Source organism: Bombus huntii, chromosome 7 (genome assembly GCF_024542735.1).
Source record: "Bombus huntii isolate Logan2020A chromosome 7, iyBomHunt1.1, whole genome shotgun sequence".
In the NCBI taxonomy this organism is placed as follows: Eukaryota; Metazoa; Arthropoda; class Insecta; order Hymenoptera; family Apidae; genus Bombus; species Bombus huntii.
Genome location: NC_066244.1, coordinates 14096571 through 14168659, shown reverse-complemented (window position 1 = coordinate 14168659; position 72089 = coordinate 14096571). Strand labels below are relative to the sequence as shown.

The window sequence follows — 72089 nt, the reverse complement described above, 5'->3', positions numbered from 1 at the left end:
CGACCGCGGGATGTTATGATAATGAAATCGAGTGCCGGCGAGGCCGACGACCGTGTCGATTTCTAATTAAAGCGAGTTCACTCCGCTAAATTGATGCGCGTTACGCGAATTCGCGTGGATCCACCGCTCTTTATGCTCGCTGCGTTTCCCGTACACGCGAATACCAGCAAAAGGAAAATAAAAAGGCGATAGTATATTAACCTAAGATGGTAAAAATCTTTGGCGTGAATATTGTAATTTACTTTCCGGCGAAACATTGTTATATACGTGTATAATTTGATAGATTAGAGACGCGGATCAGATAGGTGAAAAATTAATGTTAACAAGAATGGAAAGCAAGTGATTATTGTTATTTTGTGGATAGTGGAGTTTTGTAAAGCTAAAGTTGATAATCATCTATGGATTAGACGTTTATGAAGAGGTATACATTAAAATTTACTTTCAGTGGATGAGGTTGAGTACAGACGTGTTGAAGAGTGAGAGTAAGCTAAAGGTCTAACATCGCAAGAGAATGGATAGATAGCAGATAGCGTACGTCGATGGGATTTTCAAAGATCTCTAGTTCATTGATAACTGTTGTTCAATTTTACTTCATAGAAAAATAATTCTGTAACATGACCATTCTTCATGCACGAATGATCGAACTAATCTTATTAGCGAGGTTTTACAAGCTACAATTTTCAAGTTACAAATTATCAGTATTAATATAAGTTCTTTTATATAACAGAAAGGAAGTATACAAGCATAGTTAAGAAATTATAAGGTCTTATTCGATATGTAATTGTAGAATTCTAAAAGCTGTTTCTGAAGCAGACATCTACAACTTGTCATTCGCAGATTGATAAATTGCGCAAGAAGACGTTTACATTATACGTGTCTATCCAACATGTTACATTTTCTATATTATAGTCAATAATTTGCAAAGAAGAAACGAGATACCATCGCATAAATTAAACCGAACAATTATCAATTATACGGTATCTACGACTCTCACTTCCATCACAATAAAAAATTCCGTTCAATACCCATTAAAATCACTGGACGCTACAAAACATCTTGATAAACCAAATCAACCGATTCCTCTCCATCATTGGCAAAACTATGCCAATTTCTACCTCACGCATCTAGTCACACAGCAAAGAAACGTGAAAGTATAAACACCACATCATCGAGACAAAGGAACGTGACCCAAAATCTCGTTGATCGCGTATTAAAAGGATACACAGAACGATAGAAGCGAGGAGGAAGCACACGTGGATCATCAAGATGAAATCTATTATGGGGGAAGGTCGAAGCTAGATCGTACGTAAATCGAAGACTTTCGGTTCCTTCGGCCTCGGCAACATGATCGGTGCTACGTCATTACGAGATCCCGCTGAAGCGAAGGAACTTCTATGGGCTTGGTCCATAAACGACCTACTAGCACAAATACCGCGCCTTTCTACGTTCATACCCTCGAACACACCGGGACGTGTAAACTCGTGGTGCCGTTTCAATGGCATCGCATTCCTAGAGATCACGAAACGTTATCATTCCCCATTTTCGATGTTTTGGGGTTAGTTATATGTAACATCATAATCGTTGGAATTTATTTCAGTTCTTCACATGGTGATTTCAATGATGATTTTGTGAAATATTTGAAGCGATATGGATGTGATTGTTTCGAAAGAAAAAATTTTTAGTTAGCTTCTTTGTATATTTTTTTATTTGTGATATTACTTGTGTGTTTATATAAGGAAGTATGAATAATATATAGAGTAGATCGGTGAAAATTGTTATTTTAAATATTTGTTACATAGTCATAGGAATAGGAGAAATATTTTTTGACAAAGAGTTGTTTGGTATGCAAAGAACCATCGTATGGTTACAGTCATCCTTTCCTTTTTCTCTAGCCTGAGGTTATTTTGGTGCTTATTCTGCGACATCCGATATTTTTATCTTTATTACAAGAAAATTTTGTAAAATAGTTATAGAATTGGAATAGTAATTTTGATCATATTTGAATGTAGAATATTTTGCTATTTAATGGTGTATGATAATATGATTTGTCGCAAATGGTCTATCAGAATCATAAATGTCTACAATCAGTGACTCATAGTGAGTCATATCTAGTTCTGAGAGTTTTCGCGTGGAAAATATCTTGGTATCGGTCACTAAAGAGAAGGCAAGTGTTTCTTCTTGGGAACGAAAGCTACAGACGCCTGTTCCTTTCCCATACTCCGCGTTAAGATCGTGGAAAAGTCCGGTTACCTACGGAAAAGAGTGTACCCGTGATATCTCTTGATATCTCTTCCACTTGAATTATCGATTATATTTCTCTCGAGAATAAGCATAATTGTTTCAAGGAGAAACAAAATGCCTTTCTCCACAATTTAGTTTTCTATTAACCTAGATATGTCTATTATTCTCCCTTCGTTATTTAGAAAAATTTCTTAAACAAAATTCAGGTATGCCTGAGTTAATATACTATAACTAAAAACCTCGTAGACGTATTCTGTCTAATTATACGTGTAATTATATATGTACGTATAGCAGAAATATGTGTATTGTAGATATCGACTAATTAATGAAAAATTCTTCGCAACTATTCTATACGACCAAACAACTATTATGATGTCTTCGTGTTATACACGTGCCATCATTGCTCTTTCGATATGAATTACCTTTCTCCATTCCTTTACCACCGTCGCATAACGCATAGAGTCTTCTCTTCAGGGACACCTACGTACTTGGGCGATTCTCGCGAGCCGTGAACGTCACCGCGATAAATCTTTCCCTGGCTAGCGTGCAAACGACTTATCCACTGGTTTTTGTTACGCATTGAAATACCATGCCACATTCCAGCACCGTTCTGCATACTAGTGTGATTCTATCCTTTTTACATTCTCGGTCGTTTTTCTATTTTTCCATGCGTGACGACGTACTTGAATATTCGATTGCTGTTAAGAAATCTCTAGCTCGAATGCCAAGTTTTAGATTTTTGACAATTTCCGAATTCTTCTCCATAAAGTGTGCTTTTGCTATATGTATAGAATCTTTGAAATCTCCGTGCAAAATACGTATAATTTTTCAATTAATACGATAATACGATACCTTTTATACGAGGTCTTTAAATTTCATTTAAAGTTTTTGATTTGTCTGTATAAAACATCGTACTTTACATCGTGTAGAAAAATTTAACAACGTTTCATGTATATTACAAGGATTTTGAAATGCCAATCTCATCACCATTTAAATTTTATGATTTTTCTAATGATGAAGTATCTCATTGTCAGATTTATTATCTTTCGCGTCGTAAAGAAAAATTTCAATGAAGGATCGTTAACACGAAACATAGAGCAATTTAGTCGTGCGTGAATACTATTATCGTAGTTCTCTCTGGCGAAATTAGTCACGTTTCAGGCATCGTCACTCGCAAGTGTCGAATGCCAATCTCTTCAATTTCGAGACGGTAATTTTGCTTTCGATTCTACGATGAGCATTGCGCTTCAAGGAGAAAGCTGTCGCGAAAATCAGATCACGATCCTTATACCGGGATTCATGGTCTATAAAAAATATTCCGATTCATCGACCTTGTTGAAGTCTATTTTAATCGATAAATAATTACTTTGGAATGTTTTCCACTGAGTATGTTCATTTACAAACTTAGTTATCCTTATCTGACTTATCTAAGCCATGAAATATCAAACATTGATTTCTTAAATGTTTTGTTACTTTTTAGAATCTTCCATAAAACAAACTAAAAGGAAGTAACTTTTAATATTTTATCAATTATATCTCAAGAATGTAATTATATAAAAAACAAGAAACACCTACGTCTTAATATTCGATTTATTTTTTAAAAGTATAATTAGTAAAAACTGACACAGCATTTTCTATTTTTTTGTAACTCCTTATTAAAAGATTTAGCAAATCTAGATCGAGATTTAGCGAGTCACTGTTTACGTTCTCTGAATACAATTAATACGAAAAGAGTCACTGCATTTACTGTTTCCCTTCTAATATTTTTAACTTACAAGATATACCTGTTTATATAGATTTTTTTGTCTTGAATTTCCTAAAAATCGCTCACAAACATTCGTAAAACTTTGAATACGGTACGATACGTTACGATAATATAACTAAAAATCATAATTAACCGTTCTCATCTTCTTCCGCTTAAAAATTGTCAATTTTCATTGCTTGCAACACAAGTTGCATTTCTTCATGGTGGTCAAATCCCAGCAAGCTGCGCTTTCTAACATTCTCCCCATAGAAACGTCGCGGATACTAGTCACCATAAATCAGAGTAAATACAAATCCTCGAAAGGAAACAGCGGCTGATAGATAACCCGATAGATCTAAAGAGATCTGTGCCACTGGAAGACCGTGGGGAATGCGAGATAGCCAGACGAGGAGGAGGTAGTCGGCGTTCGAAAGTAAGACCGAACGAAAGAGAACACGCACCGGGGACACATAATAAATTCGATGCAAATTGCAGCTTGTGACTGTAGCAGCAACGAACAGGCACAAAGGGGTCGATTAAGTGTACGAGTGGGTAGTCGGTATGGTGATTTGCATTGGCCAATTACGAAAAAGTGTGGTCGTTGGAGAAGGAGTCAGTGTGCCGGCCCGTTATGGGCCCGAGGCGATCTGAGAATTTCGGTGGAACACACGGCCCACATAGGACCCCGTAGGACCACGTGGCCCTGCTCATCCGAATCGCAAAGTTGGTCACGCTTGGAGTATCTGTAACGCGTGTACTGTGTTTCCTATTCATCGAGTCGTCGTTCGATGGAATTCAAAATTACGTTGAGAAAATACGATAACTCCATTTTTGATTATTTTCTAATTTTTGTGCTGTTCGACGATCAAGGTGAAATAGTTTAATATTATATAATTGGAAATGGGAACGATTTGTTAGGGCCAAGGGTACAAGCCTTGTAAAAATGGATCGGCAATGCAAGAATTATTATACAAAACTATAGTTACGCAGCTTATATTTTCCTCCTGCGGTCTTCAATTAATAAGAGAATATACTAATTATATTGCGAACTCGGTTGTTCGTTACGATCAGTAAATGATCGAATAATAGGATACGTCAATTAGATTAAATGGTACTAAGAAATGGATGAAAAAGTGGATAAGGAAAGTTGTAGATACATAGAAAAGATGTGTTCAAGAATTTTATGAGTTGCTTTAACCAAGTTCTTTTACATAAGCTTATCTCGTTCGTTAATTACAGAGAATCATCGTGGTTGTAGTTTATAGGCTAGTATATAATCATTCCTTTGATGTTCATTCTAAATTGTATAATACATATATAGATTATTGTTTGTTAGGGAAATTCAATGAAACTTTTCTTTGGGAATGGATCTGATATTTAAAACAAATTTTATCGCCGCTTAGAAAATGTTTCACGTATGTTATGGAATACTAATTACGTTTTAACTTCAGCAATGGAAATTTTTTTAAGTATAAATGTACGTAGTGTAGATAGATGACAAGGCTGTAAAAAAACACAGATATGATTGATGTGTGTCATTCGTGATATTGACAGTTTTTGATTTGACAGTCGAAGAATTTCATTAATAAGTTGTTAAAATTACAGATTCGCATAACTAACATCGCAATAGAATATTTTGCGGACGCTATATGAAGGGAATATTAATGACTTGACAGACTATGGTCATGTAGTCATATCTTTGCATAACCACTTTTTCTACCTTATTTACTTATGAAATTACTAAAATAATATTTATCGACAAACAATTTCTACTCAACGAAGAAATTTAATTAATTCTCGGATTAGGAGAAATCGTTATTCAATTTTGGTGAATAAATGAAATTGTAATCTGTTCAAATGAAAAGCGACAAAATACTTTCTACCTGGCAATGCAGCACCTATCCCTTCTATTAACAAAGACAACCAGGTGCATAAATATTCACGGCCTATATTACACCTTGCAGACACGAAAACTTTCCCCAGGAGTACGTCCGCGTTACAAGCACCTGCGAAAGAAGTCCTCGTGTAACAGTACATCAAGAAACATCCATGCAACACTATTGAAAACAAGAATTTTTAAGCAATTTGCATAGCCTCGTCGGCGATGTTATTCCTGTACTTATATAAGGAATCACAAATATTCTATTATCTGGTTTCCTATTAACGTGTTAATAAGCCTTGAAACCTAATCAATTCTATGTTTTAAAAATTCAACGAATCGAGAAATAGATTCATTATATAGTTTGGAATTACTATTGTTAGAAGTTGTAACAGAAATGAAATGGATTTTATTGGAAGTAACAGGTCGCCCGAATAAATGGTTTGTATTGTCGAACGACACAAATGTGAAAGTGTTTTCCTCTCTCTGCGCCAAGTGAGATCCGTATACTTTCATCGAACGTGCAATAAGCACCTATATGCATATACTTTTATATCCGTATCGGTAATGATAGCCTCCGTAGCCTACTTCGAATGCCGAGAAATTAATGGAGAATTAACAGGGTGAAAATTAATTGCCTTGGCAATGGAATTTCCTGAAACAATGGAATTTCGCAGAATATTTAGACGTATCGAATTGTTTTAAAATATAGCTAATGAAACAGAGAAATTTATTCAAAGAAAGATGAGAAAAGATAGAAGATAAGTTAACTGTTACGTGTACACTATACTAATCAATATAAAATCTAACATCGGAACAGCCATAACGATATATTATTCGAAAGTAAAGGGAACGAACAAAAGGTAAAACACTTCTTCACCAGTTCAAGCATGGAAACATCCTCTTCAATACAAGTCTGTCAAATTCCTTGACAAAGTTGCGAAGTCACTTTTCCATCGTTGCTTCATTTGCAAAATTAATAACAGCCTCGACAACTAATAGCCATCCGTAGTACAGAAGCTTATGTCAATTATTCGAGACGGTTGAACGCGTTGCAGGATATACTTACAAAACGTGCAATTAATAATTAGAGGCATCGGTTCGTAAACCGAACCGAAGTTACTCATCCGAACTGTGGCAACAATTAATGGCCCCGTATGACCCAAATATCGGCTACTCACTTTCTAATTCCCTGTGAGGATGCTGAAAAACGAGGATGAATGGCCAACGATTATTAACGCCTCGTCCGGCATCTTTCGACGAAGATCAAATCGAACGTCGGCTATTGTTTCAAGAGTATCGAGCCGCTGAAAATCACAGGGACCGTAGAAATCACGATGGACCGGCCAAGGACATGTCAAATCGTTCCTTCTAACTAAATCTCGAACATGATGTAGGACAAAGAGAATGACGTCGTTTGGAACAATGCACGGTTAAATGGTCGTACAGTACTGAACGACATGCTAGAATTCGTTTGTGTGTTTCGTATATTTTAAGGAAGAAAGTGTAGTTATTAAGTATCTTATAGGATTTAAAAATTGATTATCCTACGTAGGACGTAGACGAATATGTAAATCATTTAGCAGATTATTTTATACGTAAAAGTATGTCGTACAGTTTTGGACAAGGTAGAGGGTGTATATGAAATTTTCCTATCAAAGAAATCGAAATTCAAGATATACGATGTAATGCATAATGTAAAAGAAGAAAAGCAAGGTTTATTATCGTTATGAACATATATTTTACAAGAAATACATTTTTGTATATTACATGACTTATGACTTTCGCGCTTTAAAAGTTCCCACAAATGCTTAAAATTCGCAGTCTAGTGAGAAGTTTCACCGATGTACTCGCGAATGAACGAAAGGGGATCTTTCGAGGGCACGGGGCTCCTCGTCTTTCCTTCCTCGCACGTAACAGTTTCATTGTTTCATTGTGCGTCCTACGAGGCTTCCTATTTCGAGGCGGATGCGCGCTCGCCGCCCCGTAACAGTCATTTCTCAGCTGGGGTCTCTCTGAGCCGAATGCGTAACGGTCCGTGAATCGATTTTTCATGTGGCGATCAGTGACGAAGAAAAAAAGAGCGGGTAAGAAGAAGAACAGGAAAATGGGAAAGAGGAAAAAGAATGAGAAAGAACTGGACACGATGCAACGGGTGCATGAATCGAATATAGCGAGTCGAAAGAAAAGAAGAAAGAAATGTGGCTAGGAGATTCAGCGAGAGATGTTCACGGTCTGTTACTTTGTCAGACCAGTTTGTAATGGTTTGCGAGATAGTCCACGGAAACGTTGGATCTTGTGATGTCATAGACGATGCGTTATATTTTTTATGCTTGCGATGAAATACCGCGAAACCTTCATTTTATACCAAATACCAATTATCGCAGAGTTTCTTTAATTATCGTTTGTTTCGCTGTTTTAATTTTGTATTGAAAGTACTTGATACTTGATAGAATAGATCGATAGATGAAGCAGATTCTGCGTTTCAGTTCTTCGTGATTTATTACTTCAATTATGGTTCCATTGTTCTTAGCTTTCAGGAACACAATTTTCAAAAAATGTAAAGCAATTTCGTTTTACGAGGAATCGCAGTGTTTTAAATCTCTGTTGCCATGTTCTTTTTTTAAATATTACATCCGAATTCTTTAGAATGTCTTAATCTATTAAGTGAAACAGACAAATTAACTTATCTGAATGTGAATTACCAGTCGAACCTAAATCTATGCAAAATCGACGACTATTATATGCTATGAACATAGTATGGCGCAGGAGAAAACAGAAAAGTTCGGTATCGTATAATAATTAAGTAGTCCAAAAGATTTCACCAGAATCCGGAACTTCGATCGGAATCGTCGCACCCACGATCCTACTTTCTTCCCTATCTTTTAAACGAATCGTTTTCTTCATAATTTATCCCAAGATAGCGGAATTATCGCGTGCACGTCGTCGCGCTATCTGCACCTCCTTCCGTCGTGGCTAATGACACGTGAAAAATTTTACGCCGATCACGTCGTCTTTAAGCATCTAATAAATTGTATGGTCTGCTTACTGGACATCTTTCCTCCAACGGCCAAGATTTCACGTTTAATCGCAATAAAATTGCTGTTATAAACAGTGAAACAGGGCAAACAAGATATACGACATACCGCGCTAAAGAGGAGCTGATTTATTTATTGAAGTGGTATTTGCTTTTTATGATCAGACCATAATAAGTGAAGAGAAGAGTTATGCCTTTGTATTGTTTTAAATATATCGTTTTATTTTTCATAGCCAAACATCATTATCATTCCGATTATCATTCTGATCGTCTATGTATGTGCAATATTAAATATTAATTAATAATACATAAAATTGCAGAAATTAATAAAATTTCGAAGTAAAAGTTCGTTATGAATGATTCATGATTCGTTCAATACTTTCTTTTGGATGCTGCATTAGATCTCTGCTGCTTTCGTGAATTCGTTGTGGATGCTTCGTGAACTTTCTTTGTTGATAGAGTAATTAACAGACTCGGCCTAAGTGACTAGTCGAACAGTGCATAAGGAATGCGTGTACATTCCGTTTCTTGATTTCTTTTGCCTGCTGTTATTTAAACAATCGGTTACTTAGAGAGTTTCTTAACTGAGAGGATTTCTTAATAACGTATAAAAGTTCTTTAGCTCGATCTTACTACGATTCGTGTTTTTCTTTTCTATTGTTTGCTTTTTAACTTATTTTTTAAGATTTTCGAAAGTGTGATAATTGTTACGCGACTATTGTCGCGTTTCATTGTTCTATATCCGACAGGTTTATAAGAAATCTAAAAGTGGTTCCCTTGTTCAGGATTACTATGTTGAAAGATAGAAAGGCTTCTTAACTTTCACTGATTTTCTCCAATGCTCGCAATTAAAGCATGATCGGTAGCCTATCGAATTAAATCTATTGATCGATATAATATTGCACCGAATACCATGAAATCACTAAATTCACAAAAATTCTGCACAATTCTATTACCCAGTTTTTGCGACATAATTAATCTCAGTATAATAAGTACAGTGCAGTAATATACACATACAGGTCAGAGGATCTAGTAAAATAAAAAAAATAACAAATTTAAAAAATCAGAAAATTGCAGATAACTGTAGTTCGTATAAAAGCTTAGAGCATGCATATTTCTACATTTTCTTCTATCGAACTGTTACGGTTCTTTGTCTCCTGGATTCTATATTTAAAAAACTAGTTTGCCTCGGAATAATAGATCCGTAGAATAGCGTTAAACGCCAAGCCAGGTTAGAATAGTTTGCTCTACTGTTAATACTTCTTTTTCTATGTTCTACAAATCAAAAGTAACCTCCGTAACAATGGTTCAGTCTAACACTCGTAACCGTTGGATCAAGATTTTCAAGATTTCCTAGAATTATCCTCATGTAGTAAATCGAATTACCTTGATATACTAAATCGCATTACTCGTCTAGCGAAATGGTATGCGAAATTGCACGAGAAACGGCGCGTTTCGTTTAAACGGCGGAATGCAAAACTGTTCGTTATCGATATCTCAGGATAGGATGCACGGAGCTAATGAGATGTATCGAGGACAAATTCCGAACTGCGTACGGGGAACCAGTTTATCTCGAAAGTTTCGCGTATCGAGATCAAGCTGTGCGACCGATCTATGCCGGACCTCTCGTGATCGCCATCCAATTATTTCGATCAACCGGATTATACATAGCAGCTACACACGAGAATCGGCCGATAATTGCCCGACATCCTAACTACGAGACTATGAATCGATGTTCCCGATCTCCGCTTCGAAGAGAATAACGATTTATCCTTAGGGGATCGTTGGTGATCGTCTCTAACGATCGTATAACAAGCATTGCGCTCCGGATGGTGAAAAGAATAACAGAATCTTGTTGATACTAGTATCTTGTCTTGTTTTAAATTCATGGGTGTTAACAAGATATTGCTCATTGGATACACGTGTGATAATTTGGGAAAATTGATCGTCAATTATCGCGGAAATTAATTGCCTTTTGTTCTAGAAATTTTGTTTTGAATTCTTGGTCGCTTGTTTTTCGATTCACATACTCTAATTTCTAATGATACTGAACGTTTTTTCCCATGAAATTTGATACAGAAAAGCTTATAAAATTCTGTATACGACTCGTGAATTGAAAACATATAAAATGCATGCAGTGATATTAATAAAAAGGACCATTTTTTGAATCTTTAATGGAAAGAGCTGAATCGACTTACGAGGACAATTAATTTATGAATCAAACTTAAATTTCTGGAGGACAAATTAAAATATCTTTACGTTTCATGTAACATTCAATTAAACATTGAAATTACCTTTAGCACGATATATTTATCAATACATTAAATTAAAATACGTCACGACGTTTGTTCTATTATTGTGATATTTATATGTTATAGTTATTAATTACTATAATTTATTACTAGGTTCGAAGACGAATTTTTAATAAGAATAATCCACAATTCTCTGTGGTAATTTTCTTTCTTCGTATTTTACAAAAATTACATTGCGTGAAATGGTAACAAACGAAAATGAAAACGACGGTGTTCGCAGCGGAAATTGTATGAAACAGATCGCAGGTGGTCCGAGAAGGATTGCGGAATCGGGAGAGCGGATGCTCGCGAAACGATTCAAACGAGATCGCTGTCCGAGGAATTCGAATGGAGAACGGAAGCGGCGAACACGCGGTCGCGTGTTTGGCGTGACACGGCTACCGCGTCGATTGACAGTTCTTACCGATGTTTGAGAATGAAATTATTTGCTGAGAGATAGTGGTAATTGCAGCAAGGTGGCTCGTTAGCACGGTCTACGGTTAGTATAAATCATACGGAAAATAGAATGACTCAGAAGTAACGGGTAATGCGTTGCAAGAGTAGTTTAATCTTGAGTTAAGTAGCTTTTTTCGTTAGAATCTCATTTCATCGGGACAGATGGAAATAGATTGAAAATGTTCTGTTTCGATTGCTTCTGCTCAGAAGTTGTCATATAGATGAGGAAATTTGAAGAAGGATACGTAATGGCATGTTTACAGGATGCTTTTCATTTTTCTGGACAAATTGCAAAAGCATAATATACGAACGAAATTGAGGAAAAGATTTTTTATAAATGCTTTGTTATCAACGTAATATTAAATCTACCTGTAGCGATGGATTCTGGATTACTGTAAAAAATTGTCAAAGATATTTGTAAATCCAATATCAACAATGCTGCTTACAATTTTGTGATAACGATTTTGCAATCAAATTTCGTTTGATATTTCCTCCTCTATTGCCTTTTTTCCTCTTTTCGTTTGAACCTTATGCTTCTTCAAATCTATAAAGAAAATCCGTCGCACTAAAAAAAAAAGTAGCGAGTACGGAAATGCTTCGACTTTTACAACATGATTCAGTGTCAGATTTCGACAATTAAGCCTGAAAATATGAAAGCATTTGTCACCCCAGATCGTCTTTGGATGGTTATCAAAGGTGATATCAGAACTTTCCATCGCTGGATGATCTGCTTGTTATCGCGGATTTCCACGCAAAACGATTCACTCTTGCAGAACGATCTTTTCACACCGGTTTTCCATTTAGCCGCAGGAGGATCGCGATAGAGACTCGTTGAAAACCGCGTGCCGCCTGGGTGACTCGCGGCGCTTTTTCAAAACAGTCAAGGCCGAGTCGCCTTTCGCCGCGAAAACTCGAAGGAGAAGCGTATCCTCCGCCGATCGACTCGAACCTGACGCAGGTGGATCGATGATACGACCGATGGATCTATGAAGCGGGACAGCGATTTGCGTGATTTTCAATGAACGTTTCAGTGATCTCGTATCCAAACGTGAATACTATTTGGAGCATTCTAAATATTCAAATATCACTTCCTTGTCATTGCGACACCTTGTGGAATTCGAAGTTGAAATCTTCAACTTCTATCTGTATCCCATACTTTTTTGTGACGCATTTATCTACTAGCTGCAAACTACAACGTGTTCTGTTTCGCTCCAATAACGTCACATCGGGTCCTCTGGTATCGCGATCGATCGAAACCAAGACGAACGTAGAAATTCATTAAATATATTGTGAGCGGTTCTGTCTATCGCTGACCTAATAACGAGTAAGACTGTATTTAGGTTGTCTCCATCTGCGGCACGTTGTGACGCAAATCGTTGGTCAGTCGAAAGATGCAAGAAGCGGTGGTTGCGTGGTCGAGTATACCGCGTGTATCTGTCTGTCTATCCGTTTGCTTGACTCTCTGACACGCTGTCGGTCACGTGCGTCCGACAGGTCACGTGGCGGTGGTCATGCTTCGTGCACAGCTCCTTCTTGCCGTGGTTCTCAGGTATTGCTACCTTCGCGTGGTTACCGTATGACTTTTCAACGTTGAAGAAAATACAGATGTTGTCTTGATTTTTGTTCAATACGATATGAATTTTTCGATTTGAAATTTGTCGATTTCCTTTGATAGATTCTTGATCTAGAGTACTAAGGTTTTGTCTATTCTGATGCTTTGTATCGCCAAAGTTCTGGCAGAGAATTGGGATAAAAATATAAATGGTTAAAATATTATACTCAATGGTTGGTACAGTATCATATACTGTGTTCAAATATTTTGCATCGCCAAATTTTTAAAACACTAGTAAGATTATTTCGCACTCAAATACGTGCTTCATCGAGTTTCAATACGGTACTGAATCCCGTACTGAAATATCAAATATCTTACAGCGTTAAATTTGTGCCAGGAACCTAAAGTAATTGCATGAAAATATTTTACGTAGGCCGGTTTTTGTTGGAATACTACAGTGATTCCGTATTGAAACCCAAACTAGACTAAAGAAAAATATATTTGTTACATAAATCACGCAAATGTTACTAAATGGAAAGTGAAAGCGCATACGGTACTTGCACAATTATACGTGGGAAAAATTGTATCATCGTAGAAGCATAATTCTTATTAAGTTATTTGCGGTTCGTCGCGAATTTTTCCTATTTCATCTCAAGAGGGAACACACGTTCCAATCAAATCGCCCAGTATCCTGCAGTTTCCTGACGCGTGTGTGTGCTTTCTCTAATTTGCAACAACATCAGGAAGACACTGTACGTTTTCCACGGAAGAGATGCGAGCACTGTCTTTACCGCGGCTATGTGAATCACGGAACGCATAACCGAGGAAACGTTCGTTTCCACTGGCGATTACTCGAGTCTCGTGTATGCAATTGGCGCGCAACCAGGTCCGTGAACCTCGGCTTTCGTTGTTGGCTTCATTTTAGTAATAAAATATAGCGGTTGAACCGAGAGACACTGTCGTTGGTTTCTTAAGGTCGAAACGTGACAGCGAGCAGCGCCAGGGTCGTTCTCCCCTCTAATCTCGTATCCGTTTCCAATCGGTTCCAGCGACTTTCAGAATTACCATACGGACTAGGTGTTATTTCATTTCTCCTGTAGTCGGAAATGTCACTTGAAAAACGAGAAACCCGTATTTTTAATCATACGACGAGTACACGTGTTTTTACTCGATATTTTTCCTTATTTTTGGAAGGGGGCGGAGCAGGAAAGAATTTGAAAATCATTAGAGAACATTAATCTTCTATTGAAAACATTTCCTTACAGGTAACTATAAAAAGGCTTAGGTTACGTCAAGTTAGGTTATATAATTTTCGAAATGCATATAATTTCACTAACGATATTTTAACCAAGAGAAAATACTCCAACTTCTAATCCTAGAAATATGTGTGATATCGATAAGAATTTTTTAGATTTCCTCTATGATTCTAATTTAGTTTTTTACGAAGATTTTTATTGGCGGTGAACTCGTCGATTTTTTATCAGCGTGTAATAGCAGCCTGCGAATAATATGAAGGAAATCTGTAGAAATAATTTTGTCATGCCAATGTCAAACTTCTTCAATATGTCCGACAAAATTCTACCAAAATTTTTAACTTCCTCGCGACAATGCCAACTTCTCTACGTACCAAGCAGTCTCGAATATAATCCAGTGCCCTGAATGAGGTCCAGGTCTGGCGATAATTGCTGCAGTCGTGGTCGGCGTCCCTGACCAGAAAAAGGAAGTCAGAAAGAGGAGTAAAAGGTAATCGCAGACACGAGGACTGCTTTTAACGGTATTGCTCGCTACTCCAGTTCGCGTGTGGCTCGAGTCAATCCAGCGGATCCTTGTTCCGACTCGGGAGCCTGATAATGTATCGTTTTGATCTCCGTTCCTCCTGGTTGAACGGCTGTGAAAGCCACCGATCGAGATATCGTAAGCGGCGATCGAATCGCGTCGCGCGTTCGCAAGACCGATATATTGAGGTAGGTTTCCGCGACGTACACGTGCTTATCTCGTAAAACCAACGAGATTAATAATCCTCGATAAAGCGTGAATCACAGATACAATTAACCGCTTGGAAGGTTTTTTTGGCAGTTCATGGAATTTACCAAGCAGTTTGATGTATTACGAGCTTGTTGAACTGTGTAAGTGTGGATTACAAGTTCACGATAAAAACTGTCGACCGTTGGTTGACACAGAGAAAGAGGAAGATTGTAGTAAATAAGAGTTTTTTAATCCTTTCAAGGCGAATTTTTCTTTTATCTCTTAATGTATGGATTATAATACGGAATATAAGGAAGTAAACGAATAAAATTATAGCAAACTAGGTGTTTCTTTGCAGTTATCAAAGAACGCTGGATTTTCGCAGTTAATTAGGAGGAAATCTAGACGTAATAAATGGCAGTTGATCTCAGTTTATTCCAAATTGAGCTATGTGTTTGCATTCCTAATTAATTGCATTAATTAATTAACTTTTAAATCGATGTTTAGTGGAAGAAGCGAATGATAACTGTGCGTTATGAGCGTTTGAAATTTATTTTGTACTTTCTTAAATCTAATTTATATAGCGGTATGGTTAATGAAAATTGTGAATTAGGAGAGTTGGAAATTTAGTTTCTTTCCTTAAACTTAATTTATATGACACAGAATTAATGAAGATGGCGAAGAAAGAAAACGGTTTCAGCGTACAAAGTTTCAGCGAAAAAATGTTCAGAGACAATTCTGGAAGAAATTAATCTGCCGCGTTGATAGCGCTGTTACCGGTTCCCACGATCGAACACTTTCTCCGTCGAACCAGCTCCGTACGTTGGATGCACAGGATTTCACGTTCTTTGGCGGTTAAGCATGCAAAACAAATGTATTCCTCGTTCGACGATCCTCTTCCGTCCCGCGACATGGTTCTCCATTTCCGTGAACATGAGAAATTCTTGTTGTAAGTCGAAAACAATCCTGTTTGTTAACTCGTGAGGAAGATAAAAGAAATTTTTTAATATCGAATTATTGTTCGATTTAGTCGATTTAAGTGGTAGTAAAATATTCTTAAACATATTTAAACATTTGGATTCAATAATAAGGTCAGTCAATTCTTTCTATTCTTTCCATAGTATCAAGTTAGTAAATGGAAATTGATAGTAAACTGTTCTTAAGCAGATATGTACTAACACGACTCGGTTAGTGGTAAATTGTTTTTAAATAAATGAAGACAATTTTCCTACAGTAGTAAGCTATTGCTAAAGAGTTTTAGATGAATTGGTTTCGGCACCAAGCTGCTTTTATAAATAGATTTACTCAATTTGGTTGGAGAATTAAATTGTTATTAAACTGTCATAAATGATCGTTGCTTGATAGAAATAAATGGCAGTCTTGTTCCTTGTCTTTGTTTCCATTAGTATTCAAGAATATTGATGGCAGTGGTTAACAAAACGTGTAAAACTATTTAGTAACCTGCTTAATAAATCGTAAATTAATGATACGTTGATAAATGCTACGTCGGTGTACAAGGTGATCAATTGTCAATGATGAGTATTGCATTTGTATATCGATATTCGAGAGAATCGTTTATATTTATTGAGGATAGAGAAGAATGGGAAAAAGCTTAAAAAAGGTTTCTACCAAAGAAAACTGATGCAAGAAGAGAAACTTATAATTCATTAATAATTCCTATAATACTTGTAATTTGTTAATATTTCCTCTAACACATGGTATAAAATTGTCATTCTATCAACATCCTAAAGGAGTTGTAGAAAATCACGTTTCAAACCGTCCAAGTGGCCATTATATAAGAAAACCGGACTGACCTTTTCCACGTCAGTCGCTAAAAACTCGAAGCTTAACGCTTGAATTATCTCTACTGCTCACGTCATGATTATGTCACGCGACGAACAAGGTATTTTATCACGAAAGAAAAGGAGAAAAAGCGTGAAAACGTATCCTTTCGCGTCAAAACCACCCTTACCATCGCTAAACATGGTGACGAACGAATGTACATGATGTTTCGATTGCGAAAACTTATTGAGCAAGTGAGAGCGATCATCATCCTGGCATGATTAAACGCACACGCGTGGACAAGTCTTCAAAGATGGCTTTACGCTCGCAAAGAACTATCCGGAGTTAGTTAACTAACATATTATACATACGTATGTGCGAGTGCAAGTAGTTAAGTCGATGCTGTGTCAGTATTTAATTCGTGCATTCAACTATAGCGTTCAGTTTCGAAAGAGTAAATCGAATCCTGTTAGGTTGCCCTTTTCCTGGTTTGCTGTTTGATGCGTGTTTAATCAACTTTCGCAACGAAGCATCATCCTAAATCCTAACAATCTATCTACAAGATTCTTATAATCGAACTCATTAAGGCCAATGTTGAGTTACAGCTACATTTCATTTGCAATTTTTTCTTTTTCGATCAATTTATATCATTGTATTTTTGATGTTCATATAATGAACGAATTTTTCGAAATACTATATCTTTGTTCACTTGAATTTTATAGTTTTGTATTCGTATAAATAATAAACTAGAAATGTTTTACAGTTTGTAGTGATTGAAATATTTGTATTATATACTGCGATATACTTAGTTTCTTTCATTTAAATTATGCAAATTATCTTTGCGATTCCTAACGAGCAAGCATGAATAATAAAATTTTTAATGTTGCAAATTTTTCTTCTACGGCCATTATTCATTATATCCTTAGATTTGGTAATTATAACACTAAAAACTGCTATATACAGATGTAATAATCGCCAAACATTATGCAGCAATAACAACGTAAGAACAGCAGAGAAATCAATAACTCGATAATAATTTATAGATATTAAAACATCAAAAATAAAGAACATTTAATAATCCAATAGCAGCCACCATGCCACAAGCTTTAACCACAAAGCCTCCGTAACTTTTGTAAACTTCAAAGTATATATATAAACGCTTCACTTCTCAGTTTCTCTCAAAATAGATTTTATATTCCATTGCCTGTCCCAACGTTAATCACGTTGCTTCGTCATTAGAAGCTAATAGAAACGAAATATGAAATTAATGGAAATTAAAAGCAGTAGACAATCCATCGAAATACACAGCTATTAAAACGATGGATAGGTGTTTTACGGGAATAGTGGGTAAGCAGTTTCGCCCACGGCGGAAAGTGAGATCTCGCGTTTTCGATCGCCAAGTGGGTTACGTCGTCGGTGAGATTGTTGAAACTTGCGACACGTTTTCCTCAGGGTCAGCGTGTCGGCGACTTCGCACTCGAAACGGACGTGCACAGCGTATGCGCGGTCACGTCCGATGCTACCTATGCTCACGATCAACTCGCGTTCCTGTCCAGAAAATTCATTCGAGGCGTACAACAGACTACGACACTTGTTAGATCGTGACATGAAGCTGGATTAATATAAAACAGAAATAAAAAGGAACACGCTTCCATGAAGTATTTCCAGACGCTGTCTGCGACAAATTTAAGTAGTCCGTTTCCGTGTATTAAATTTAATTCCGAGATTCTAATCTGTTTCTACTTTCGTGAAATATCTACCCGTTCTCTTTTTGTCACTTTAATTCTTTGGCTTCTATGTTCTATGCTCGTGTTTGCCAACATCCATTCTTTTGGTATAAGTGGTAAAATGCGTTCAACGAGGTCTGTGATAGCTGGTCTCTGAGAAAAAACGAACCCGAGTCTCCTTTGAAATTGGAAAATTGTACGTTCCTTCGCAATTTGATGGATTTATGTCGTAATTAATGGCCGCATCGTTCGTGATACACTTTTCTGCGCGATCCTTATAAAGAGATCAGAAACGTATTCGGGTCACGAACATGGATTAATACTCCAAGTACTCTATAATGTAATATACTTTGTAAATGTCAATGTGTAGTGTGAGAATTAATCCGTATTGAGAAGATAATATATTGATGTATACGTAACGTATACGTATCGTAGTTTTAGTAGATCAATGACATAAGTGAAAAATTGGAAGGTGTTAGATAACATGCGTCACTGGCCACAGAAATGACTAATTCTCTTAATAAGACAAGCTAACTCAAATATATTACGTATATTGTCTAGTTTTTAACGTTATCAAAAATTTACCTCGTTACTTAATTATCGTACAAATACAGCATCTATAAAATTATTTTCTACCAACTGTTATTTATCGTTGCTCCGGAACAGAGATATGCCACTTTTTCGCCAGTTCAATATTTTTCTCCAGAAGATTTATTTCTTAGAATTGAACTTTGCTGTTCAATCTCCGCTTTCCTGCGCGTAATTACTTTTTTTCTGAAATCTACTCTCTGAACATCCTTTCCATTAACGTTTGCTAATTGACTCCTACAGTCCTATTGCTTAAATACCTTTTCACCTACCATGTAATTTTCCCACTGAGACAAATGATGATAAATTTGAAAAATTCGCGATCTCTCTTTCGATTTGCACGCTCCAATTTTATCTCGTCTTTGTGAATCTCCGCGATGCGGAAGAAACGTGGTGAAGCGTTCACGCGTTCACCTGGAACATTGGATTCCTAGGAGGATCCATTATAACGTCCCCAAGCCGTTACGTTTTCGTCGTTTATTATCCGTGTCGTGTATCGGAAAAATCTAGCGCGAATAAGTCTAAAAACGATCGCAAGTACGATTCAGAAATCGAAGAAAAAGAGATCCGCGTCTCTCTTCGACACATAGGATATCAATGGACGAATTGCTTATTGCGAAAGTCGTGGAATACCAGAGGGATTTCTCTTCTCTTGCTTGGGTGAAAAAGCAGCTCAAGGCGACGCCCGCGTATGCAACTGCAATCGCGTAATCGGGAACGTGCTTGTATATAGCAGATGTGGTTCTTTCGATTTTGATCTCTCTATTTCGTCGGTTTCAATAGTGTTCAGTCCCTTGAAGGATATAGAAATGATTCATTGAACCATACCTTCAGAAAGGTATAACGAACATTATTGCGAACGAATGTTATCCTTTGGTTATGACATTTCACTTGTTTCTTAACCTACATCGTATTTCATATATCTTGGAGCCTAAAGTTCTTTTTATTGCGAATCATTACGGGAATTGTAATTAGATGGCTCGTGTCATGTTCTCAGACGAAGATTGTTAACGTTGTAGATACTGGCTCGTAATATACCACACGTGGATGATTACAGTTAAAGCAGCGCGATGAAAATAAGTGTTTCTATCCTCACAAAAATCAACATCAATCTGAAAGTAGCTCCATGTTTTTAGTAACTGCGAAATCAAAAGAGGTGGAATTTGTCGTTTGATTAGCGTTGAATTCAGCAGCGAAATTCGCTCGTGAAGGCAAGACGATAAATACGCTCTTCTTTTTACATCAAGTTTCTTAATTCTTAGGTTCCGTTTCTTAATTCTTTGAATTCTATAGAACTCTGTCAAAAGAAAGAAACCTTATTCATCCGTCCGTTCTTCATTAATTTATTCTTTATTTAACTGTTCATTGCGCCAAATTGATGATAAGCCAACGGTCAAAAATTGACGATGACCGAACGAGATGACATCCGGTTATCCAACCGGTGGCCACTTCTCGGTAGTCCATCTATCGAGATCGACGTACTCTCATGGTTCGAGGTCATCCTCGTCCAGGTGCATTGGGTCAGCTGGTCGACTTCGTGTCGCCCTTCTTTCTCCGACGATCTGGCCTCAGGCCAACTGGGACCGTTTCGCAGTCGCTGCCAAAGGGGGCAATGCTGTTGCTCAATGATCGACAACGATCATGCTCATCGATCCTTCATAAAGGAAATCCGCGTCTCATGAACAAAACGAAGAAAGTTTGTTACCTGTGTCGAAACCATAACAGTTTCCTTTAGAACGATCTCAGCATGAAATTGGAAGTATTCTCTCCAGTATCGTGGAGTTACATACTTTTTTACTTCGAAAAATAAGAAGTTCTCTGGATTTTCGGAGAAATTAATACTTTCATAAGATTAATCGTATCGTTAAAATTATAAATAAAGGAAATGTAGGCAATATTCGACACAATCGAAACAAACAATTTATTTATGAATATTCATATAGAGAATGCTTTAGTGGGTTAGTGTATAAAAAAGTATAATGCGGCAAATGATAGAAGTATTCAAATCGCATGAAAAGTAATATTGGAACGTGGTCTTCTCATTAACGATGTAAGGAAGCAACCAGGCGAATTAATGTGGTAATCTAGAGTAATTATCCTTTGTAATTACATAAGCGTACATAAATGGGCAATTATAATAGATCGCAGCAGAATGTATTATCATTTTTCGTATAAATACAATCTCTTTATTATTTTATTTCCATAGAATTCATTCTTATGCAGTTTTCTAGAGAGCTAACTAACTATGAAATCGTTTTCATCGTTATACCAATGGTTTCGTGAAGTATCGGCCGAATGAATTCGCGGAGATCGTTAAGAACCGAGTAGTTGGCAATTAAAGAAATCACTGATCGATCTCGTTCGACAAATACGTATCGTCAGTAGCCAGGGTTTCGTAATCATGTGCCGTAATACCGAAGGATAGCTTACACGCTCTGTTTACCGTAATATTGTGGACATTGTAACGTTGTAATAAAGGAGCTCGAGTATAAATGCAAACCGCTCAAAGCGCTTGCAGAAAAAGTTTCAGTGAAACAATTGTTATCGTCGATCGGAAAGAATCGGCGAGCCATATTGCTTGCTCGAACGATATCAACATATGTAGAATCGAGTTTTATTCATTTTTAATATTATTTAATCTTACAACATGTACGTAGGTAACATGATATTTAAATCTTCGTCTTTGTTTATTTGTAAAAGATGCAATGTTTATATATCAAGTTTTTACGTGCGTCGATAATTAAATTAAATTAAAATAATTAAGATTATTAATTAGATAACAATTTAATCCGCATTACAACCAACAACGAGAAATTTTTCGAGCCGATTGCAGTAGAGTTTTCAAGAAACCACTAGAACATTTCATAATATATATCCAGGATCTTTGGAAATCAATAATTAATCGATTATCTCTCCAATAAGAGAATTCATTTCGTTTCAAACGAAGCTGAACATTCAATAATTCTTCGAAAATTGTCAAGTTTCGTTTCTACATCCGTTACAAGAATCCGGAAAGTATCAGAAACTCGATAATCCAAGAAATTATTTCTGCATGAAATTGCCAGCCATAAATCCTGCCTCGACGAACAAATTCCCCGACTGATCCTACTTAGCAGTGACGTAATAGCGATTCAAATAGCGCTAAAAGTTAACGGCGATCCAATGGAACAGGTGAGAGAGGTAGTAGAACAGGCTGGGTCGCGACTATAGCCATTCAAGACCAACGAAATTCTGCGAAATCGGTGAACTCGGCAAATCGAGTATATCGAATGAATGAAACACCAGCGTGGAAAAGAATCCGCTTGATCTCAGATGACGCTGGATCCTGCAGGTGTACCACGACACGACGATGAAAAACAAGCCGACTGTCTGGATTTTTCCTCGACTCGTTTGGTCCAAGAATGTTCGAAACAATGGCGGTGAAATCGCTTTCGATCGAATTTTCGGTGAATATTAAGATTTCGAATCATTTCCTGGTGGAAAATTTTTGTAATGGTGATTTAGGATTTCGAATTTAAGATATTAGAATTTGGAATCGTCAGGTTGCAAGATTTTTTAATAGGTATCTCGATTAATTTCGATTTCATATTTTTGAGACTTTGGTTCAACACAGGGTTTGACAATCAGCCAATGTGAGTGGTAGAGTAAAGTAGATTATCTATTATTTTATGATCTTTTTGTTTAAAAATTCTGAATTCACAAAATTTTTCGTCCATGCTTAAATCCTACAAAAGTCTGCCAATGACTCGATTACTTGTCGTTAAACGATTTTTACGTATATCGTTATACCAAACACTATACTTTACTTTCATCGACACAGTCAGGAAGAAGAAGAGAAGAAATGGATTAAAAGAATTTACTTTCAGTTTCATAATGAACATCTATACTGGCCTATTTTCCTCGACAGTATATCGATACGTTTATGTAAAACAAAACGACCAAGTGGAAAAGCCTCGTGCGGTACGTCGCGCGTGCGAAGGTTTCCAGTAGATTTAGCCGGTGTGCACGTGGCACGAGCCGAGACGGAAGGGGAAATATTCTCGCGAGAAGAAGAAAGGAGTCGGTCAGATAACTGTACGTCGCGGCCTCTGGACGACATCTTCAGCATCGTCGAAGCCTGGGACCTCTTCTCCTCTCATTCCCATACGGATACAGTATATGCCTTATACAACGATTCCCGATTTGATCTTTGGTCTTCGTTCAACACACGCTTGGACGTCGTCTAGTCTTTGTCTGTTGGCTGGTTTACTTACTTACCGGCATCGTGCAATTCGAGGTCTTAGTCTAAAACAACCGGTACACTTTGCCGTCGGTTGTTTTCCAAGAACGACACCTCAATGGCATTAAGTCGACACCGTACGACCATTGTCTTCCGTTTACGAGATTATTAGTTTTTCTTGCGTTTTTTTACAATTACGTAAATGGAATAGAGCGAGGAATGAATGGAAGATAATATTAAAGTACGATATTTCTTTGATTTTAATATACCAATTTTGCATATTCATGTTTTATTTACCGATTGTTCTGCATTTACGTATATGTATTTTTTGTTACGACATATTTGTGACGCGTAATTGCTCGTTTCTGCGCGTTTAACAACGTGACATCGACCGAACGTTAGGTTGATCAAACATCATTTCTCGAGCAAACATCATCGTTCACCACCCACCGCTTCTTCTCCTACGGGTGCTATTAAGTGTCCTTGATGAATATATCGAACGCGTAAACTTTTCAGAATCGGGTAATCTGTTACAGTAAACAAAATTGACATATTCTGATCGTAATAATAAATATAATATACCTAAAATCTCTGTAATACTGGCAAAATAAGTATAGCATTACTAAAATTTGTACGAATTTACACGAAGGCTCGAATCTCTTTAAAGGCAATCAACATAATACGTATGATACGATATAATAAAGATAAATTCTAATATTATGTACAAAAACTTATTTCTCATGAAAATAATCAAGAAATTGTTTATTTACAGATGTAGGATCGCTATCAGAAGTGAGAGCATCTAGGATAGAAAGGGATCTGCAAGGTGAGCGTTTCACCCTCTCAGCGTGCCTGTCTTGCATCCAACTCATGTCTGTTTTCTCCAATAGAATTTCGCTCGAACACAGACTTCGTAGCCTGAAATTAATACATTTCATCAACCTTATTATTCGATAGTTACATTATTCGCGACGAGTACCACGTTCGAGCGTAATTCTATCGGCAACAACGATTCTCTCTTTCGCTTTCCTCTCTCGTCTCCGCTGTCTGGCCTTTCTCTTCTCACAGTTAAAACCGATCGTTCTGTCTCTAAAAACTTGCATTGTGCGTGTCGACGCGAGGTGCGGCCGTGTACATAATCAAAAGTTATACTTATTTCGAAATACATACATGTTTCTATCTGTCTATGTGTCTTTTCTTTATTTTTCTTTTTTTCTCTTTTTTTTTGTAATACTTTGTCTTTAATTCTATTTTATTCCCTTCTCTCACGTACATGCCACCTTGCGTTACGTTTCCGTGGGTAAATGGGCTCAAAATCGCTGACCAACGACTCACAGAAAATACAGTTTGTTACACAAGATCGAAGATGCAATATCTCTTTGTGCAAACTAAGTGCTTTCGTAAAAAGCTTTAGACAGATTAAAAGTAATTTAACAAAATGAATAGCCTGTTGCTCAGTTTCTATCGAACCAGGTAAAATTATTTCTCGAGTTATCGTTATTGCAGTACGGGTCGCGTAAAGTTGTCTTTCTCGAATACGAAAAGTAGAGTGAGTGTAATATGAAACTACCTTCAGCAATTTATCACTGTCTAATCATGGCGAATCGTCGAACGTTAGAATTGCAATATTTTATAATTTTCCACAGAAAATTTGAGGTAATCGAACCACTATTGAAAACATATCTTAAATTTATTTAGAGCTTCTTACAAACAGAATTATTTTCCACAAAGGAGTATCGCGTCCAGGATCTCGTATTACAGACTGTATATAGTCTCGAGGGATTTGATAATCAATCTAACAAAACGATTCGAAAGAAGAAAGAATAAAACCAAACAGTAAACAAAAATGAGACAAGTATATCAACAATGAACACGATTATAGATACATAGAAGAAACTTTCACTATTCGAAACGTAAAATTCGTTTCACGGTTCGCACGGACCCATAAATCGAGCACGAATTAGACACGGCTTCATTGTGACCGAGCAAAACACAGATCCTCTGTAACTCCCTTTCAAGTCCCTCGAGCTGTACATATTATATTATATATACATAATACCGATACTGGACAACTTTTGAACGTCTGGCGCGCCTCTTATCGTCATTTTCCTGCGCGCATTGATTCACGGAGTCCCGTTTCCGGTAGCACGAAACGGAACGAAACGAAACGATATGATTCGGGCCCGTGAACAGTGCGACGATCGGAAATCGATACTCGTGGACAGAGGGTAGAGAAACGGGGACGTAGCAGGTTGCTCTCTATAGTCTATATACCAACAGGATGACTCGTCCACTAAGATCGTCTGTCTCTTTTTTTTCTGTTTCTGTTACTGCTCCCGCCTGCTCCTCGCCTCTTCAACTCTTCTCAACAACTGGATGCCGTCTGCCTCCAACGTCCGCCCGCCACTCCGTCTCTCCGACGACCTACATTATCTAAAACTAAAAATACAAATAATCAAACCAAACAAACCAACAAATATATCTATATAACTATATATATGTACACATATGAACGAATGAAAAACCGATTGGCCGAACTGAAACCAATTAATACTGACGATAATTGCGACTGTTGAATGACTCAAACGAATTTACCACATGACTTGGACGATTCTCTTGTTCTCTATTAATACAATTATACATGGATAATCGATCAATTATAACGGTCACCGAAACACGTGCTCCTCGTGCGGCGATTGTCCCCGGTGTTTCTGAATGATCCTAAAATCCTCCTGACTCGTTCCATACTCGATGATCGTCCTCAGGTGTTACCACGGTCCTCCTAGTCTCGGCTCGACCCGGTAAATCCATTCCTCCGGTCGGTCTATTAACGAAAACTGCCCGAACCTTCGTCCAAGATGGAGCCAGCACGGAGTTCGCTACTCAGGTACTCGGTACCACGTTGGACAACGGTCGTCTGTATGCTAGAATATTATCTACGTCTAGCAGAGTATTCTACGATAAGGAACCAGCACCAGATTCACCTACACCTTATGTGGTTTATCCCTCGAGAACCTCTGACGACGATTGGCAGCTGAAAGTAGCTCTCGACAACGCACCCATCAAAGCATTAAGGGATATCGAAGAATCTAAATTGGAGGAAAATCAGGAGAGAGATTCTGGGAATCAAAGTAGCGAAGGAAAATCGTCAACGAAATTGGACGAGTTATCCAGGGAGAATGATATATTTAGCAGAAGAGAATTAGGGTCAGATTCGCAGAGATTCAAACCTGCTAAGGTCAGGCCAGCGGATAATCTTCCTACGTACACTGTTACTCATGAATATGTCGCGAACAATTTTGAAGACGATCAACCTAAGAGTTTCAGACCTCGAGCGCCTAAAATCTTTAAACCTCAGCCAAAAGCTCCTTCTACACTCAAGAAATTAGACATAAAGCCTCTGGCTACTGTAACGTACCATGGTTTCGCTGAATTCACTACGACTGTAGGCGAAACTGTCATAGTTTTCTCTCCAAGTACGTCACCAGCTCCAGTCGGTCGCCCGGCTACTACGATCAAAGGAGACGCGACCTTGAGACCTGACGACGGAATCGCAGTAGTAAAGATCAGGCCAACCAGCGTGGTCACTGGTCAAGAGAAGACCAAGCAACATCCTGGACGTAAATCTGATCCAAAAAGCGAAACAGGCGATCCTTTGTTAGACGCCATTAACAGAGCTAATATTCAGCCAAGTGTCACCGAAGATTTCGAAGTAGAATCTTCAACAACATCTACGGAGCCTCTTCTTTTAATACCAGATGTCGAAACTGGCTCGTTAAAACCTACAGGTCTTCTAAAAGTTGTAGACTCTACTACTTCCCTTGATGGCACTACCACTCACTATAAGAGTTTAATTTATGGAACATACATTGGTACAAATTACGCTCAGATTATACATACGTCGTCGAACGTGTACTTTTTCCCTGACGAAGCCACTGCGACTTACGATGCCGAAGATACTACCGTAGATTATGGAACGACTGCCACTGAAGAGCCTGAACATGAACAGGACACTACATTAGAAATAACGACTGGTACTACACCAAGGGTAATTGCTACGAGCGAGGAATCTCTTCCAGAAATGAACGAACTGACCACTCCTATTAAAGACACCACTGATAGCGTATTAACGACCTTGAAAGATATTTTGGAGAGTGCTAGAAGAGTTCTTGGTACCACGGAATCGGCTGCTCCAACGTTAGATGATGAAATTCCTAATGATATTGTTCCTGGGGACCCTCAAGGTCGTAGTATCAAGGGTGGCAGCTCGAAGAACGATCTTGGTCATCAAAATCACAAGGAGCACGAATTTGAGCAGGAAGGTAAAATTACTTTGGCTACCAGGCTACTTCCTTCCACAGTGTATAAGACGTTCACTTACTTCACTACTTTCTTCGTACCGAAAGGCGATGAAACTACAACTTCCGTTATTTCTAATGAAGTAGTGTCTTCCGACGTTACCTATCTGACAGAGTTGATTCTGCCTAGCGAAACTGCGTCTCCGATTCTTCAAACGACGTTGCCTGAACCTGTGACGACAAGGACAGCTCCTGTTTCGATCACTGCGTTGGAAGAAGAGCAAACAACGAAGCAGGACGAAGAGATAGAGCTGATATTCAAGACCCTGTACACTACGTATACTTATCTGACGACGTACTTCCAGGAAAGCACTTCGAGTATTTCTAGTAGAGAAGTCGTTGAAACAAATGTGATTACTCAGACTGTTGGACCTAATGGAGTGTCTGCAGTGGTTGCTGGATTGTTTGAGAAGGATGAGTCCAGTTTGATATCACCAACCAAAATTTCGGATAAAATTTTGCCTTCGACTACTCCTGAACATGAAGAAGGGACTGAAAAGTATCCAACGACTATGGAACAAACGACGGAAGACATTCTTACCACGTTGCAAGAACAAGATACTACTACTGATCAGAATATTCCAACAGAACCGGGAACAACTGTTAAGGAATTTGAAGACACCAAACACACGATACCTGACATTGAACCAAGTCCAACTCCAGCCTTACCCACTCAAGAAGTAAAGGAACAGATCAAAACTTATTATACAACTTACACTTACTTCACCACAATCTTTGTTGATGATGAAACAGAGATTGAAACAAGGACAGAGGTGTTCACCAATGTAGTCACTGAAACCATTCAACCAACAGCTGTGGTGCCTGTTATTCAAGAAACAGAGCGACCAACTACACCTAGAGAGGAACCAGCCAATAAACCAGCCGTTCCACCGGAGATCTTGGCCTATTTGGAAGCCATTCAGAGACAGAAGTCTCAAGAAGAAGCGCTCCTTCTTGCCAAAAGGGTACAACAACAAGGAAACAGTAAAACTGAGGAAACCACGAATGCGCCTGAAACTAAAGAAACTACGACAGAGGATTCAGACACTTTGGAAGAACAATCGACTACAGAAAATTTGTTTCGCGGTTTCGAAGTGAACGCGCAAGTGACGCCAAATCCACCAATGGAAGGCGAAATCTTAGGCTCTATGATCACTGATGTCGTATCTTCTTCCAGTGCTGGAAGTGGCACCGTTCTAGACGTGATGGATAAAAGAAACGCAGTTCCTGAAGACCAGGAGCTTTCAGAATCTAATCATCACGACGTAGAGCCAGCACCAACTCTTCTACTTCAAACAAGTTATACTACCTTTACTTATTTTACAACGATGTACAAAGGTGACGAATCTAACATAGTTAGCCGTCTAGAAACAGTTACAAATGTAGTCACAGAGACAATTAGGCCAACAGCTGTGATCCCTGAAGAAACGAGCACACTGCCAGTTACGTATTTCACGACGTTCACTTATTGGACTACATTCTACAGAGGAGGCGACACTGTCACTACCAGTCGAGAAGAGACTGTCAGTAATGTTATGACACCGGGTGTAGCACCTACGCCTACCGTAGAGTTAGGCGTGATCATGACTTACAGACCAACGACGACAAACATAGAAGACAGCCAATCTAGCGAAAAAGAATCCAAAATCACTGCCGACAATGAAGTGACGCCCTCAGTCGTCGTTCCTATTGAAAATTCGAAAGCTGAGGAATCAGAAACTACAAGTTCCAAAGATATTACTACTCCATCTTCTGAGAATGTTCTACAATCAACTACAATTTCACCTGAACCTACCACTTATTATACTACTTACACATATTTCACGACTTCTTACATTGGTAATGAGACTATTTTGAATAGCAGATTGGAGACTGTCACTAGTGTCTCTGTTCCTGATGTCCTTGCAACTTCACAAGTGGCAACAGGAAGAGCAATTGATGGATCAGTGTTTAAACAAACTTTAGCCACCGAAGAGAAACCAGTCATTCCCGCAAAACCTACTGAACTTCCAAAAATTGGTTTAATCTCGACGATCAGGTCAAGTCAAGTAAATGATGGAACCACTACTCATTTTATGACTGATGTTCATGGTACATATATCAATGGATTGTACGCTCAGGTTGTAGAAAGCTCGACAAGAGTAGAGACACCGCCTCTGCCTTCGTCCGTAGTTACTCCAGTCCTACCAACAGGAATTTTATCGATGAACAAGGGTATCGTGGTAGACGCCGATGAGATTACTACTATTTATTTTACGACGAAGCAGATTGGAACTTTGTTTGATGGTCTTTATGCGAAGGTTATCGAAAGTACTTCGAGTACGAAGATTAACGAAGAGAGGAAAGCGACTATTTTACCTACTCAAGGTCACAGAACTGGTTTGGTTAGATTAATTCAAGGTCAAATTGCGAATAATGGAACTACGACATTCTATCAATCTAAGGTGATTGGAACCAGTATCGAAGGTAGATACGCTCAGATCATAGAAAGCACATCCAGTTTTCTATCTTCGACTCCAACGGCAAACATCGCGCCTACTTCCACTCTGCCACCTGGCAAACCAACTCAAATCGCAGAAATCTCACCTTCGCCTGCTGTCATTCAATCTTCCTTATCGGAAGACCCAACGACGGAATCCCCGGAACAAGACGAAGACTCAGAACAGAATGAGGAGAGTGAAGAAGAGGATGAAGAAGGGGAAGATGGACAAAGTTCCAAGAAGAAATCTAGACTGACCTTTTCTACTAGAAAAAGAACTTTCACTCCAGTGATCAGACCATTCGCCTCCAGAAACAGACCCACGTTTAATCCCAAAAGAAAGGGTGCTCAGGGTGCAACGACGATTACCAGAACAGACATAACACCCACAATAACTGCGACCTTGGCTGGAAAAGGAAATAGATTTGCATCTTCTAGAGGTCGAGTCAGTTCACCAATAGGACCATACTCTTCTACGTTGTCTCAGTCAGGTTCTAGGAGGTTCTCAGGAAGAAGAGGTTCACCAAATACAGCTAGTAGTTATGCATCAACTATAACTGGAAGTACCAGAGGCAGAGCTCAATCTAGAATATCTCCATCCTCTGTTTTCCAAGGAAACAGAAGAGGACCTACGTCGATTAGAGGATCTTCAGCCAGAGTTGCATCTCGTGCCTCAAGCTCAGTTTATCCTGGAGTCTCTACTAGATATAGATCACCAATCAGACCTTCGTCTACCTTGTCAAGAGGTCAGGCTACGGTTAAACACGACGACCAGGAGAACGATGCTAATGAATTCACTACGACTACGTTGGTGACCGAGGAGACGCCTTATACAGAGGATATAGAGGATGGAGAGACCGTGACGACACCTTTGCAGACGACCACAGAGTCTTCGAGAAGATCCACGAATCCCTTACTCAGATTCCGTAGACCTATTAACTTGAATAATTCCGGCAGAACTGGTACTACACCGAGACCGCCAACGACTACACGGAGAAATGGAAATTTAAATAGAGCCACTTCGCCAACTGTTCCTAAAGTGACTAATACGAGAACCAATGGAAGGGTAAATGCTCCAATTTCAACTAGACCAAGACAAGGTGGCACGGGGTTATTTCCGCCTCGAGGTCTACTTGGGAGAAAGCCGGAATTACCCATCGAGGAACAGATAGAACCAAACGAAGATATAGAAGAAGAAGGAGAAGAGAATTTGGAGGACGAGCCTGTGGAAGAAATAGCTGACAATGATTACGAAGGATCGGAGCATGAAGATAGAATCAATCGTCGGTCTGGAAAATCTGTCAGACCCACTGTACAGATTAGGCCGTTTAACAGAGCACGAAGAATACGTCGACAGGCGAGTCAGTTGAGATCTTTGACCAGTCGATTCAGAAGACCTAGTCAGAGCTCGTCGAAGTCCGAAGAAAAATCTGACGCTAGCGAAAACGTGTCTAGCAAAGAGGAGACTTCCAAGTCTAGTTCCAAACCTATTGCTCGGTACAACAACCGTGCAAGGTCTCTTACAGCGACTAGACCAACGTCTAAGTCTAATAATCCTGAGAAAACATCTGCAGAGTCTACAGAATCGAGTCAAAATAAAAATAGGAATAGGTCTAAACAATCTAATAATGGAGACAGAAACGTTGCCTCCAGAATAAAACCTTCTTCAACTTCAAATAATGGTAGACAGTTTACTTTAAGAGAAAAAGATGGATCTTCTTCTACCAGGACGAATTACAAAAGACCTAGTTCTTCAAATTCCAGGACAAATGGAAGATCGACTACTACTACTAATTCAGATCGAGTAAGGCCTCCACGATTACGAAACGGTTCCAATAAATCGTCAGAGAATACCAGTACAAGACGAACACCTCCTTCTAGTCGCACTTCCTCGAATAGATCCTCCAATAGAAATAGCAGCAGAAGAGGTTCTTCTAGTAGATCAAGAGGATCTCTAGAAGATATCCGAGAAGCACCTACCGTGTATCCTGACTTCGATGGAACGATCACAGTGACTCATTACGTGCCCACGGAAGTTACTATTCCCGTAGTGAACAATGGTATCACAGAGCACAGGAACATAATAACGGCACAACCCAGTACAGAGATTTTAAGTCCATCTCAGTATAGTACAGTGACAGGTGGAGACGGCAAGCCGTTAGTGGTGATTGTTAGCGAGGTAACCGGTACCAATCCTCAAGGTCAGACCGAAGTAACCCGATTCCTGCTCCACGAGACGCCCACCACTCGTGTCTCCCACACATTAACCACACTAGGTGGTCGTAGAGCCTCTCAATCCGTAATTGTACCCACCACAGTCTATTCTGTAGAGAACGTGGTCTCCACGGTGCAACCTTCTCTCCCTGGAAATGCGCCTCTCGCGAACATCCTTCTATCGCAGTTGCTCCTCGGTCAATTAGGTCAGGCAAACCCTCTGCTGCAGTCTCAAGGTACACCGTCTACTCAGTATAATACGCGTACGACTTCGTACGTTACTACGATCACTAAGCAGCAGAGTACCGTGATCCCACTCACTTTTCGGGGCAAGGAGATTCTAACAACCTTGGTGGATACTTCGACAGATGTGGTGACTGCTACAGAGTTCATCACGGATACAGTGGTGGTTACACCTACTGCAGCGTTGCCAGCGGCGAATTTGAACTCATTGTTACTGTTACTTCAGCAGCCTCAACCACAAAAGAACGCTAATCCTTTGCTGGATCCTTTGTTCGCTGCTCCTCCATTCACTCAGAGCAATACTTTGCCTGGAGAGGTGGAGAGAAGGCATCAGCCAGCTGACTTGGATTATAAACACGATAATTATGAGTATTCCGACGAAGAAGATGACGTTCAGGAGTATCAGAAGCCTTCCAGGTCTAGAAATGGTCGCGGTAAAGCGAACGATAGGAAAGAGGATCATTCTAGTGCGGCTAGAGAGGAATCTAGCGTAGTGACGTTATACGTTTCTGGGAGACGGCCAGGAGAGTTCAGTACTGTTCTGAGCACCGTGAAAGTAAGCGATACGTCTCGAAGACGACGAGACACCGGGGAGGATTTAGTCGTTGAGGTTCGACCCTCGATCCCACCGTCGTTGCACGAGGGATCGGAAGACATCACGGTTCTGGCGGGAAGTGTGGACTCGCTAGAAGCGCATGCGCCGACACAAAGTCTCGAGAGCGTAGTGGGTGACGTAGGACGGCACATTTCCACGTCCATCCACACCTAACCCTCAAATACACACACTTTAGATAATCCTTCCCCTCTTCTACTCTTAACTGTTGTCATTCGATTAATTAATATGTAAGCCCATCTATGAGATCCATTATGAGAAGCCCACCTAGACCGAAGCTGATGACCTTTGATGAACCTTTCGCGGGTTCGTATTTTGTGTGCATTTTCGTGCAGGAATTCCACAACAATCACGATATACATATGATGTACCATAGATCGAATTCTTCCGGAGGATTGTTCACGGAAGAAAGGAAGTCCTTCGTGAAAGAAGAAAAATAAAGCTCGCAGCTTCGGTTGATCGACAATGATCCATCATTCTATCATGCCCATCTCACGCCCTGTTCGCTCTTCCCCAATCTTTCTTCTTTTTATCTTCCCTCCGATTCTATCCTCTGATATGGTCCTCCACTGGTCCAGTCTACTAATACAGCCTCGAATCCGCCGCCGCACGCGCGCCCACACGCGATAAAGTCTACACGCGACGCATGGTACTCTCTTTGTCTCTGGTATTTGTCGGATCGACGCGATTTTGCCCATGGATCGCGTGATAGATCGATAACACCCGGCTCTACTAAGTGCACGAAAACGAACAAGGGTGGGATGTGTCTGATACACGATGATCTGTCTTGTTGTTTAACCCCACCTCGGATGACTCGCCTAACACTCGAGACGAAACCCCCGCCTGTTGCTCACGGCTGCCCTACATTTGCTGTAACTCACACACACATGCCCTGAATGTACTCCATGGCGAAGGATCACAAGTGCGTGCACGCAAGCGAGAGACACGTCGCCTTTTCAGATGACTACTACCACGACGACTTCTACCGACTAACCAGCGACTTCGCTAGCAAATCGCCCCGAGAGAACGCTAGGAATCTCGCTCCAGAGATTAACGACGATTACCTCGAAGAAACGCCCAGAAAACGCGTCAGAATTCGCGTCCCTGTGGTCAGAAAGAGTGGAAAGCAGCATAAGCTAACGGTAGTCAGAAGATTGCGTCCTATTTCGTCCAAGATTGAGAATCCTGCTCAGAATCAATTGACTGTGGCGAGTCATACGCCGCGGAGGATCGTGGTGACTAGAGTGAGGTCATTGGGATTAGCTAACACCATTCACAATGATTTGGAATCTGATAGTTTCAAACCAGAGATTGGGAGACATAAAGTGACTATTACTAGACGTAGAAAGATTGCGTCGACTACCGTTTCGCCTGCTAGCAGCGAAAGAAGAGTAAGAATCACTAGAAAGAAATTGGTCGCTGTTAGACCGCTGCAACCTACGCCTAGTTTCGCTATTATCACGACTGGATTCTTCACTGCCCCATCTTCTGAATACGATGAAGAGTTCTCCGAGGAGGATGAAGGTGAAGAAGAGGTGAACGAAGAAAGTGTTAGTTCGACTGCCACACCTGAGTTGAAGGAACCGCCCGATGTTATCGATAGCAAACCGGATGAGGTTGAGATTGAAAGTAAGGAGGATGTTAGTTCGACAGATATCCCTGAATTGAAGGAACCTCCTAATATAATCGATAAGAAACCAGATGAGGTTGAGATCGAAAGTAAGGAGGATGTTAGTTCGACAGACACGCCTGAGCTAAAGGAATCTCCTAATATAATTGATAAGAAGCCAGATGAGATTGCAACTATGACCGAGGAAACTGAACCGAAAGTTATAGAAGAGAGTAGTGTGAGTTCACCTGTCATTATCACTGATAATTTCTTCCTCCCTGCGTCTGACGATGAGTATGAAGAATACGAAGATGAATATACCGATACCACGACTGAAAGTGAGAAGAATGATTCTGAGAATGAAGATATTCTAACGACGACTAAATCTACGAAAATTGAGGATGATTTGAATAAAGAGGACACTTCAAGCATGTCTGCAGCTCCTGATTTGTCAGAGAAAGAGGAACCAACGCTGGAACAGCCCGAAGAAGTTTCACATAGTGTCGCTGATCACGAAAGTACAGAGTCAACTAATTTGAAAGAAGAAGAGAAATCTGAGTCTTTGACAACTGAAAAGTCAGTACAAGAGGGAGAAGAAATTACTACGACGCAGATGAGTTTGGAAGAGAAATCAGAAGAAGTTGGAACGACTGTTTATCCTGAGATTAATGAAGATGAGAAAGAGGATGGGGAAGAAGACCGTACAACGACAGAAATGATAGAGACTACGACATTTATGGAAGAAACGACAGTGATTAGTGTTCCTGAAGAAGTACAGACAACTACAATTTCTGATAAAGAGATTACAATAATCGATAAGGAAGAAGAACATAGTAGTACTGAACACCCTTCGCTGCCTAGTGAATTTAAATCGGAATCTGAAAATTCTTCAAACGAAGAATCACTCGAAAAAGATATTGAAGCTCACGTTGCAACTATTTCACCTGAACCTGAAGACATTTTACTGAAAGACAGTGAAGATTCCCTCGAGAAAGATACAAAATCAAACACCACCATAATCGAAATTGATCCCAAGGTATCTATATCAAAAGACTCTGAAGATCCTGTCAAAAAAGAGATCGAACCCCAAGTCACGGTGATTCAAACCAAATACGAAGACTCTCCCAAAGTCGAAGACGTTCCCAAAATTGAAGACGTTCCCAAAATTGAAGACATTCCTAAGAAAGACACACAAATTCCCGATAGCCACCCTAGTATCATACTCGACCCAAGTTCAAGGCCAGAAACTGAAAGATCCTTCCCAGACATGATAGATATCACTACCCTGAAACAGGTTCCAGAAACCACACCAAAACTCGAGGAAAATGAAGAGAACCTGACAGTGCAGCCCATACCATCGATTACCGAAATCATCTCGTCTGCTACGACAATTTTCTTCGACGAGTACCCCGATTTCACCAGCGTCCTGCCTTTAGAAACGTCCCAATCGACGTCGTACGACTCCAGTACCCTTAGCTACTTGGATAACTCCGAGATCCCAAGCGTGATTCCCCTAGGAGTCGAATATACGTCGTTGTCAGACTCGAAGAGGACCTCGATGGTTCTCGAGACGACGTCCAGCATTGACTCGGTAACGACGTCGATCTCGTCACCGACCCCCGAGGAAATCGAGGCAGGATTAGCCGACGATCTTTATTTGTCCCTGTCGAGGCCAGATTTCCCTGAGATACTGCCATCGAAACCGGTTCACGTGGAGCACGAGACCAGGTCCGAAACACCAGATTTAGAACCGAGCACGAGCATTTATTATACAGAGACAGTGGTGACATCGACGAGACTTAGGACGTATACGTACGTAGTGACGCAACTGAATGGACTGGAGACGAAAGTAACGTCCTCGACGACGGTCCGACCGAGAGTGACGACGCTTACATTGACGGTGCCCGTCACGGTGACTGTCACTCCTACCGTGGAGTCGTCAGCGCACGCCGTTTCGTCTGTGTATAGCCCGGTGCCCGCTGCTGGTGAGTAGCTACAACTAGCTCTGCGATAAGCCTTCTCTATCCACGATCTTCCAGTGTCCTGAACTGATTCGTAGTACTTTTAGAACTTTTTTTGCGATCTTTCAAAGATTTCTTTACTATTTTTTCCTATTTTCTCTTCCCACTTTTTTTGGAATTGTTGATGCATTACCAATGTAATGAAGAATAGTGGTGCGTAGAAATAAAAAATGAAGATCATGAATATGATTTTTCTAAAATCTGTATTTAACGCCTTGCCAATTAAAGAGAATTGGAAGATTTTTGAATGTATGTAAAAATTTGAAGTGAAAATCGTGACTGTGATTTTTCGAAAGTCACTATAAAAAATTGATTTTTGAAATTATATAGAAGTAGAAAAAGTTATTTTATAATATAATGTAAATGAAAGGTATTTTGTAAAATATTGACAATGTGTTAATTACAAAAAATGTACATGTACAGAAATAACAAAGGTATACGATGTAACAACGAGATAATCGAGTTGAGTAAATTCTGAAATCATAGAACTGATAATATTTGAAGAACAATTTGTTCAGGACACTAGCCGATCGATGTAAAAAGTAATATTCTTCTTTAGACTAATATGATATCTTTTCTCGCGCGCCTAGCACGTTCGAGACTGTACAGACGCTCTTCCGAGTCTCACTTGGATTGGCTTATGGCAATCTAAATTGTTTTCTGTACAATAGAACTCTTGAGTGAACTGTACATACTTGTAAATGAAGTCTGATCTTGTACATACTACAATTCCTTATCGTTTGTTTTATTCCTGTAGTCTATTCTGTATATTTTTTGTTTCTTCTAAAACACGTTTTAATCGTGTACAGTGACCGTTTATGTTCTAACGCCTGAATAACCGTTGCCAGCCAACAGATCCGCCGTGAAGAGCATAATTATTCAGGCGTACATATACTCTCTTGTAAATCTTCTAAGTTATTTCACGTTTATTTCAGATGTATTTATTTCTATCGTATAAGTAGCTAAATAATAATTTTACATTGTCGAAGTGGAAGTTTTAATATTCATTTATCACATCGTAATCTTTTGATCGTGGAATTGTAACGACAGGAGAGCACGAAGGAAAAGATGAAGAAGGTCGAAGGTTAAACCTGGCCACGCGTGTCATGTCAAACGGAGTCGAAGTGATCGTTGCTGGACCAACGCCAGCATTACGATGGGAGAACTCGGTGCCACAGCCTACGCTGACATTGTCCGATACTGTCGTCATGATGCTTCCACAAGATAAACCGAATGAATTTGTCACTAAGACATGTACCACCACCTTCACGTACCTTACTACCATTACGAAAGATGGGACAACTATCGTTTCAACGGAGCAGCAGGTAGAAATACAATATTGTTGGACGTTCTTCACTTTTTTATTTCATTACATTCCCGCGCCTTTTTTGGCTTTGAATCCTGGTTACTTATTCTTCGAATATGAAACGTTTTTTAATTTTAATTCTTTTTATCTGTGTATTTTTCTTGTCTTCAGACGTTGATCTTTCTTAAATGAATGAATTTTTTCAGTTTCTTTTCAATTCTATTCGTCTTTCTTATTCTTCTCTAGCGCACAGTTTACAGCGAACCTTCCTTGATTCTTTTCAATGTCAGGAGTAACTTTACCACTGCTACAAAAAATATTCCAGTCGTCAAATACTCTGATTATATACGAATCAAAGAATACCATACTTGACATCATATATTAATATTTTAACTAACGTTTGGAAATGACAGGAAAATTTCTAAAACATCTAATAAATTTCATGTAACTTCGATATTTTTTTAAAAACTTCAATAACGTAATGTTATGTTAATACAAATCTATCCTTTACGCCATTGACACTATACGACTCCAATACCAAAACCAGCTACAAATTTTTCTACGTTTACGTTTCATTTCCATGCCAGCTTATACACATTGAAACAATCGATAAAACAGAATAATCACTCGTATCACTAATAAATTCCTGCAGGTGATAGCTAACACAGCGACCGAAGAACGTCACAGGAAGCCGGGATCTGAAACTGCCGCGGTAACATTAGAAGCATCCCCAACATTACGCACAGAAGTCTTCAAAACCACCTATACCTACTTAACATTAAACACCGATCATTCTAATATAAATGACGCGTTGGAAAGTAGCACGAAAGTAATCACGAACACGGTCACTGCGCCGCAACATTATTTAGACATGATCCTTGAACCATCAGAAGCGCCTCGACCGGAAACGAACACGTATCTCAGCACCAGGATGCTGGAAAAGACTTTCATGGAGGATGGACGTACCAGAATAGAAACCACCAGCGATACAATTACTCAGGTTCGTGGAAAATGATAGACGGCTTTACAAAGATTTTACAAAGAACTCATTCGACGAGTATGTAGGATTTTTAATATATTTAATACTACTGACACATGTGGCTCGTCCATTTAACGATCTACTTGTAATTGCCACGTTTTAATTTTTGTGTATTTCAATAAGTATGCTTTGAAATGCGAATGAAATATCGAGCAATTAGAATTAGGTTCTTTTGACGAGTAAGATATTCTTACGTAGGTATTATTAATGATTGTAGGGAAAGGGGAAATTTTTGTATTCATTTGAATTAATAATAAATAATATGACATTTTGTCTTTCCCTTAATAAAAATCCTTATGACGTTTCGTTTTGTGATTTTCGTAAGGTAATTGCGGAATAACTGTATTTTAGCAACAGTGAATAATGAATGTTAATATTCCTTTCAGCTCATAGTAACAGAGTCTGCACCGCCTCCTCGTCCAACCAGCGTCACGACCACGTTAACGGCGCTAGACAGTACAGAGGAAAGCATGACAGACCTCATGAAAACATACTACATTACCTACACTTATTATAATACCTTCCTGGAGAAAGGTAGCACCGTGGTGCGTACGAACGTAGCGACATCAACTGACGTTGTGTTGGAGAAAGCACCTGCCAAGAAGACCACGAAGACAGCCACGGTGAATCCTACTCCAGAACCTATTCAAATTTTTGCGACAAAGACGTATCTGACCACGTTTACATACTTCACAACCTTGCTTCAGGTAAATTCATTAGTGAATCTATTAGGAAAAATCGTAAATTCCTGATAGAATTAATTCAATTATAGAAGATAATAATTTTTGTTTCAACGACTGAAATATAATTTATGAATTTTTATATCTACATAGAATACACATACGGTATGCTTGATATTCGGTTTTCAATCTTTAAAACCTACTTATTTATGGATCAGATGAAATGATAGAAAATATTAGAAATATGAATATAGAAAATTATTGAGTTAAAGGATTTTTAATTCGCCATCGTATTGGTAATGTTAATAAACGTTGATTGATGTTTAGATGAGGAACGATTTATGCAAATAGTCATATGTACTATTGTGGTCTAGGAATTGACTTTGAAAATCTTTGTTCAATTTCAGGCTGGACCAGATGGAGAAACTTCAACAACAGTCTCTTCGAGGTCGCACATCGTGGAGAACGTAGTGACAGAATCGATAGCACCAAGTTTGCTAGACGCTGGCTATATGAACGCTTTGTTAACAACTGCTCATCATTCAGATCCGGTGAAGAACGTGGTCACTGGATCAACGATCATATTCTTCGACGAGGAGGACCAGATCGATCCTACTTCGAGCACTGGCTTCCAAGAAGCGACCTCCTCGGTGGAGATCCAGAACAATGAATCGATTTCCGCCAGCTTCGTATCTACTGAATCTTCTCCAGCTGCTAATGAGCCAAGTTTGAAGCCAGTTGAACAGATTAATCAAGTAATTAATAGATGAATAATTTGTGATAAATATTTGAAATACGAATTTTCGAAATTAAAAAAGTTTTTTAAATTTTATATTATTTTTAAATTATTAAATTTATTATAAAATAACTCTATTGATCTATTTGTAGGAGAACAACGTAACAGTTTCTGCAGAGTCTGGACAGAACAAAAAGCCTGCGAGTCAGAACACGAGCGATCTTCAAGTGAGCAATCTTCTAAGCCTAGGGTCTTTGGGAATCAATAGTTTGTCGGCTCTAGGGCCAGTGATTACGGCGATGGCTGGTTTACTACAAGGAAAGACGACAGCTACGCGAAGAAATGATTCGATGCCACAGGCGGAAACACAGGAAGTGACCACGCAAAGATCGCCCATTTATATACCAGTCGCTGAGTTCGCTGATGGAGACATCGAAGCAGCTGAGAGTCAAAATATAGGTAATTACTTTTGTAAAAATTTTTACTATGGTTAGACTTTGTTAATAACGTGAAATTTGCAAACAAGTGTGAGTCTATTAAAATGCTTACAATTTTTATACCACAAAACTTCTGCTTTCATAACAGTTCAGATTATTCAAAGAAAACGCGTATGGTAATATTTCTAAGGATAGATATTAAATAGAGCACGCGGTAAAATGGTAGTAGTTCAATAAAAATGATGTTAGTTTTCACAAAAAAATATTTTCCGATTGTTTAATAATATAAAAATGTTTAGTAATAAAAAGAATGAATTAACAACTTTCTTATCTAATTTTTAAAAAATATCAACCACTTGATTATACAATTATCAGATAACGGGATAATAGGCTAATAAACACATTAATGATCACAACATCCTCTTCAAGGTACACATCTAGCGAACCTTAACCACAATTACATCGCTGAAATCCGTCACAAAGTTGCATCCAGCCTGGCAGATGGAATTCCAATTTCCCCGGGCGAAGTAATCACTGCGAACAGCGACGTAATCATAGGAAAACCAGGGAAAATGGCACCTAGACCACCTCAAACGTTCTTAGAGGACGAAGAACACATTGGAATGAAACCGCCGCCGCTACCAGTCCCTAACATTCCAGTTCATCCTGTTCTCGAAGTCGTGGAGAACGATCGAGACGATGCTCAGTCTCAGCAGATTCTTCAAGCCCACAAAGGTCCACAAATACAAATATATCCTGCGCATCAGATTTACGAAGAACATTTGAAAATTCCGGTTTCCATGCCTGTCGATGCGAATCCTACATTGATATCGAAACAACCTCAGAAGCTACTTCCAGTTCAAGCGTCTCCGCCAAAGAGAATAGTTTCGAAGCAAGATGTACTGGAGAATGATCCTTTGTTAAAGCCACCTGATAGACCTAACGTGGAACAGTATGCAAATCCAAATTCAAATCCTAAGGAGCCGGAATGGAGTCCTGAGAAATCTAGGCGACCGTGGAGTGCTAAGGATCCTTTAAAGCTCCCTCCACTACATCCACAATTTGATCAGGTACATATGGATCTCTCAGTTCCTCGATTTTGGAATTTTTAGTGTGATACGTGAGCCATTTTATAAGGTTTCTCTTTTCGGAATAATAAAAGAATTATTTTAGATCAAATATGGTTTTGATAATATAAAATGTTAGAGAAGTTCGAAGTTTCAGATAAATAAATATTGGAGCTTTGTGAATATTGATATAAAGGAAGTTTAAAAAATATTCTTCGATACTTAACTTTTCAGTTAACTTCCATAATATAATTATAAATTGTGGTTTAATATAGCTATGAACGATATCAGTGCTTTAAAATTTTGCATTATTACAAACATTCCAGAAAATCGACTCAGGAATATCTCCAATAGAGAAACCTTGGCCCGCCGTTCCATCTGAAGATCAGAAACGATTACCGTGGGCTCAGAAAGATCCTTTGCTCCCTGATGCTCCTGTTGTGATTCAATCTTCGGAATCCAAACCGACACCGGCGGAACCTATAGTTCATCAAGTACCACACGTCATCGACAGATCAACAGGACAACCTTTATTAGTAAATATTCAACCTAGTCAGGTGGCTAACGTGGTGATTCCTCAAGGTGGTACTCAAGCACTGATATTCGGTGACACCAGCGAGCCACACATCAGTGGACAATACTTCGACGATCCATCACCATATCCTGAATCAGAAGTTGGTTTGGGATTTGTTGGAATCCAAAGAGTAAGCCACTTACAACATAGTGTTTACTTTTTCTACTCCTCCGCTTTAAATTTCATATTGAAGTGCTTAATTGAATAATTCTTTAACAAAATACAAATTTTATTCAACTAGTTCGAAATTTAATTCAGAAGCATTAATTGTATTCAGGTGGAGGACCTGCCTCAATATTCCAACGGAAAGGACCCAGCAGATTATATGGTTCCACCATCGCCACCTCACAGTTTCAAGGGGTTACCAGAAAAACACCCTTCTAATCGTCCAGCAACCATCCCCTTATCGCCAGGTCGTTTCGATTATGAAAGACCGCAAGACAAACTAGAAGCTCCTTTAAACAGACCAGAGAAGATGCCATCAGACGTACATTTGATTAAACACCCTGACCATTCTGGTGTCCTCGGCGGCCAAGGTCACGTACACACTGAGATCCTGGTCCATCACAGACCAGAAACTATAAACGTTCGTCCACAAAGCGTTCCTTATCCTCCTATTCATCCTCACGTGCATTCCAACAATCATATACCGTCACGCGGACAATTTCCAAAAATTCCAAAACCTGTAGAATCCGGAACTCCACCTAGAAGAACAGAAATGTCGAGTTCATCGGACAATTCCCATCGATATATCTTATTGCCTAAGCCAGACTCGGGGAACGAGATCGTCTTGAATTCCAATTGGAAGGCGGACAAGAAACCACCGCGAATTCTGATGAATAACAGGTTGAGACCACGTCCACCGTTGAGATCGACGACTAGTCGTCCTTTGGATAGGCCGATTTACCCGGAAAGGCCGGGTATTAGGAAACCAGTTTACAGCGGACCTCAGAGGCCTCCGACAAAGACACAGAATACATTTGTGCTTCCTCATCGGCCAGTCAGTAATCCTCAAATTCACCATGAACCACCGAGGATGACCACTCCGACGCCTGGAGATACGATGAAGGACGTGGCAACTGAGAGACAGCCTTCGTTCGGATCTCGTCCTCACGTAAATGAATTTTATGTGATTTTTACTTAGATACTTAGACATTTGGGTATTTAGATATTAGAATATTTCTTCATTTGGATATCTAATATTTGGATATTGAGATATTGAAGAACAATATTTTAATATTTCGAAATTTCAGTGTCTTGATCATTTCAATATTTTGATACTTCCATACATAGCTATTTCGATATTTTGGTATTTTTTAGTTTTATTTCTCCTATTTTTAAATATGTTATTTGTATTAACATCGATCTTGGGTAAACATTAAACAGGTTGTACAGAGGCACTCAATTTTACAATTCTTCCATTCTTCCAACAGATTGATCTTCAAGACAGACCGCCTCACTTTTACCCTGAGAAGAGACCAAACATAGAACAACTGAGACCTCAAACTGAAAGGACAGAAGAACACGTGCCCACGGGAGCAGTAGAATATCACAATCCTTCGAATCCTAAAATAAAGCAAGATAACAGACCAGTTACAACAAATACGCAAGTTCAAAACTTCGATCAGGTTCCACCTAATAAAGATAATAAAGTAGCAGAAATCTGGTATGGCGGTACGCAAACAGAGAAAACGTTAGATTCAGAAGTTGGTGCCTCAGAACCCATAAACTATCACAATCGAGTCAAGGAGGTGCAAAAATACAATGAAACCGAAAAAGGCACGTCTTTCGTTAATCAAAATAACAATGTAACATCCAATATAAAAAATCCCTACGGAAATGTAGCCTCTGGTAATACAGTGATTGGAAAACCAACTGGAGAAATTGATTCCCAACAAGATCAGAAAGAAAAACCATTTTGGATAAGTCCAGGCTCTCCATTTTCTCATAAAAATGAAATGAATACACAATCTCAAGTACCATACGGCCCTAATTATTACAATACTAAGCTTCATGAAACACCAGTAGTTCAAGGAAAACCGTTTGGCGTGTACACTGGCCACGAAGAATCGAATTATGGTTACAAATGGAAAGAGAACAAGCCTGAATACGACATAGTACAAGGTGTACCATCGACTTATTATGGAAGCAAAATATCTCCAATTAGCCACAAGAATCAAAATCAAAACGAACAGACATCGACTCTACCAAGTCGTGAACACGACGATACCATAGATTTAAAACCACCAGCGATCATTCCTCAATTTGTCCCTGAATCAAATAAACCTAAGAGACCATATCCTCGACCATCTATAATGAACAAAGTGGAAACTAGGCCTGTACTATATCCTGGACCAGAAATTGTAAGTCAAACTTCAGAAGCCAGACCGGATCAAGTGAAACAGTCCAACGAAGGCAAGCCAGGAAGCCTGGAACCATTTGTAAATAACAGTTTGAGTCATGCAGGTAAATTGAATCAGAGTCACTTCCAGTTAGGAGGTTTCATGGATCTTAATTGGGATGGGGGAATGAAGATTAGAGACCAAAGACCTGATAGACAAGAGATTCTAATTAACAAGGGTGAAATTATGAAGAATCATTTTAGAAACAGTTCTATTTCTCAGAAAATGGAAGATCAGTATCCTCAGACGAGCACTGAGAGCGTTAAAGTAAGTTTGGAGAAGAATCGTCCTGTGGTGAATCAACAGGAGTATTCAGGAACCAGAATTCATCCAGAGTATCCTCATATTATCACCAAGCCTAAGCCTCAAGTACCTGGACCAATTACTATCTCAACAGCTAACAAAGGTGAAACTAGGCCCAATATTAGGTTCTCCATGCCTGTAGAGGCTATAGGCGAAGAAGTTGATAGCAAGACGCAAACTGAGCGACCACCAAGTATGTTAATCACGAGCAGTTCTAACGATAAGAAGAAGAACGTGGAAAAGGTAGATGGTTCTTATCAGACGAATTTCGCGGCTTCAGACGCGAATAAGGATGATTCTATGAATCATGAGAGCAAAATTAGAGTTAGACCTATTGAGACGTCTACTGGCGATATGTTGAGTAGTATGGAAGGAATGAGCGTGCCTTCTAGGGACATGATGCCTCCGCCATTGAGACCTGTTATTGGGTTGAATCAATCGAATAAGAATGAAGAAGAGGATTTGAAACCACCACCTATAACTTCGAGGGATGTAGTTGGATTATCACCTCCACCAGTTGATATTACCACGACCAGTGGTCCCACGGAAGATAGATTCCCGTTTGCAAATGTCAACGAATCTGGATTGAAACCTCCGCCTAAATATATTCCACTGAAGGAGTCTTCTGTTGCACCTTTACCTAGCGTTAGCATGGTGCCTCCTAGTCCAAGACCTTCTCTTGCTAGGCCTTTCATAGTGGAATTGCTGTCTCAGGTAAAGTTTAAACAGTTCATTATTGGGTTTTTGAAATTTTTGAGTCTTACTAACTCGGTCCTTTTCGACTAGGAATTGCAGATCAAAAATCGTCCAAATCTCAAGGCTATGATGACGATTAGAGTTATAAATAAATGATCTGAAAAACAATATTCTGAATTTAATAGCTTTTTCTCTTCTTATTTGTCTTTTTTGTCTTTTTTCTTTCTTTTTTCTTTTTTGTTATTTCTGAGGATTTGTTGTAAATTTTATACTTTGTAGGATATGGTACCTCCACCACCAGTAACTCAAACTACCAAACCACTTGAAATTGCCACGGTGAGGCCAGCGGTCGCGGTGTCTGGATCGATTCAAATCGCGACAGCCGTCGCAACATCCCACATACCAGTGGTTCAGGATATCGAATCAAAGATACCGATCATACACGGCACTGTCGATCTTCCAGTGGTGGTAGACGTGCCTGAGATTCTTAGGCCAGTGGAAACCAGGATGACGGAGCACGTTAGCATTTATACCGTGCGACCATTTGACACGAGACCTGTATCTAGGTATTTTTGTATTTTATTGTTAATTTCCATTGAAAATTTATATGTGTACATTTTCAAATCTAATTATTGATCAAATTTAACATAGTTAAGTTTTCAACGTGTTTTCGGCTCAAATATCGCCACATTATTCAAAATCGGATTTATTATTCTAAATTCCTTTGTAAACATTTTAATTTTCTTTGTTTCAATAAGTTTTCTATGATGGCAAAATTTTAAGACAACCTTCTTTCAAACTTTTGGGTCCCATGAGGTTTTGGATAGTCGATATTGAGTTCTGTTAAGTTCTATAGGATACTTGCTAGTTCTAAGCTTTTGAACGTTTGTGCATCCTCCAATTTACCACTGATTACGATGAAATCTCGTAGAATATCGGTACAACCAACACCAATGCTAACGACGAACCTGGTAATCCCAACGAAGCTAAGACCATTGCAAGTAGATCATATTCAACCAAGCAGATCCTCGACAACCAGAGACGTGGAACCAACTCGATCTCATAACTTCGATATTCCTCGAAACCCTGTAAAACGTCCGGAGCATCCAGTATTTTTGGAATCCAGTCACGATAACGTTCTACCATCGACAAAGGTGGAAGCTACGGAAAGTTTGACTCACCACGTGGTCAGCACGAGTCAGAAGAAAGAGTCACGACCTACAATGACGAAAAACGAAGCTTCAAAGGTGGTCGTTTCGTCGGCGACAGAACGCAAACGAAAGAACGAAACCACATCGAAGGAATTGCCTAGCGTGGTGACCAGGGTTGACAGTTCGATAACGAAGGTAACGAGTACGTTGTCCGGAAATATTGACAGGAGAAACGAGTCGGTGATCAAGATGACGAAGGATGTTAGCAACGTGACACGCGAGGCTGCTAATAGGACAACGACGACCACGCGTACGAAGCCTAAAGAGGTGAGTTGGATCAAATTTTGATACTTTGAACTGTGATAGAGGGTAATTTACATTTATTTTGTATGTTTGTTAAAGAACACGAGTCGTTATAGATACTCAGGGAAAATGATCGTTCATGGTTGTTTTCAGTTTACTGTTTAATTTATTTGTTATATCTATATAGCGTACTTGATACTATAGTAATTTAATTTTGGAGATACGTGTCGTGTCTGTGTTGAAATATTAGAAACAGGAAAAGAGGTAGAAAGCTTTAGAGAAAGACAAACGTTATACTACAAATTTGTTCTCGATTTACAAATATATGAATTTCTGGAAAAAGTTATAAAAGGTAGATAGACAGCTATTAATAGTTACAGTATCAATTTTGAATTAATAAAAATCAATATCACACGAGAGATCAGTGGATTTCTCGAAAATTAGTCTTGTCTATTTCATCTGTCTACAATAAAAAGAGAAGAAAAATTATAAGAGAAGTTACTGTGCTTCAGTTAGCGTTACAATCGTTTATCACACAGGTGACACGATTCCAGACGTCAACAGTAACGAGAACGGAAACATCTGTATTGGGTTCACCACCTACAACTCGAACATTACTGCTCACCCACACATTGACATCGACCACTGTGGAAACAGTAACGGAAACATTATTGCGTCCAACCAGTGTAATATCCACGGTCACATCAACGATCTTGCAATCGGTGGTGACTAGAATACCATCATCCTACGAAAACGTGGTCGACAATGATTCCATCTTTGTGGTGATGAGCGATCAGAAGCCACCGGCACCTGGTGCTGAAGAGGTAAATGTAAGAAATACATTTTAATTATTTCGCAATGTATTATGTAATCCATTTAATTTGTATTTAATGATTACATTAGAAAAATTATATAAAGTCATATTACAAAAGTATTAATTTTTCTCAGGTTGAGGCTGAATACGGTGATATTTCGAGAGACGAACAAGATCCAACTGGAAACGAAGTTCATAGAGTACTGGCTGGTGGAGTTCTTGGAGCACCCGTGGTATCGCTTCAACCTATTGTCAATCAGTGTACACCAGAATGTAGAGCGTCTAGGTCTGAAATATGCGCGGAAGTTGGAGGTGAAATGCGATGCGTTTGCCGTCCGGGCTTCGCTAGGATGTTCCCTGATCGACCTTGCAAGCGTGAGTTATTACATTTGAATTTATTAAGTTAAATTAATTAAATTAAGCCGTATAGCTGATATTGGAGAATTTGAAAAATGTATTGATAAAATCACTGCTACAGGATTTGAAAATATTACTAGCATTTCTAGAAAATATTTGACAATTGTTTCTTTATTTTTATGCTCTTTTAATATGTAATTATAGCCACTTACACTTACACGTTACGAGTTGGCTTGGACCGTATTGGACACGAACCAGTAATATACGAAGCCAGCATGAACGATTCGACGTCGACAGCTTTCAGAAAACTGTTAGGTCCTACTAAAGACGCCCTAGATAGAACTCTGATGCAGAGTGATCTCAGAGATGTCTACAGAGGATTGAAGATAGCCGGTTTCTCGCCTGACCCAACGAAAGTGGAGTTCCACGTTCAGCTCAGCGACAACGCTAATGAAACCAGACTAAAAGAAGTTCTTCGAAAGTATCTTATTGGAAGCAATTATAGCTTAGGAGGCACTGAGGTTTATGCCTTGAAAAATCTTGACGTCGTAGGTTTCGTTTTTCTAAGCAAAAAAATTATCAATCGAGGAGGAGACCTGAAATTTTCGTAAATAAAGAAAGCACATTTTATTTCAGATTGAGGCCATTGATTTCGACGAATGCGCGACAGAAGAAGGAGGACCACATCACGATTGCTCGCCAAACGCAGCCTGTTTCAATCTGCGAGGCTCTTATCAGTGTTCTTGTAAAGAGGGTTGGGCAGATTTGTCTGAAAACCCCGCGTATCCTGGAAGATTCTGCTCTCAAGCGCCCTTAGGTTGCCCTAGTTGTAACAACAAAGGACACTGCGTTACGAACACCAATGGTCAAGAGGTTTGCGAGTGCTTCCCCTGGCACAGTGGTCAGCGGTGTCAAGTTAATCTGAAAGGTAAATTTGCTTACTCGAATCTAAAATATAGGAAAACTAGAAAAAGTGTTCATACATTAAACCATAAGATTTTTCGTAACACAATTAATAATAAAATACAGATTAAAGACGATCTCCACAAATAAAAATTATTTTAAAGAAATAATAAAACAGTTAACATCGACAGTAAGGTATCGAATTGACATAAGGAAGAGATGAACGTTAATATGATAATGAAATAGTAATCTATATCTTATCTTTACATTATGAAATTATACATTATCTAATTGCAATTATTTCTTGACTTAAAAAGTAGCGTGGAAATCATTTGTATATATTTCACGAAGTTTTCCGATGCAACACTTAATCGTAAATCTGGTTGCAGTGCTCCTGATAGCTCTTGTTACAACGGGTGCAATATTACTGGGCCTTCTGGCGGTTTGTGTCGGTATGGCATGTTTCCGTCAGCCGAGTCGGAAACGAAGAACTGGCGACAGAAGGGCTATGATTCCTGGAACGGGCGGGGACACCAGTAGCGAGGGTAGTGTGACAGACTTGGCTATTCCACACCACGTGCCGCACGTTCTCCCACCACCCCCACAGATGATCGCACCCTTGCCACCGACAAAGAGGCCGGCTCGAAAGATCAGTGCCAAACCCAGACATCCACCAAGAAAAGCTACCATGGTACCTGCATCAGGTAGGCTTTTTGTTTTAAAGATTATGTTGAGTTCATGAAAATTTGATTGCCAATTGATCGAAGATTCGGAATATTCTTTTTCGGAATATTATATTCGGAATTTATTTATTCCAAGGAACACAAGAATCTTTAACGGAGAGGAAATTTAGAGTTGTCGGAGAACTTATTTAGAAATTATTTAAGACGTTTCAAGAAAAAAGAAATTGTGAGTTATGATATCTAAGAATTAGAGAAGGAGAAAAAATGTTTAATTATTTAAGAATATTTAAAGAGAAAGAAGTAGAGTATTATATTAAAAAATCGTTGGGTAAAGACACATTAAAACAGTGGAAATTTTTTTTGTTATATTACAGTACATTTTGTCAATGATAATAAATGAACGAAGACCATCTTTATATAATATTAAGACATTTTAATTTTGTATTATCGAATTGCTACAGTGGCAATGAACGACGAACAACGAGATCGTTCGTTGACAGTGATGATCCCGCGCGCCAAATATCGATCCGCACCCCAGTCTCCGCAGAATTACAAATCCGGTATGAGCACGTTCTCGACAGAAGAGCACAAGCTGCTCAATTACCTCGAAAACGGCACGCATAACACCGGAAACAGGAAGCAGAGCGTATCCAGCGCGAAAGATTGCAAGGATTCTGATGTGCAGATCGTCAGAACGCCGGCTGCACCGAGTGGCGCCCTTGTTAGCGCTGGTTTTCAGGTGTGTTCTGTTATTAATTATTATTTAACTGTGAATCTTCCTTTTTAAGTTAACATCAGGAAGTTAACATCAAGTAATATCTGAAAAAAATGATTCATCTCTTTCCTTCAACAAATGTTCTTTATTTTATATGTTACATATTTCATTTTATATATGGTTTTGTAATGAATAATTTTCTTTTTCATATATAATTTTCATTTTTTAACGTATATAAACGTATCTTTCTCGGAATGCAATGACTCGTTGAAAATTTCATACTTTACAACTTACGATCTTGAAGTTGATATTGAGAAATAAAAAACAGTACGATATAACGCGGGGGGGGGCGACGCTACAAATATAAAGTAGCTGTAGTTTAGAAAGTGTGAAAGCTTACTTACGATATAATCAATTCCGAAACTACTTATAAAATTATCAATCAGACAAAGTTTCAAAATCTACTAGTTACAAAATGTTCTACTAGTACAAAATGTATCTACTAGTTACAAAATAGTTCATAGCTATTCATGAAATGTATATATTCGTATAATTCTTAAATAAAAATCTGATTATTTTATACGTTAGGTGTCCGCAACGGTAACTCGACAAATGGACGCCGACTCGACGTTAGCTCGCTCCTGTGGCGAGACCACGGTTGAAACAGCGACGAAAGTGCTGCGAACCGGGGATCTCCAGGGCGATCTGTGCTCGACGTTGGCGCGTTCCTGTGGCGAGACGACCATCCAAGCACCGACGAAGCTGTTGAGGCTTGATTTAGGCGAGGCTGGCTCGACTCTCGCCAGATCTTGCGGTGAAACGACGATCCAGCCGCCTACGAAAGTCGCCGATGCCAGAAGAAACAGCGTTAAGGATGCCAGAGACACTAGAGACAGTGCCAGCGAGGGGCACACAATGGCCGAGAGGGATCTGGGAAGCACGCTGAGACTTCCGGCGCAGCATCCGCCTCTTTATAGCCCGGACAAGGTGAGTTACGAGTGAAATTCGAGCTCCACTTAGAATTTCTACGTTGCCTTTGTTAACTGTTCAGTGTTTGTGTAGTTATCATATCTACAAGCATAAAAAAAATATCTGCTAACTATTAATTAATTTGCGACCAATTGATATAGATTTTTACAGATAAGTTTTGTTCAGGGGCAACAATTTTATTTTGATTAGAAATGTTTTATTTCATTTTTGTATTGATTGAAAGACGTAAAGATATTCATTTTAAACTTTCCGCAGTTTCTGCTATAGTTGCTGCAATTAGTCAATGCAATTAGTCAAAAAGTAATCGTATAAACGTACCATCTTTGCTATATTTAATTTAGGAAATGGTCCTAATCATAAAGAACGATTCTTGCAGACCAGCGATCGAGAATCGAACTTCGACTCCCTCTAGACACCGAAGATCGTACAAGTAATAAAGGAAATCCGGTCGACGGGAGGTTGTGGATGTGACCGCTGGACGGTAGCCTCCACAAGTTCGCGAATCGAACAGATAAAACGTGAAACAAATTTCTTCAACGACGCAACTATGTCGAAAAACGTCGAAGCTTAAGTACGTTAAAACAAAGGTCAAAATCGAACAAGTTGTTTTAGTTTAATCGATGCAAACAAATTAGAAACATATCCTTAATCGTTTCGTTCGGAAGCTTTAATCGTCTATTTTATTAAATTAATACGATATTTATTGATGGGGAAGCGTCTCAAAAAAGCACATATAAATATATTTATATTGTTAACAATAAAATAACGATCTTGGTGATAAACCAAAGTGATTAAAAAGAAACTTGACCAAGAAGAAGGTAAATTTATAAGCAACGCTTTCCTCTATTTATTTATGTATTCGTTCAAAGATTTTAGATACGTAGAAACGTTTCAGAAGGCGCTCTCTTTGCCGTCGGCGGGATTTGAGAAAAAGATATCAAGTTCGATCAAACGCGAATGTCAGATTCAAAGAGACGCGCTGGTTACTCATTCCCGTGCCAAAATACAACCAATGATTGGGAAGGGTAGCGAGGGAAATTGTCCCTCGCCTTTCCCACTGCCGTTTTCATTTTTTTTATCCTCGTTTCTTATACTTTTTCTTTTTTTAACTGGTCGCCGAGTACTCGATCATGTCGTTTCGGAAATTTGATTATCTTCGAGAGATATCTTCGATAATGCTATTTATTTACTATCGGTAGTTTGCTGATTTTTATACAATATATTGTTATTTTACCTTGGATATTTTAAATTTCCCATAACTGCATGAACATCTGCAGTCTAATTGGCGATATATTTATATATATTTTTTTACATGTACTTATTTGTATGAATAATATATGTAATCTCGTTCATAAGTCACTGGACATTTGCAAACTTTTGAATATCATGCTCTTTAAAATAGATTTATAGCAAGACTTTTAAAAATATAATATAATTTTATTTTTTCTTATGACGAATAACGAGATTATTTGAATTGTGAATACGAATAAAAACGATACTTCTCGATGTCATAATCGAATTTTCCATAAGCGTTTTACGGTCCTCGGTAAACGCTGCACGCGAATCGACGCGTGACTCAATACAGTGTCATAAGTCGTGCGAACGGCGCCGATCGCCGCGGAGGCGGACATTATTATTAATTGTTGTTATTGTTTGTTTGTTTAGTCTATTTTCTGGCGGGTCCTGTCATGTTGCCCGGCTTCGTCAGTTTACAAATTCGTACGTCGGGGCGTAGCAAATTCATTGCGATTCATACTTTTCCAACATCTGACTATGAGTACAAACTGTATTTTTTAAAAAAAATTCTATAGAACGTAGCTTGTACGCAGGAACTTGTGACGATAACAATCGCAATTTTACCAATGAACATTTCAACAATTTGATTAATCCTTTAAATGAAGAAGGAAAATTTTAATTGTAAATTCAGCCAATCTGCAATCTCCTTGATTGTACTACCTGTTAATGTCAATCATTCCTTACCAAATGTGCTCGAGATGTATTGGACGAATCAAAATGGGATAAAAAAGAATCAATGGAATTTTGAACGCGTGAAATGCGAATGAAATGTTCGTTAATTATGTGTTGATTGTGACGAAGCCGCGGCAACGTCGCTAAACCAGACTCGAGGAAGAGCGAGCAGAACGTGTTGCATAACGCAGCCGCACGTGCATTTAACTTGATTTTTACTTTCTTTAGCTCAATAGATAGCGTAAGCGGATGTATTAAGCGGAGGACAGGTGTATCATTAACGATAATACTTTCTATGTGTCTGACTCCTTCTTTCTTTTTTATTTCCTTTCAGTGTCGTAAAACTGCGCGTGTTAACCAAATGAAATAAAATATACATACGTCGGTGATCGTTTCGTAAACGAAGACGAACGAACGAAGCTCGTACCTTGTATTATCGCACGAAACTAACTAACTCGTCCTTTTTCTACGTCCAAAATGAAACTACTCTTTTATACATACCACATGTGTACGCATAGATATTTGATCTATATATATATATAATATACATAATATAATATAATATAATAATGCATATAAATATATTCTGTTGTACATACCGTCTCAAGAAGAACCTCTTCTACTTAATGTTATTGTAATTTTTGTATACTTAGAATCTGTATACTTCTTTGTAATTTTAATAAAAGTGAATAATACAAATTATCCATTGAAAGCGTAGAAACTAACAATGAATTATTAATTAGGAGCAGCACTCGGTACGATGGAATCGAAAGGAATCAGCAGACTTATCACTGTTTCGCACTAACGTCAAAGATCTCTCCATCAATTCAGAAGAATCTTACCAATTAACAGCTTATCAAGTAACAAAATGCTACTACAAGGTTTGAAAAACGATAAAAAATTCATAACATCTCTGACACATCATCTTGACCTATACACGCGTCACATAAGATTCCCTAAATCCGTTTGTTCCTCGTTTCTAACTGTGCACGAACTTCGTAGATAAAATTACGACCAGCTCCTCAACCTTCACCACAGTATCAAACCTCCGCACTCTGCGACATCCTTAGAATCCACCAAACGTCCATCCAGCTGCAACCCCATAGGAACGTGCAGAAGAACCGATCTCCATTACGAGGTACTTTTCCAACGAAACGCAACCAGCCAAGTAACACAACAAGCAACAACGACACATGCCGAGTGTTGCACAGGGCGCGGCGTGTTCACGTAACGCTCGCTCTCGAAAAACTTGCACGCCTCTGGTCGGTAGTAATTTCAGACCGGTGGACGTGGGGGCCGGTGCAAAAAGCCGAGTCCGACAAAAGAAGCCCCCGATACCGGCGAAATTACCTTCCGACAACCTTACACGGCCACGGCTCAAGGGAGTGCCTAATAAGGGGCGACGGTATAAATAAAGTCATTTGCGGTAGTCGCCGCTCGTCGTCCGGAGCGGGCCCCTTCGACGAATCGGCCCTTTCGTCGCGTACGGTTGTTCGCGGGCCCGTGGAACAGGGGCCCCGAACTGCCCGTCGCGGACCACGATCGGTTTGTTTTGCGGATTAGGCTCGTTTTAGCTTGCAGGCCACGGCTCGCGCCGCGACGAATCGAGAAACGCGGACCGCCGCACGTCCCCGCTTTTTGTCCGCGCGAGAATCAAGTTGTCCTCGTTTCAGTGGCGTAGTCTGATGCCTTCCGCGCTATCTTGAGAGGATTTCTGATGGTTTTAGAGGTAGATAGGGTTAGGAGTAAGTAGATTTTGGTGTGTTGGTTGATGAGGTTGCTCATTGGATAGGATTTGAAGCTAGAGGTGCTGATGATGAAGGTATGAAGCTTGTAGCGAAGAAATTAAAAATGGTAGATGTATAAAAATGCATATAATGGAAGAAGAATATGCCCGTGAAGAATCGTGGTTGTAAATCTAGACAATTTCTGAAGGATTACTGATGATTGGCTATTTTGACCTTTTAGTGGTTGTAGTGTTAATCGAAATGATCTGTAGATAGCGCGCAAAAGATTTATTTCTAAGGCTGCTGTAATATCTGTAGCGAAGTGAATATGGTAAAATGTAAAGGAGAATGATCAGTTGTTTGAGATGGAAACTTTATTGTCAATAATTAAAAGTGTTTACACAAGAACGAATTAATGTTATTTTAAGCGCCGTTTTATTATCCATGATAAGATACATGGTGACATGTGAAGGAATGTGGTGAGTGGTTCGAGATACTTTTAGATAGGATCTTTTGTATATAGTGACGATGACGATGACGATGATGAATGATATACATTTTAGAGAGGTAGATCAATAAAATATTCGTTCCGCTATGTTTAATTCGACGCCGAAATCCAAATTAATAGCACTTTATCACGGAACGATTCAAATCCAATTAAAACTTCTCAAGTTCTCATTGAATCTTCTTTGTGACAAATTTTATAGCAAAGGCGAAACGGAAACAACCGTGGATACTGATCCGACGCGAGAGAGAGAAGACACAGTGGCCTTTTTTCCCGGAATAGTCGGCTTCGACGCGTTTTTGCGACGCGTTGCGCGCGCCCGGAGAAATTGGAACCCTCGAGTCCTCGTGTTTCTGACCATGGACCCCCGCCGATTTCTCGGTGCCACGTTTCCCTTCCTTTCTCGCTCTCTCGACGGTCCACTCCTCTCCGATCTTTCAGATAAGATTTCATCGAAGGAAAATACGAGTAGTCCCTCGAGAGATCAGTCGAGAGTAGTTCTCGTGCGCCATGCTCCCCTGGGAACCGTGAAAGAAATTTGTAACCGAGTTTTTGAGAATTCCAATTTGTGGATCCAGAAACAGGTTTGATCTATAGAGGGTCTGGTTTAACTTATCATTACAAGTGCATGGCTTTTCTCCGATTTAGTTGAATTCACATATATTTTTGTAACTCGTTTTCTAACACATTCATTTTTCTCCGCTTTATTGGTAGATAATGATCACGTAATCCCTGCAAAGCGTGTGTGCCCGCTTAGAACTCTTAGGTAGTTGTTATATTTGATTAAATAGTGAGAAATGCCAAGAGCACACTCAGAAGCGAGCAAAGCAAGAAAGAATGGGGAAATGTGAGGAATGAAGAGTGGTAAGGCGGAAAGAAGGGTAGGAATGAAAGAGAAGGAGAGAATTAAGAATGAGAGAAGAAAAGGAAAACAAGAGGAGTCATCGTTTAGTAAAACATTTTCCATATTCTTTGTCATTACTGAAAAAAGGCAAGAATTCTATTGAAATTTACGGAAAAGATTTAAACAAAACTCATAGGACAATTTGAAATACCCAGCCTGGGCAAGAACTAAATAACAATTATAAAATTTATTCTATTTGTCGTTAAAAAGCGATCCATACGCACCATCAATATTTGTAACAAGAAGAAAAGAAAAACCGATCCTCAAATAGCGGGTTCGTTTCCGACTGCCTGTCACAATGGCAGCAGAGGGAAGGCTCTCGCGCGCACGCTGCATGCCACGAGATAAATTGTCCAGAAATTTCAAAGGTCGGCGCTCTTTGTGGGATTAGCCGGGCACCGCTGGCTACCAGTTACAAATCACCAGGTACCAGTTACCAGTTACCACCTATCACGTGGCCTGGCTACACGCTGGAATTATTGCGATCCACGCGTGAATCCTCGTCGCCATTGTGGACCAAGCTGCGTGCTTGCTGTATTGTTTGTAAACCAGCCACGATCACAGCCTCCAACCAACGATTTATTCACGATCGTTCAGGCCTCTGCCTCTTTCTCTATCCTCGCGTTGAATCGATTGCCATCATAAAAGCGTTCCACCGCGATCGAACCGCTCAACCGGCGTGGAAATTCCTCTTGGCTACCTGTGTCGAGGGAGCCACGTTGCTTTGAAAGATCGTTGAGATCTCGATGTGGACGCGTGAACGGGTTTCTCATGGGACTCTGGACTCTGGGGACTTTTGATGGAACGATGATCGTTGAGGGTTGGAAGAAACGTATAGGACAAAGTTTGTAAATAGGGGAAAAGTTGTTAATTTTAGAGCAAAGTTAGCGTGGAAAAGTGAGAAGTTAAAGGAAACTTATGGGAGTAATACGATCGGTATCAAGCTCGAAGGAAAATAATGTAAGCTGAGTCTTCACCAACTGACACGTTATTTATTGAATATTAAAACTAATTATGCTACAGTTTCTAACTTCGTGTCATATCTACATAGGAGGTAACTCACGAATCTAACAGTTAGGTACGCTAAGATGCAAAACGCTACGATGTTAAATTCAGTACTGTGAAAAAAGACAAGGTGAAAGTAGAAAGAAGAAAATATTTCGTAGTACAGTGTACGAATTGTAGAAGTACTCGTTCTTTTAATCGAATCGAAGAAAACCTCTAACCATCCCCTAATTCAATCTGCACAAAAATCACGCCAAAAACGTACCGATAATACATTCTCTCAGAATCTTTATTTTACAAAACCTTTTTCCCTATAACATTGAAACTGAACATACCACATGCCCACGCTATGAACTTCGCAGAAGTTAACTCACGTTCTCCAAGAAGCCTTTAACATCTCTCCTAAATCGCACGGCGTTTACGTAACCGTGCAGAACGACACGTAGGTCGCGCTAATGAAGACATCTCGTCGGTAACACGACCGAGGAAAAGGGAAGGCCGCTCTGGCCTGGCTCCAGGTTCGGAATCGACCGGTACAATGGGCAAGTTCGCGTCCATTGTCGGCTACGACCTCGTATAATACCGGCGAAGCTAGCATTGTGCCGCTTCCTGAAAGGGGAACGAAAAAGAAAGCTGGCCGTGATCTATGGAGCAGAACACAGTGCCATCCGACGATAGTCCACGGCTCTCTTCACCCCCGCAAAATTGCCAGCCCCTCGTGCAGCTCGCGCGGAACAGAGACGCGTGAAAAGGATTTCACAGAATATTCGAACGTGAAGAACGTCGTCATTTTTGGCTCGTTCTGCTCGTGTGTGTTGTCTGGTGTTTGCTGAGTAAGGCGCTCATCGACGTTGGGTGAACCCTCTGTGACACGATTTGCTCTTTGTATGGAATTTTTCCTTTTTGATCTTTTTTTATGGTTTTGGTGGATCTTTTCTTTTTTAGAAGAGCTAGTTTAGCTAGGAGCTTTTCGTGGATACGGTGTTTGAACGAGATTTCTGATGTTTTGGGGGTTTAGCGATAGATCTATGAAGTTATGTGGTCATTTTGAGGAGTTTATAGATCATAGTTAGGATCATTGTTTGATCAATTCTGAAGCGTTGAAAAAGTTGCCTTCTTGTGTTACATTTACGATTTTGCTATGTTGTGGCAAACTGATAGGGTTATTTAATTTTTTTTTCTTTAGAATGATTATTATTTAATTATTTTTAAAACATTATAAAATAGAATTTCGAAATGAGGTTCGTTTGAGCTCCTCGATAGAATTTTTCTATGATTTTACAAGAGTTAAAATTTGAAATTGCTTTGAAAGAATTAATTCGTATTCTACGAAATTCTCTCTTCTTGCACATTGCTATTATACAGGGTGGTTGGTAACTGGTGGTACAAGCGGAAAGGGGGTGAAAAAAAATAAAAAAAAAATTTTTATTCTATATTTTCGACTTCTTTTTTCGCGTAGAATCACTCCCTTTCCTCTTGTACCACCAGTTACCAGCCACCCTGTATACATTACAATAATCAATTTCATAGTTTAAATTCCTCATCGTTAAACGAACATTTAATATGTTTTTGTCCAGACATTTATTCCGAAAGAATAAAAAAGGCTTGACAAGTTAATCGAAACGCTACCTACATGCATGTTATCCAACCAGACTTGTCTAATAAGACGTTACATTAAAACCGACTTACGGTCATTTTTCTCTAACAAAACGAAACAAAAATATTGTAAGAATACCGTGCAAAAGGGTAAGAAACGAGTAAGAAACAATGTAACCAATGTTCCCACTTGCGAGGCAATTGCAGCTCATTACAAAACTGTGAAGTCACCGTGCTGTTAAGAGGGGAATGCCGATAGAGGGGAGCAATTTCATCCGGAGATCGAGCGAACAATTTTTTGATACCTTTTTCCCTGGCCCTGGAAAGAATTGATGAGCTGTTGGCGCTGAAATCTCTGACGATCGACCGACGGCGCGGGCCACGGTTCCAAGGAAATTGTTTCTTGCTCTTTGTTCGGAAAATCTTAGAAAATTCCCGGGCAGTGGCATTGTTGAAAGGCTTTGACTGCCGGAAATCGTTAACGATAATGAGGGATCCGGGAAGTTCTTTGAAGACGAAGAGATGACGCGGTACTTTCCAGCTAATAGACTCGTCTCGATTTTGAGCAGCCAGCTTCTTTCAGGTTTTATTTCGCGGCACTCTATAATATTCGACAACGTCTCCTCCGTCCTTTATGCATCCTATATATATATGTATATTGGTCTCGTTACTGTAAATTGCGGGTAATGCCATATTGCAAAATTCAAATCGATCATGCACGGTTCGCTAATGAATTTCTTTTCTACATCATAACATAATATCCCTCGTTTTCTGTGTTATTTTTTATCTTTTGGGACGCGCATGAAGTATTAAGGAGAACTGTGTTTATATCTGAAGGATTACTTTATTAAAAAGAAAGAAACAAGTTTCGAGCAGTAATTTGTTATTTATATGTGCGTTCTTGTTTCACAATCCTCAGCGAGGCTTAAAAACCCTTGTAACCTGGCAGTCACGTACCCCGTGTCTACATTTTCAACTTTCTTTATTATTCGTATTTCACTATCGTATTTTTACTAATTGGATTATTTGGATTTATTATTATTGGATTTATCATTGTATCGAACTTTTTTTTTCGTTGAATTGTATTAAAGCATCGTGATCTAATAGTAAAGGAATTCTAACTACAAAAGGTCAATTTATATCAGAAGTATTTTACTAAAAGGAACGACAAATCACCTGCTACATTCACGTTTCTATTCTAAATACGTGACATTCAGTCGTTCTTTATTATAACACATTTTATGTATTTCCATGTTTATGAAACGAGGACATAAATACAAATAAATGGAAGAACATACGTTAACCTTAATACTGCTCTGTAATATCCACAGCATCGTTCCACTTATTTATGATTACTTCCTTACCTGAATCGAAAGGAATTTAGAAAATTTCAAATTTATCTGCATCTTTCAACGAACGCTCTTTTATCCTCGAATCCCTCACCTCCATTCCAAACATCGAGTCTCTATCCTTTCCCCTTTTCATCGAATTCTTCCCATTTACACTTAAACGCACATATACCCAACACCTGTCGACTTTCCCCGATTTCCCAGTTTGCTAACAAGCGTGACGCTTGTCAGGGCGCTTGCGATTTGCAAGTCGTCACCGTGAACAGGCACCGAACGTCAAGGTGATGAGTGACACAATGACGGAACATTAGCCGGACGGATCCTGTCATTTGCCACGGGGGTTTACCTGGCTTTCATCGTCGCGAACTGAACACGCCGCGAGACTACTCCGGCGCTCGCGCGAGTTCGTTGGAGCGATTCATCATTTTTGCAAGGGAAATTACGTGTAACGGGTGTCACGGTCCGATGCACGGTATTCGGCGTTTCATGGACAGGATTCAGCGTGAACGACGAGCGCGACAATCGCGGCTGTCGTCTCACGGTTCGTTCGCGACACGCCATTCGAATTCGACGCTGAAATTACACGGCCTCTCAAAAAAGGGATATTAGAGAGCTGGAGGAATTCGGAATGGCTATTGGAGCGGTTTGTCTCGTTCGTCGCCTTTCAATTGGAATGCCTGTCACCTTGTAACGTTGCTAATGGCCGCTTGTGTGCCGGGAACGAAGTAACAACCGTGAACGATGCCTATGAGTGGTGAGATTTTCGAATAATCGAGGATTGTTTGAGAAAAAATTCCAATTTTATTTATGTACGTTGTTAGATCAATTTTGTTAATAAGTTTGCTCGTCTAATTGGGAGAAGGAATGTTTTATTTCGAGAAAATTTTAGTTTCGAGTATTCTAATCTTTGTACTTGACATCTGAATCCTCCTGCACGATTAAAAGCTAATTGTTGCGTTTAGATTCTTTTCACATCCTTATTCTCGAATCGATCCACAGCGCGACATTTGAGCGAGGATTGGGGAAGAAATTAAAAATTCGTGGATCACGTTCATTGTCCACGTTCGCTAGATGTTTGATCAAGGGGGGTCGGGATAAAGATAAAAAAATACATACAATCTGCGTGTAATCGTCTGTGTAACAAATCTTTGTTAGGATTTTCTCTACTGCTTGCCTTTTAAGTTTAAATATCTTTAATATTGATTTATTTATTTTTAATGATGTTTAAGTTTGAAAATGATGTTTTAGTGGATGTTTCAGTAAATAACGCCGATGCCGTGTAAAGTAAATGATCAGAAATCCACTCTTCAACCAAATGGCAATTACAGATGGATTTTACCAAAAAAATAAAAGGCACCCAGTATAACAGTTTGCAGCAGAAAAAAATTATGGTGCAATGTAATACCTTTTTAACACAGAAGAATCGAAAGTGCAAGATGGTTTGAGTCGTCTTCTTAAATCGCTTCTTAAAGAAAGAAATTTTTTAATTGGGAATCGAAATTATACATGTCTGTGCTAAAATTCTTCATAATTAAAGTGTAACAAACACTTTTTATCAAATATTAATAAACAAGAGTGTACAATGAATGCGTGTGTCAATTTTCAAGCTCAAGCAAGTCATTTTTCAATTTTAGAGTTTGATGTACGAACGATTTTTGCTAATCCACTATCGATTTTGGGGGGGGGGGAATTATTATTTTCATTTATATTATTTAGAGATTGATGATGTCGTCGAACAATAAGATCAAAATCGAGCAACGATTATTTCGATTTTGGTCCACTGAATACCGCGACGGTGAGACATTTTAGGGTTTTACGAGTTTAGAATTGTTGGAATTTCAAGACTCTCGCATTTACAGTTCGTTACGGCCACACTTTATCCTTTGATACAACGACTTCATTATCGACGTGTTGACTGGTTGTGCAACCCTGGAAAGAGCACGTTGTGCAACCATACTGACAACGAGAAAACGACGTGAGATATGGATATGGACGAGACAAAAATACGATTGGATATTTCGAAACGGAGTAAGATCGAATTTAATAAGTAACGGAAACTGTCGAACGATTAATCATCCCTATAGAACGCGAAGAAGGTTTATTTAAAACGCTCGTTGCATATGTCTCAAGTTAAATACGTTTGCAGGGTACAAATTAAAGGTTATGAAAGTTTGAGAGAAACTTGTACGATAATTCTTGAATAATTATATGAAACGTATACGAGCCACGTAAATTCAGGTCAGACGGATCAACGACCGTTGAATGAAATTGCAAAATTTCACTAATAAAATTATATAACACAGATTCCATTGATCCACGAAGAGATATCAAATTAAAAAAAAAAAAAATTTCATCGACCATCGTAAATGACATAGAACTAATTCGTTTCCTTGAACGTGAACATTTTGTAAATTCTATCGATATAAAGAAATATAAAATGTGTAACTGGCCTCATCGATCATCGTGAATAACACTAAATGACCGATTCATTCATCTGGGACACTCGCGGATGTTCGAAACGATCGGAAACAACAACGAAACCGATACCAACTGGTCAATAGCAGATCATCAAACGGCAACAAAAGTTGCTTTCGAGGCGTCAGTTTATGAGTTTGAGGCGGCGTGCATCGATTCGCCACAGAGTCGGCGCTTTTCGGACGATGGTACATCGACACGTCTTCGCCTCGACGGTCATTAACGTTTCAGTCTGCAGCGAAAATAACAAACAGACGATGAAATTCGATTTTCTACGGTGGCCTGCTATTCGAGAAACACGTTTCCCGGCGCATCAACCCGGCATCTATTTTCCACGCGGCATTCCTAAATCCCCGGAACGTGTCGCAATAAAGGGAGCCGGTGTATCGAACGTGGCTGGGAAATCGAGGAATTTTCAGCCGTGACACGCTTCGCAGGGAAACATCCTCTTTCACGATTTGTACGCCATCATTGCATGTCTAACTCTCCTACAATGGTATACGATCGTTTTCAAGCTGTGGGTTTCAAATTCCTTTTAGGTTTCTGGTAATTGAACGCTGTTTGAGGATGATTAAAGAAGTGTCAAACTGTTATTTGTATCTTGGGCTAGTCTTTTATTATTTGGATCTAGAAGAGGGGCGTGACGTAGGAAATGATTTCTGGTGATTTCTAGGATGAAATAAATGCGCAGTTTAAAATATCGAATCGTTTGTTAATCATTCTGTACGTTGGAATTTTAATGTGCAACATCGTTAGCCGTTTCTATTTAACACATATTAACACTCTGCATGTGCAGGTAAATTTCTTCGACTTAACTTACCGTTTGATATTGGTATTTATTGGTTATTTATAGTAATCTTTAAACAATTCCAATATCTCTTCCTACCACTTTTATACTTTACGACAACCACTATCTCAAAATCCCAATAAAGGACCACCAATCCCTTACCAAAAGGGCAATAAAACTTCCCCATAAACAATCTCAAATATACACACGATATCATCTTTTAAAGAAAGCCTTGAAATTTCTCACCCCTTAGCTAACATCCACCATCTCACCCTCATCTACACCTCAATTACGGTCCACGATTACTTTTGTTCCTCCAAGATTTCCCTTTGTTTCCTGATGGTTCCGTGGATTTTTCTCTCATCGATTGTTGAAGGTGCCCAGAAATATCTAAAACGAGCGAATTCGTAGGGGGTTGGGGCGGGACAGCGTACAAAAGAAGCGGTCAGCAGCGTGACGAAGACAGGGTAGAAGGAAGAAGGAGAGCACGGACGCGATTTTTCATTTTCGAAGAGGCAGGCAACGCCTGGCAGGGACCTGTGGAGAGCCAGTAATCATCTTGTTCTCGACGCCCGGTGAATAACACAAAGGATCGAACTGGCGCTAATTACGTTCCCTTCTGCAGGACAGGGCGCGCAGGGGTTGCTGTCCCAGAAAGAGGAGCAAGCTGCTGGAACGAATGCGCTCCAAGTGAAATACCAGCATTCTGGGAAGAATTCTGCTTACGAGTTCCTGAAGATCGTTGGTGGAAGGGAAAGTTTCAGGTGCAAAATAACTATGGGAGATTCGATGCTCTGTTCTTGGGTTTGCGGTTAATCGTGACGTTGAAGCGAGAATCGTAATGCTATCTTGCAATTCTGTTGCAATTTTGGAAGAATTTTTCAAGCGCTCGATTTTATCTATCGATAAACAAGTATGCAAATAATCGAGACATTACGGACTCTGAAACAAGTACATGATACTTTTATTCGTGCGTGTGGTATTAGCATAAATTCAACGTTTATAACGTTCAGCATTTTCGAAGCTACGATTTAACTATGATGGTACTTCATTGGGGGTAGCCACCCACATGATAATCAAACAGATAAAAAATTCTACCAAATGTCCAAATTGGACAAATTGTGAATGTGAAATTTAAATAAAAAAAAAAAGAAGGAAAAACGATTTAACTACTTCTAGGGTTGAAATTTTTCTCCCTTTCTTGTAGAGTTGAAAATCTCCACCTTGAATCTTCTCATTACGGAATCATTCACTCCTAAAGAGGATGGTGGAACACAATTTACGTGAAATAATCAGAGGAATCTGTGATTAACACATTCCCGCAAGAATGATCGCTTGGCGTTTCGAATTAGATGGTTCCAGGCAGAACGAACGACGAGAGAGCCTCGGAAGAATCAATTTTGCTTTTTCCCGTGATGTGACCGGCGCGAACGAACGGCAAACAGAGCAAACGCGAAGACAAAGAGGCTACCAACTACCAACGGGTGACTTGCGAAACTCGGCATCGCCCCTGAGGCTTCTTACGCTCCTGGGAGTCGTGGGGCCCTTCGACGTTCATAAAGGCCGCGAGAGGGGCCTCAGCCGTGGAAAAACAATGAGGCGGCCCCGATCGGACTTGGACTCGCTGCGCGGCCCTTCTGATTCGCCATGAAGCAAACAAGAAATCGAGAACGATGGCTGCTTCACCGGCCGCGCATCTGCCGTCGTTCGTCCTTCCTCCCTCTGCTCCTCTCTCACAGCTAAAGGAAACCACTGACGACGTTTACGCGGAACATGGAGGAAAGCAGGACTCTTTCGAGGCAAGAAACATTGCATTTCGAGGAAACGATGGTGGATTTCGATTGGTATCGATGGTTTCACCGATGGTTGCGAAGGATCGAAATTATGAGAATTTTTGAGAAGGGTAGTTGAGAGATGGCAGGTTTCCAAAGATTTCTAGATCGAATATTGGGTTCCTGAGATATTTAGTAAGTAAGCACGTTTCTGAGTTTCCGAGAATTCGCACACAGTCGAGCACTCATTAGGTTTCTGAGAATTCGTAATTAATATTTCTGGATTTTTCAGGGTTCGTAGTTACACGTTCTTGAATGTATGAGAATTTCTAATCAGCTACAGATGTCAATCTTTAGAAGTCTTCAATTTAAATATGCGTGAAAATTTGTAGGTTTCTAATCAGCCCTTGCAATATTACATTTTAACATTGACAAGATCAAGCTAGCTCTTGTACCTTGTTGAATCTTGCTATACCTAAAGTTATTTTGATATTCACATCCTCACATTTAAAGTACGATAGAAAGATGAAACTTTCGCATCTTTAAAGACGGAACTTTGAAGATTCTTTGTAAAAAAGAGGCTCCTCGTCCGAGTTGATGAAAAATCAAAGTGGATCAACCATATCACAGTACCGAGAACATTCCTCCTGAAAGATATCGACATCAACCTGCCCCGATATAAAACTCGAAACATCCCAAACACATCACGCGCGTTAAACCTCCCATAAACCTGAACAAAGTGTACAACTGAAAGAAGAACCAGCTACGATCCACGCCAATAAAAATGTCGATCGACGAGCGCTTAAAGGCGTCCTCGGATTCCACTCCGGAGGCGAGCTTTCCGTGTCTGGAAGTCCGTCGTCCAGCCAGCGGGTCCCTCTGAAAGTGTGACTTTCTTGAGACTTGAAACGTCTCTCTCGTTCTGCTAGTAGCCTCCTCCTCCGATTCTCGCTAATTCGTGGACGAGCTTATCTCGAGATCTCGTTTGGGAGCAAGCTACTAACTCTCGACACCTCGGTGGTAAATTCTCCGTTACCAGCTCCCCGGTTACCCCGTGTCCAGGCGACCTCGTGCCAGCCATTCGAGCGTAAGCGGGACAGAGGCAGAGATCGGTCGCATTGGACGTATCTCAGCTCGCAGCGTGCAGATCGGTCGGTCAGATAGCTCGTAGCTGGCGAAGACACCCAGCATCCTCTTCAGGGAATCGCACGTCGTGAGAAGATTCGTCTTGAAAAGCGGTAAGTACCGTCACAAATTGCGATTCGACGATTTTCCTCGCGTGGAAATGAAATCTCATGGATGTCGAACGAAGGACGCCCCCTGCAGACTTTTCACTGCGACGTTCTTCTGTACTTCGATTTTTTTCCTCTTCACGGTTTATGCGGTCAGCGTTCAGTGTCCTTTTCTTACGGTGCGAATAGTTTCGTTTTGTAACGCGGGGAGAAAAGAAGAAACTGGAGGAGGTCGTGGCTCCACGGTAAGAAAGGGAGACAATGGCAAATAGAAGAAGAAGGACAAAAGACAGAGGATTGAGGAACTTGGTAAATGGGGCTGTAAATCTGGCGGGCAGACCCATTATAAGTTTATTACCGGCTTTCCTCCACGCGCGACACTTCTTCGGAGCTACGAGTCGGATTCGAAACCTGTTACACGTCGAACAGCGTGCCCCGAGTTGTAACCGCGGGCCGTACCCCGGGACCCTGTTCGTATCGAATATTAGTCATGTTCGTTTGTTCCGTCGGAAATACTTAGGATAGTTTGTGCGGTTATGCAAATGCCGTTGTTTCTATGTTTCGTTCGTTTCCTTCCTTTTTTCATAAAGTATAGGTACTGGGTGGGGAAATTTGGGTACATGATTGATGGGTGTTATATGAATCGTGGGGACAATATGATCGAGCGCTCCTGTTACTAACTTAAATCTCTTAGGGAATTAATGAGAAAATGTGTAGTCAATTATAATTCTTTTGAAAAGTTAAAAATATAACTTTCTATAAAGTCGTAACATGTTACAAATTGAGCCAAAAATTAATGAACTAAACCGTTCAATTGGTTATGGTCGAATAAATCGGTACTCGTGTGTTATCGCACCTTATACATATGCAAATTCTGGATAAATTTCGTAACCGTAAAAACAATATATTAAACAGCATACTATGTACACTTTAATCGTACATTTTTAATCCTACGACATTTTGATTTCTGTTGGCTCGTATCGCTCGCGCGCTACGAATTTTCACTAGCCTCTAACAGATTTCTTTCATCTTCGTATATTAATATTACATTATGTTCGTCATGCGATGCAGGTATACAAAATTCTGGCGAAAACTTAATTGCATCGACTCTAAATAATAATATCGTCTCTAAATCTTTTCACTAATTTTTCATCTATATGCGATCACCACTGTCGGTTGAAAAGTTCTTCAAGAAAAACCTTTGGCTTGGAAACAATCAGAGAAACAGAAACTTCCTTCACGCTCGTTTGTGGTCGACGCACGAATCTCTAATTTCGACGCGGTTTTTCGTCCGTGTCGGATATTCGGCGGAGGCGCAGCATGCGTTTCCACGTGGAGGAAGGTGGGGCCAGGGCCCCGAGGGTTTAATAACACCGTGGGCCCGAGAATAACTGAGCGAGACCGAGTCGGGAGGCCCCCTCTTGGCATATATATAGCAATTAGGCCGTGGAACGTCTCTATCCTGGACCGCGGCGGCCTTTCCAGCCATGATTAGAGGACATACGCGCGCGGTGGGGGCCCGCGCCACGTCCATCGCAAGATTAAGGCCTACTCCACACTGTTCACCCCCCTCGAACCTCTTTGGACCCGACTTCTACCAAGTTTTACGCGACTTTCGCATAATAATGACACGTCTCTTAATTTAGCTATGACTTAGTGCTAGAATTATTGACCATTAAAATGGATGAAAAGTATACTCGGTAATGCAAGTATACAAAGTGAATATTTATTTCTGTTATTCTAGGCCTAAGTTATAATAGTATTACAACTTCATTAATTTATTAATCGTTTGGTAACAAAATATTCATTACTTTGCTTTCAATGAATAAAATAGATCGAATTAAGGCATTGCAATCTCTTAATCGGTAATTCTGTGGTGACGAGTGATATTCATTTCTAGCACGAGAATGATGTTGAATCGTATTATGTCTAAGTAGAAGTATAAAAAGATTAAAGTTTGACTAAAATATAAAAGTATAAGGTTTAGCTTTGACTCCATAGATCAGCAATTGTTTGACATCCTGTCGGTAAAGACCTAAGGAAAACGAGCGGTGTGAATAGAGTTTTAGGATTCTAGGCCAAAACGAGCGAGAAAAAGATGCTCGTGGACGGTCGTGGGCGAAATAAGGACGAGATTAGCGTTGCGGTCGGATTGCCGAGGATAGGACGTAAATAGGACCACGGTAATATCTTGGGACGGCCGACAAAGATGTTTGCGTCAGCCAGGAGAAGAAGGATACATAAATAAAAGACAGGTGGATTTTTCTGTCCACGGCCGAGATAATCCGTATCGACTAGAACGAATCCACCGATTTCTCGTGTTTCCACTTGACGCGTTGCCTTTTTAACCCTAACAGGAATTCCTCCGATCAAGATGGACGCTCTCCTTCGAACTTGTCCAACCTTATCCACCCAACGTTTCTCTCGTCTTCATCTTTACATTCTCAATACACGCCCATAATTCAACAGATCAACTTGACTTAACCTACTTCATTCTATTTCACTATTTTTTAATTAACGTAACTTTATAGCGAAAACTTGTCTAGTTCTTTAATCCAATAGGGATCAAGGAGGATCAAATGCATAAGGATTGCGAAGATGCGATGTTATTGATAGACATAAATGCAATAACTGAAGCGTATTGAAATAACAGATATTTCGTAAAAGTTCATTTCACAAATGAAGAATTCACACATATTTATCACAGAACTATAAATGTCTTTATTTCATCGATCCTCATAAAATTCCGGATTTAAAATAGAAGAAGCAATACTGACTAAAAGGTACCTATCAAGTTCTTTTTCTGAATCTTCTTTTACGACCATAATCAAATACAAAATAAAGACCAAATAAATATGAAAATTTCGTGATATAAATATACCGAAGAAAAATTGTAAATGAAACACAACGTTGGTCCTTAACGTGTCGACGAAGCTCGTAATAAATAATATGATATTCCCTTCATTAGGCGATGCAGTAATTCATGCAAGAATCAGTCACAAAAAGATGAGATTTTCGACAACGGAAGTTACACCGAACTTGCGAGGCAGAATTTCGTCAGGCATCATCGATAAACTTGTCGAACGGAGGAGCCAAAGTCTCTCGGGCCCTTGTGTTCGGGAGGTCTTCGCGTGGGGCGAGGCCACCATGTTTCTTCGGGTCTTTTCGAATCTCTTGTTTTCCTTGTCGCGCTCTTGACACCCTATTCGCTCCATCTTCATCTGCACCACGGCGTGCGAGCACCGGCCACCTTGGGGCGCCCCCGGGTGGCGAACGGACCAACCTGTCTGCCTCGCGCCACCTCTGGTCCAATCCTCTTGCCGTGCTTCCTCTCCCTTTCTGCCTTTTCTTCTTCTTCTTTTCTGCGAGGCACCTGACTTCGTCTTTCGCCATGGAAGACGAAGACTCGCATTCTCAGACGCAAAAATCGTTGGAAATTTTAGGAATTTTAACGAATCGGTTAGACTTCCTGAATTCTACTTTCATCTTCCGAAGTTTTACAAAAGTCAATTTTCATAAATAGCTCAATGATCGAAGGGTCAAACTATCAAAGGGTGATTCATCATTATTGGTTTTTGTTGTAAGAACATGTCAAGAAGACAAACTTGTCCCCTTTGATGGATTTTAGATTATTTTTCAGGATTTTCTCGAATACTGAAAGTTTCAGATTGACAATGAGGTATTGATGTATTTTCTGGGAGGAGTCTTTGTACACTGCACCAAGAAATTTTTATGCTGAAGATATAGTACAGCATTCTAGAGGAGTAGAATTTAGAATTTTTCAGATATACTTGAAACTTGGTTAATTCGTACCTAACAGAGCCATAAGTTTGTCTTAATCCGTCCCGGATCAGAGGATCCGAATCAGATTTACAACGCGTGCAGGAACGTTGTACACAAATGCCGCACTCCAATTCCTCAGGTCGTATATTTTCCTTAGAAAATCGAGGCAGGTTGCCAGATAACGTATTCTTTAACGACGCTGAGTTATCGTAACGACCGTAAAAAGGAGAAACCCGAAAGTCACCGAGTTCTCGTTTTCCCACGGCTGAACGTGTCCAGGGGCTCGTAACGATCGGAAGAGGATCGTCGTTGCACCCTGTGTCTTGACTTCTCTTTAACAGCCTTCGTCGGATACCACGGAATGAAGTTAAACCGTAATTCGAGTCGGTTAGCCGTACAATTAGCCGAAAACCGAAGATTTCCATGTATCAAAGTATAATCATCGTATCGAGAAAGGAAATTTCGGCGCATCGATGAAAGTCCAGTCGAATGGCCAACCGCAGGTTGACCAGGCTCGTTTCGCAGGCCTCTGGACACAGTCGTTGCCGTCTACCGCTCACGAAATCCCAGGAAACGAGGAACAAATTATCTCGTCAGACGGACGCACACCGGTTTAAAGCGACGAGATCGTTCGTTGCGGCCAACTTTCCTGAGTGGAGGGGGTAACGGGGCCCGTTTCCCCTACCACGCGCCCGTCTCCAGTGGCATTAGTCCCATCACGTGACTACGCGCCCCACCATGCGTACCGACTCCCCACTACGACTCGCGTAAGGCCCCTTTCGATCCCCTCTTCCCTCGCTAACTAACTGACC

The 72089-nt window shown here is 39.6% G+C and overlaps 2 protein-coding genes across 4 annotated transcripts; both read left to right on the top strand.

Annotated features, from left to right (window-relative positions):
• Positions 1-26236: 26236 nt before the first annotated feature.
• Positions 26237-33992, top strand: LOC126867229 (uncharacterized; the record flags this gene model as incomplete). Its single annotated transcript, XM_050621468.1, has 1 exon — positions 26237-33992. A coding segment is annotated over one exon (7308 nt), but the record flags the coding sequence as incomplete, so codon positions are not given.
• A 169-nt stretch (positions 33993-34161) lies between these two features.
• LOC126867754 (uncharacterized) lies at positions 34162-54844 on the top strand. 3 transcript variants are annotated; one of them, XM_050622629.1, is made up of 20 exons: positions 34162-36982; positions 38069-38343; positions 38977-39324; positions 39750-40070; positions 40451-40798; positions 40932-41238; positions 41646-42286; positions 42610-42987; positions 43135-43971; positions 44291-46276; positions 46538-46824; positions 47190-47736; positions 48267-48542; positions 48661-48901; positions 49088-49431; positions 49520-49811; positions 50176-50490; positions 50931-51208; positions 51773-52171; positions 52551-54844. In XM_050622629.1, the coding sequence occupies exons 1-20, from the start codon at positions 34285-34287 to the stop codon at positions 52584-52586; spliced, it is 11154 nt and encodes a 3717-aa protein (XP_050478586.1). In that variant the 5' UTR covers positions 34162-34284; the 3' UTR covers positions 52587-54844. The 3 variants fall into 3 exon arrangements, with proteins under 3 accessions (XP_050478586.1, XP_050478585.1, XP_050478584.1); XM_050622628.1 differs by having other exon boundaries at positions 48252-48536; XM_050622627.1 differs by having other exon boundaries at positions 48252-48542.
• Positions 54845-72089: the final 17245 nt, after the last annotated feature.

What these genes read in the sequence shown, in the direction of transcription:
- LOC126867754 (XM_050622627.1), top strand. Translation starts at nt 34,285, where the DNA reads ATGTACTCCATGGCGAAGGATCACAAGTGCGTGCACGCAAGCGAGAGA. An exon ending in CAGTTGAACAGATTAATCAA is followed by an intron (nt 40,799 to 40,931) that starts GTAATTAATAGA and finishes ATCTATTTGTAG; the next exon opens with GAGAACAACGTAACAGTTTC. An exon ending in AGCTGAGAGTCAAAATATAG is followed by an intron (nt 41,239 to 41,645) that starts GTAATTACTTTT and finishes ATCCTCTTCAAG; the next exon opens with GTACACATCTAGCGAACCTT.